Source organism: Arachis stenosperma, chromosome 1 (assembly GCF_014773155.1).
Source record: "Arachis stenosperma cultivar V10309 chromosome 1, arast.V10309.gnm1.PFL2, whole genome shotgun sequence".
NCBI lineage: Eukaryota > Viridiplantae > Streptophyta > Magnoliopsida > Fabales > Fabaceae > Arachis > Arachis stenosperma.
In genome coordinates this window covers 90,408,749-90,480,837 of record NC_080377.1, presented here as the reverse complement: position 1 = coordinate 90,480,837, position 72,089 = coordinate 90,408,749, and the positions used below count along the sequence as shown (strand labels likewise).

The 72,089-nt window shown below is 39.4% G+C and overlaps 1 protein-coding gene and 1 non-coding gene across 2 annotated transcripts; one reads left to right on the top strand and one right to left on the bottom strand.

Moving 5' to 3' along the window:
• The first annotated feature begins 6,993 nt into the window (after nucleotides 1-6,993).
• Nucleotides 6,994-7,097, top strand: LOC130950226 (small nucleolar RNA R71). Its single transcript, XR_009073543.1, has one exon. It is a non-coding gene; the product is annotated as a small nucleolar RNA R71 (small nucleolar RNA).
• Nucleotides 7,098-57,515: 50,418 nt separating this feature from the next.
• LOC130964844 (protein NBR1 homolog) lies at nucleotides 57,516-62,325 on the bottom strand. Its single transcript, XM_057889905.1, has 7 exons — nucleotides 62,118-62,325; nucleotides 59,654-61,299; nucleotides 59,428-59,548; nucleotides 59,005-59,325; nucleotides 58,758-58,907; nucleotides 58,014-58,619; nucleotides 57,516-57,888 (listed from the first exon to the last, which is right to left on the bottom strand). Exons 1-7 carry the CDS (start codon nucleotides 62,139-62,141, stop codon nucleotides 57,793-57,795), a joined length of 2,964 nt encoding a protein of 987 aa, XP_057745888.1. The 5' UTR covers nucleotides 62,142-62,325; the 3' UTR covers nucleotides 57,516-57,792.
• Between the last annotated feature and the right edge of the window lie 9,764 nt (nucleotides 62,326-72,089).

Below are 72,089 nucleotides of genomic sequence, written 5' to 3'. Positions count from 1 at the left end.
TGGGTTGGTTTCTCGGCTTGTTTGGCTAGTTGTCCCACTTGTCTCTCAATGTTCTTCATAGTGACCGCTTGTTCTTGTTGTCCCTTAGCTAAAGCTTGAGTGGTTTGAGCAAGTGCTTGCAAGGTTGCTTCCAGACTTGAGATTCTGGCCTCATGATGGTCAATTGGAGGTATGATGGGGGTTGATTGTTGTTGGAAGTTGTTGGGTGGATTAGTGTGGTAATTTTGTGAGTTGGATGTTGGTGCAGAGAAGTTATTTTGGTGGGTTTGTGGGTTATGATGGAGGTGTTGATATGTGTTTTGTGTTTTTCTATATTGGTTAGTGTTGTTGGTATGGTGATTTTGGTTGTTTGTGTTACGGGTGTGATTGTGGTTGTTGTTCTTTTGCCAATGGTTTTCTCCCCACTTTAAATTGGGATGATTCTTCCAAGATGAGTTGTATGTATCACCATGGAATTCTTCCTGAGAATTTGAAGTATTCTGCATGTATTGAACTTGTTCTTGTGGTTGTTCAACCGTGGTTCCTTCACCTTGGTTCCATTCAAGTGATGGCTGATTTGTTGTGTTCACTGATGCAAGTTGCATACCATCCATTCTCTTTGTTATCATCTCCATTTGTTGTTGGATTTGCTGGTGCATTAACTTGTTTTGTGCCAAGATAGCATCAACACCTTCAAGCTCCATTACACCTTTCTTTGGGGGTGGATTGTGTTGCCTCTCTGATGAGTAATAATATTGATTGTTTGCCACAATCTTAATGAGGTTTTGAGCCTCCTCAGCAGTTTTCATCATGTTGAGTGATCCTCCTGATGAGTAGTCTAGTCCCTTCCTTGCTTCTAAGTTTAAGCCTTCATAGAAGTTTTGGAGCTTAACCCAATCACTAAACATGTCTGGGGGACATCTTCTCATTAGTGCCTTATATCTTTCCCAGGCTTCGTACAATGACTCCCCTTCCATTTGCCTAAAAGTCTGAACCTCTGTCTTCAACTTGATGACCTTTTGAGGTGGGTAGAACTTTGCTAGAAATTTGCCCATCACTTCATTCCAATCATTGAGGCTTTCCTTGGGGAATGATTCTAGCCATTGAGTGGCTTTATCCCTCAAAGAGAATGGAAATAGCAACAACTTGTAGACATCTGGATGCACTCCATTTGTCTTCACTGTATTGCATATCCTCAGAAAAACAGAGAGATGTTGATTTGGGTCTTCAAGAGGTCCCCCTCCATAAGAGCAATTGTTCTGTACCAAAGTGATGAGCTGAGGTTTTAGCTCAAAGTTATTGGCCTGAACATTTGGTGTAGCAATGCTGCTCCCACAATGTCTTGGATCAGGGATAGTATATGAGGATAACACCCTTCTAGCGTGTCCACCATTGTTGTTGACCCCTCCAGGAGGATTGTGCATCTCATCCTCCATGACTTGATCTTCTCCCTCTGATTCCTCTGACCCTTCTTCACCAACTATGAACTTTCCTCTTTCTGCTCTCCTTAACCTTCGGCGGGTTCTCTCGTCCTCAATATCACGTCCTGACATACACAAACAGAACCAAAATCACAAGTGAAATACTCTAGAATGAGGGTGAAATTGGAGTTAGTGAAACAAAGTATCAAACAGTTAGTGGGCTTAACAAAAATAAAAAAAATGCTTAATCTAAACCACCTTTCACTTAATCATTGTCAATCTAATCAATCCCCGACAACGGCGCCAAAAACTTGATACGTAAAAATGAGATTTCACGTATAACCGGCAAGTATACCGGGTCGTATCAAGTAATAAGACTCACAAAGAGTGAGGTCGATCCCACGGAGATTGGTAGATTAAGCAACTTTAGTTAATGGTAAATTTAGTCAAGCAAACATAGTTTTGATTTCATGAGCATTTTGATTTTTGAACATAATTGCAAGAATGTAAATGACACAAAATGTAAAGAACTAGAAAAGAAAAATTAAATGAAAGTAAATAACGGAAACTTAAATTGCAAGAAACTTAAATGACATCAAAGATAAATTGCAAGGAATTAAAGGTTGCAGAAATTTAAAGAACATAAGAGTAAATAGCATGAATTAAAGGAACAAAATGTAGATGACAAGAAGAATAAAATGACCGAATGTAAAAGGGAATTGGGTTGTGGGAAATTAAACAACTAGAGGCAATAGAAATAAGAATTGATGGTAGAGAAGATCATTAGGGATCAGAGATGCAAGTTTTCATGAATTGATGTTAGTCAAATCCTTCTCAATCATGGGTATAGATCCATGGCAAGTGGGTGATTGAATCCCAATCTCTTGGTGATTCAATCTCTCTCAACATAACCAAATGCCACTCTCGTGATCTATTTGTTCATGAGAAGAGATGAAGCTCCTTTCTAATCCAGCCACACAATTCCTATAATCTCAACCAAGGAGAGTTACATCTCACATACTAACCAAGGTATATTGATTGAAGGAATCATGAAAGGATGAACTCTAAACTGAATTATGTGGCTCATTCCTCAAATTCACCACATAATTCATGTAGATTAACCCCTCTCTCGATGGTGGTTGAATCTATGAAGAGCAAGAGTTCCCTCTTTAGATCAACCACTAAATTGAGGAGGAAAAGATGAATTCACCAACTCATTTCAACAAGCAGAGCTCATCCCCCTAATGAATGTGGGGTTTAGTGAGTCATAGCTCCAATTTCAACAACAATTGCCATAAATCAAAATTAAACTAAATGTAAAAGAAGAAGAAGAAGAAGAATGAAATGCTTCAAGATTAAGAAAATGAAGAAGAAGAGTTCCAAGATGAACCAAAATTAGCTCTCTGGCTCTCCTCTTGGAAGTACCAAAAGTGTTCTCAAATACAAGTGCTAGAAAGTGTAAAAATGTCTAAGTGTCAAAAAGTAAAGTAAAAGTGTAAAAAGTTAAAGTGTAAAAAAAGTCCCCCTAAAGTACAAACTCAATCTCTATTTATACTAGTCCTAAAGATCTTCAAGTGGGTTAGCAAGATGGGCTTCCTCTTTGTTGAATTCTTGGCTCAATTGGAGGTGTTTTGGCCTTTGTGATGAATAGGGGAAGTAGAGCAAGTTGGCACCAATTCTGGCCCATTGATGGGCGTTGTTGGCAATAACTCAGGCCTTAGTGCACGTTGGCAACGTGCATGCCAATTTCCTGGAAGTGAGTTTGAGACTTGGGCGTTGCTAGCCCAAGTTGTTGCAAACAACTTGCTCTTCCTCTTCTTGGCCTTACTTTCATGCTAAATGTAGCCCAGAATTTGAGTGTCAACCTTCAGCTTCAATATGGACTATTATACATCATTGGAAAGCTCTTGATGTCTATTTTCTAATGCCACTGGAATCACCTCAATTGGACTTTCCTAGCTCAAGTTATGGTTCCTCAAAGAAGGTAAGGTCAAGCTGCCAAGTTGTTGCCAAGTTGTTGTGAATAACGCACCCTCAACCCCAAGTTAGCAACGTGCTCGAGCATGACTCTCCCAAGGCAAGGACTTGAGGCTGGCGTTGTTGCAAAACACGCCCCCTTTGTGCACATTGGCAACGTGCTCGATCCCACATCCAAGGATCATCTCTAGCTCCCTTGAGTTTCATTTCTTGTTCTTGTTTTTAGGGCCTAAAGATGACTCTGGTTTGGCTCCAATCTTGTGCTCCACCATGGACTATTATATATGGTTGGAAAGCTCTGAATGTTAGCTTTCCAACGCAACTGGAAGTACTCAATTTGGATCTCTGTAGCTCAAGATATCTTCCATTGAAGTGGACATGTTCAGGCTGCCTTGTTTTGGTAAGTTGGCGTTGGCAACGCCCATCTAGCGTTGGCAACGTGAGTGGTGCGGCATTTGGGCGTTTGGAACGCGGTTTGTGCGCCATTGGGCGTTTGGCACCTTGGTTGGTGCGCCAATGGGCGTTTGGCAGCCTGGTTGGTGCGCCAATGGGCGTTTGGCAGCCTGGTTGGTGCGCCATTGGGCGTTTGGCAGCCTGGTTGGTGCGCCAAGACTTGGTGCCAAAATTTGCTTGTGTGTGGCGTTGGCAACGCCAGATTCAAGTTGGCAACGCCAACTTTGCTTCTTCCAGGGCCAAGCTTGCCTTGCTTGTGTGTGGCGTTGGCAACGCCAGATTCAAGTTGGCAACGCCAACTTTGCTTCTTCCAGGGCCAAGCTTGCCTTGCTTGTGTGTGGCGTTGGCAACGCCAGATTCAAGTTGGCAACGCCAACTTTGCTTCTTCCAGGGCCAAGCTTGATAGTGTGGCGTTGTTAGCCTGCGTTGTCCTCAAAAACGCCAATGCTTCCTAGCTCAAACAACGTGCTCGAGCTTCCATATTAGTGCCAAAATTGCTTGTGTGTGTGGCGTTGGCAACGCCACTCTCAAGTTGGCAACGCCAACTTTGCTTCTTGTCTTCCTCCAGGGCCAAGTTCCTTGCTTGTGTCTTGTGTGTGTGGCGTTGGCAACTTGGTTCTAGAGTTGGCAACGCCAACCTTGCTTCCAGGGCCAAGTTTGCTTGGTTGTGTGGCGTTGGCAACGCCCATCTTGAGTTGGCAACGTGCTCGAGCCTCCTTTCCTAGCTCCAGGCATTGCTTCCCACGTTGCCAGTGAACACGCCCATAGAAGCTGGCGTTGGCAACTTGAATGTTGCCTAGTCTTGGCGTTGGCAACTTGGATGTTGCATGTGATGGGCGTTGGCAACTTGGATGTTGCTTAGTCTTGTGTGTGGCGTTGGCAACTTGATTCTAGAGTTGGCAACGCCAACTTTGCTTCCAGGGTTGCCAAGCTTGCTTGGTGTGGTTGTGTGTGGCGTTGGCAACGCCAATCCCAAGTTGGCAACGCCAACTCCTTGCCTTGGTTGCCTCCAAGACCAAGCTTGCCTTGTGTTGTGGAGTTGGCAACGTGGATTCCAAGTTGGCAACGCCAACTTTGCCCAGCTTGCATCATTCTTGCTTCCATGCCTCCTTGTTTCATCACCTATCATCAACAAGGGAAATAGCTTCAAAGTCTTACCAATTCAAGCAATAAATTTCATGAGATTCATTCATACTCATTCATATATGCATTCCTTAAATCATTTGCATGAATTTGGCTAGAATTAACATGTTCCTTAATATCATCATGCATGGAAACAAAACTCATAAAAGGACTTGTTTATTTAGAGAAAATGAGTGAAATTAAGCTAAAACTAACTAAGCTAACTAACTAATAATGCAAATATGCATTTGCATCAGCTGTTGTTCCTTCTGACCACATTGCTTGTCACTCAGATGGATTCTCATGTGTGGTGCTTGTGCTCCCGTGCTTGTCTCTTCCATCAGTTCCTTATTGCGCTCTTCCCTTGACTCTTTGCTATCATGATATGCTTCTTGTGAGGGTTTGAAGACATTGAAGGTGAGTTGTTCATCATGTATCCTCAACATTAGTTCTCCTCGCTTCACATCTATAAGCACCCTAGCTGTGGCTAAGAATGGTCTCCCAAGGATGATGGAATGGATGTGATTCTCTTCCATCTCCAAGATAACAAAGTCTGTGGGAAGGAAGTAGTTCCCAACCTTCACTAACATGTTTTCAACCATTCCTATTGCCTGATTTTTATTTTTGTCAGCCAATTTGATGATTACGTCCATGGGTGTTAGCTCATTGATTTGAAGCTTTTTCATGAGGGATAAAGGCATTAAGTTGATGCTTGCTCCCGGGTCACAGAGTCCCCTATCAATCATTGCTTCTCCTATAGCACAGGGGATGTGAAAACTCCCTGGGTCCTTCTTTTTTGTAGGTGGCTCTGTTTGAATGACAGCACTGCACTCCCTATTCATCACTATTGTTTGCCTACCCTTCAGTGAACTTTTTTTGATCAGCAGCTCCTTTATGTACTTGATGTTTGAGGGCATCTGCTGAAGAGCCTTAATGAATGGCAAACATGTCAAGAAACCTTGAATATACTCTCCTTGCTACACCACCCTTGAGCTTTTAGGGAAAAAGTGCATACGGGTTCAGAGTCTCCTCTTTCTTTAGCTCTTCCCTGTGTGTGGGATGGGATGCTTGATTTTTCTCTTCATGCTTTTCCTTTGGATTGTCTTGGAAGTGTTCTGTTTGTGTGTTTACTTCTTTCACACTCCTCTCATCACTTATAGTGATCATCTTGCATTCTTCCCATCTTACTTTCTTTGTTTCTCCTCTTGGGTTCTTCTCTGTGTCACTTGGGAAACTATCAGTAGGTTTGGGAAACTGTTGAGATAGATATCCCACTTGGGACTTCAGCCTCTTGATGGTGTCTCCCTGGTTTTTTATATTGGCTCGCACTTCATCCTTGAACACTCTGTTTTCTTGGACTTCCTTACATATACCTTCAAGTAAGGTCTCAATTCTGGAGAGTCTATCTTCGGTTGGTGATGGGGGGTTGAGGTTAGGAGGTTGAGAGTGGTCATGTTGGTTTTGATATGGATGTTGAGAAGGGTGATTAGGTGGGTTTTGATATGATCTTTGTGAGGGATGTTGGTGAGTTGCATTGTTGTTGGGATTGTGGTTGTGGCGTCTCTGGTCTTGGCCTTGGTCTTGTTGGTTTCCCCATCCAAAATTAGGGTGGTTTCTCCAACCAGAATTATAAGTTTTGGAGTATGGATCATGGGTCTACCTAGGTGAGTTCCCAACATAGTTGGCTTGTTCTCAGTCACTTTCTTCTCCTATATTCACACCTTCTAGAGCTGGTGATGAAGTGGTGATTGCTGCAACTTGGTTCTCTTTCGCCTTCTTGGTAAGATCGGCTAACTGCTTGGTGATCATCTTATTTTAAGCCAGCAGTGCATCCATGTGGTTCAGCTCCATCCCTCCTCGAGTGTTACTCCTTTCAGAAGCATAGAAGTAGTCATTCTCAGCTACAGTCTCAATGACATCTATGGCTTCATCAATGGTTTTCTTCTTGTTTAGAGAACCCCCTAATGAATGGTCTACGGCCTTCTTTGATTCGTAAGAAAGACCTTCGTAGAAAATGTGTAGTTGAACCCATTCGTTGAACATGTCTGGTGGGCACCTTCTTGTTAAGTCCTTAAATCTCTCCCATGCTTCATAGAGAGATTCACCATCTTGTTGCCTGAAGGTTTGTACCTCAGCTCTCAACCTGTTAATTCTTTGAGGAGGATAGAATCTTGCCAAAAATTTGTTCACCACATCTTCCCAATTTGTTAGACTCTCCTTCGGGAAGGATTCTAGCCATTTAGATGCTTTGTCCCTGAGTGAGAAAGGGAACAAAAGCAGTCTATAGACATCCGGATGAACACCATTAGACTTCACAGTGTCACATATTCTTAGGAAGGTGGTTAGATGTTGATTGGGTTCTTCTTGGGCGCTTCCTCTGAACGAACAGTTGTTCTGAACAAGGGTGATGAGCTGGGGCTTTAATTCAAAGTTATTGGTATGTATGGTTGGCTTTTGGATACTACTTCCACAATTTCCTGGGTTTGGATTGATGTATGACCCTAGAACTCTTCTCTCTTGCCGGGTTCACAGGGCCTTCTCTGGCATGGTTGTGAGCTTCTCCTTCATGGTTGTTCTCCAGGTTCTCCTCCATGTTTGTTTCAAAGTACTCTTCCTCCTCCTCAGCACCAACAACTCTTTTCCCTCTTGCTTCCCTCCTTAATCTAAGGAAGGTCCTCTCAGGTTTAGAATCAAAGGAAGTTGAAGCTCCGCTTCTTCTCCCTGTCATACAACTCACAGAACCCACAGCAAGAAATAAAATGGAGAGATTATTCTCGTTAGAGTAGCTGTTAGTGTGAGTGGTGTGGTGCACGAAATTGCAATAACACTTTTGCAATCCCGCACAACTAACCAGCAAGTGCACTGGGTCGTCCAAGTAATACCTTGTGTGAGCAAGGGTCGATCCCACGGAGATTGTCGGCTTGAAGCAAGCTATGGTTATCTTGTAAATCTTAGTCAGGAGATCAGAAATTATCAGGATTGATTGTAAAAAGTAAAAGAACATGAAATGGTTACTTGTTTTGCAGTAATGGAGAATAGGTTGGGGTTTTGGAGATGCTCCATCTTCTGAATCTCTGCTTTCCTACTGTCTTCTTCATCAAACACGCAAGTCTCCTTCCATGGCAAGCTCATGTAGGGTTTCACCGTTGTCAATGGCTACCTCCCATCCTCGCAGTGAAAGCTAATGCACGCACTCTGTTACAGTACTGCCAATCACCGGTTTGGTTCCCTCCCCTACCGGAATAGAATCCCTCTTTTGCGTCTGTCACTAACGCCCAGTAGGTTACAGGTTTGAAGCACGTCACAGTCATTCAATCATTGAATCCTACTCAGAATACCACAGACAAGGTTTAGACCTTCCGGATTCTCTTGAATGCTGCCATCAGGTCCTGCCTATACCACGAAGATTCCGATTAAAGAACCCAAGAGATAACTACTCAATCTAAGATAGAACAGAGGTGGTTGTCAGGCACATGTTCATAGTTGAGAATGATGATGATTGTCACGGATCATCACATTCATCCGGATTAAGAACAAGTGTTATCTTAGAATCGAAGCAAGCATGATTGAATAAGAAACAATAGTAATTGCATTAATTCATCAAGACACAGCAGAGCTCCTCACCCCCAACCATGGGGTTTAGAGGCTCATACTGTGGAAAGAAACGTGTACAAAATGTTATGGGGTCATAAGGTACGGATACAATGTCAAAAGATCCTATAAGTAGTAAACTAGTGTCCTAAGGTCTACAGAAATGAGTAAATGACAGAAAAATCCACTTCCGGGCCCACTTGGTGTGTGCTTGGGCTGAGCAATGAAGGAATTTCGTGTAGAGATCTTTTCTGGAGTTAAACGCCAGCTTTCATGCCAGTTTGGGCGTTTAACTCCAAATTTTATGCCAGTTCCGGCGTTTAACGCTGGAATTTCTGTAGGTGACTTTGAGCGCCGGTTTGGGCCATCAAATCTTGGGCAAAGTATGGATTATTATATATTGCTGGAAAGCCCAGGATGTCTACTTTCCAATGCCGTTGAGAGCGAGCCAATTGGGCTTCTGTAGCTCCAGAAAATCCACTTCGAGTGCAGGGAGGTCAGAATCCAACAGCATCTGCAGTCCTTTTCAGTCTCTGGATCAGATTTTTGCTCAGGACCCTCAATTTCAGTCAGAAAATACCTGAAATCACAGAAAAACACACAAACTCATAGTAAAGTCCAGAAAAGTGAATTTTAATTAAAAACTAATAAAAAATATACTAAAAACTAACTAAAAGATACCAAAAACATACTAAAAACAATGCCAAAAAGCGTACAAATTATCCGCTCATCACAACACCAAACTTAAATTGTTGCTTGTCCCCAAGCAACTGAAAATCAAAATAGGATAAAAAGAAGAGAATATACTATAGACTCCAAAATATCAAAGAAACATAGCTCCAATTAGATGAGCGGGACTAGTAGCTTTTTGCCTCCGAACAGTTTTGGCATCTCACTCTATCCTTTGAAGTTCAGAATGATTGGCATCTATAAGAACTCAGAACTCAGATAGTGTTATTGATTCTCCTAGTTAAGTGTAGTGATTCTTGAACATAGCTAGTGTATGAGTCTTGGCTGTGGCCCAAAGCACTCTGTCTTCCAGTATTACCACCGGATACATACATGCCACAGACACATAATTGGGTGAACCTTTTTAGATTGTGACTCAGCTTTGCTAAAGTCCCCAATTAGAGGTGTCCAGGGTTCTTAAGCACACTCTTGTTGCCTTGGATCACAACTTTATTTCCTTCTCTCTTTTTTTTTTCTTTTTTTTTCTTTTTTTTTCTCTTTTTTTTTTCCAAATTTTTTTTTTTTTTTGCTTTTCTTGCTTCAAGAATCAATTTGATGATTTTTCAGATCCTCAATAACAGTTCTCTTTCTCCTCATTCTTTCAAGAGCCAACAATTTTAACATTCTTAAAACAACAAATTCAAAAGACATATGCACTGTTCAAGCATTCATTCAGAAAACAAAAAGTATTGTCACCACATCAAACTAATTCAACTAGTTTCAGAGATAAATTTCGAAACCCTGTACTTCTTGTTCTTTTGTGATTAAAGCATTTTTCTTTTAAGAGAGGTGATGGATTCATAGGACATTCATAGCTTTAAGGCATAAACTTAAATTTTATTAATTATGAACTAAAAACAAGACTCAAATATAGATATAAGATAAAATTAAAAATAGAAAACAAAACAAGAAAAACGAAAAAATTAGGCTCCTAATGATAGAGGTTTTCACAGAGTTAGGACTCAACAACCTTGATTTTGAGAAGTGGATGCTCCCTCAGCTTGAGAGGAGAGCTTTTGGCGTTTCATCTCTTGAATTTCACGCCCCTGCTTCTCTTGTTCCTTCAGCAATTTGCAGAGCATGCAGTTCTGATTCTGCTGTTCTTCCTTCAGTTGCTCCATAGTCTCTTGCAACTTGTTAATAGATGCTTCTAGGTTGGACCATTAGTCAATTCTTGGGAATTCAGGGAGGAATTCCTGCGCCCTCCTCTTGATGGAGTTGTCTTGCACTTGTCCTTCCATTGACTTCTTAGTGATTGGGTGTTCAATGGGTATGAACTCATCCACTCCCATCTTCACCCCAGCCTCTTTACAGAGCAAGGAAATCAAGCTTGGATAAGCCAATTTGGCTTCAGTGGAATTCTTATTTGCAATTGTGTAGATCTCACAAGCAATCACATGATGCACCTCCACTTCTTTTCCAAGCATGATGCAATGAATCATCACTGCTCTCTTGATGGTGACCTCAGAACGGTTGCTAGTGGGCAATATGGAACGCCCAATAAAGTCTAGCCAACCTCTTGCAATTGGTTTGAGGTCTCCCCTCTTGAGTTGGTTTGGGACACCCTTAGAATTGGTTATCCACTTAGTTCCAGGGAGGCATATGTCCTCTAGAACTTGATCCAACCCCTTATCTACTCTCACCATCCTCCTTTTAAAGGAATCAGGATCATCTTACAGTTGAGGCAACTTGAAGATTTCTCTTATTTTGTCCAGATGAAAGTATATAACTTTCCCTCTGACCATGGTTCTGTAGGTATGGTAAGCGGTTCCAGTCATTCTCTGCTTATCTGTTAGCCACAGATTTGAGTAGAATTCCTGAACCATGTTCCTTCCAACCTTTGTTTCAGGATTGGTTAGAACTTCCCATCCTCTGTTTCGAATTTGCTCTTGGATCCCCGGATATTCATCTTCTTTCAGATCAAATTTAACTTCCGGGATCACTGACCTCAGACCCATTATTTTATGATAATGGTCTTCATGTTCTTTGGTTAAGAACTTCTCTTCATTCCAAAGATTCTTTGGATTATTCTCTTTCTTGCCTCTTAAATTGGTTTGTTTTCCCTTAGGAGCCATGATATTGATGAATCTTGGCTTAGTGATCACGGAAAAGTACACCAAACTTAGAGGTTTGCTTGTCCTCAAGCAAAATAAAAGAGAGAAGAGAGGGGGAGGAAGAGAAAATTCGAATGGTGTGGTGGAATGAGGGAGCCAAACGTGTATTTATAAGGTGGGGAGGGGAGTTTTCGAAAAACAAGAGAGGGATTTGAAAAGATATGGAAAGAAATTGAGAAAAGGGTGAGTTTTTGAAGAAGATTTGGGATTAATTTGAAATAGATTTGAAGAATGGTTTTGATTTGTGAAGATTTGAAAGTGAATGATGAAGGATTGAAGTGTATTTATGTAGAAGAGTATGGTTAAAAAGAGGAAAGTTTGAAAAAAATTGAGTTGAAAACAAAAATGTGGTCCCCCCCACCTTTCTGGCGTTAAACGCCCAGAATGGCACCCATTCTGGCGTTTAACGCCCATTTGCTACCCTTTTTGGGCGTTTAATGCCCAGCCAGGTGCCCTGGCTGGCGTTAAACGCCAGAAATCCTTTATCCCTGGGCATTTTTCCAAAACGCCCAGGATGCTGCACACCTGGCGTTAAACGCCCAGAATGGTGCCCATTCTGGCGTTTAACGCCCAGAATGGTACCATTACTGGCGTTAAACACCCAGAATGGTGCCCATTCTGGCGTTTAACGCCCAAAATGCCCCTTACTGGCGTTTTTTCGCCAGTAAGCTCATTTTCTCTGCTTTTTGAGCTGAATCCTTCTGTAACTCTGTGAATTCCTTCATTTTTGATACTTGCCTCTGTAAGAAAAATTCATACAACTTTCCTAATGACTGGGTTGCCTCTCAGCAAGCGCTTCTTTACTGTCTTTAGCTGGACTTTCACTGAGAATCACTCAAGTCTCAGTTTTGAGCATTCCTGCTCAAAATTTCCTTCAAGATAGTGCTTGATTCTCTGTCCATTAACAATGAACTTCTTGTCAGAATCAATATCCTGAAGCTCAACATATCCATATGGTGATACTCCTGTAATCACATACGGACCTCTCCACCGGGACTTGAGTTTTCCTGGAAACAGTTTGAGCCTGGAGTTGAAGAGCAGAACTTTTTGTCCTGGCTCAAAGACTCTGGTTGACAATCTCTTGTCATGCCACTTCTTTGCCTTTTCCTTATAAATTTTTGCATTTTCAAAGGCATTGAGTCTGAACTCCTCTAGCTCATTTAGCTGGAGCAGTCTTTTTTCACCAGCTAACTGTGCATCCATGTTTAGGAATCTGGTTGCCCAGTAGGCTTTGTGTTCCAGTTCCACAGGCAAATGACAGGCCTTCCCATACACCAATTGGTATGGAGAGGTTCCTATAGGAGTCTTGAATGCTGTTCTGTATGCCCACAGAGCATCATCCAAGCTCTTTGCCCAATCCTTTCTTCGGGCTATCACAGTCCATTCTAGGATTCTTTTTAGCTCTCTGTTAGAGACTTCAGCTTGCCCATTTGTCTGTGGATGATACGGAGTTGCCACTTTATGGCTGATTCCATATCTAACCATAGCAGAGTATAGCTGTTTATTGCAGAAATGAGTGCCCCCATCACTGATTAGTACTCTGGGAACACCAAATCTGCTGAAAATGTTCTTCTGGAGGAATTTCAGTACAGTCTTGGTATCATTAGTGGGTGTAGCAATTGCTTCTACCCACTTAGATACATAGTCTACTGCCACCAGAATGTAAGTGTTTGAGTATGATGGTGGGAATGGCCCCATGAAGTCAATTCCCCATACATCAAACAATTCTATCTCTAATATTCCTTGTTGAGGCATGGCGTATCCGTGAGGCAGGTTACCAGCTCTTTGGCAACTGTCACAGTTACGCACAAACTCTCGGGAATCTTTATAGAGAGTAGGCCAGTAGAAGCCGCACTGGAGAACTTTAGTGGCTGTTCGCTCACTTCCAAAATGCCCTCCATACTGTGATCCATGGCAGTGCCATAGGATCCTTCGTGCTTCCTCTCTGGGTACACACCTGCGGATCACTCCGTCAGCACATCTCTTAAAGAGATATGGTTCATCCCAAAGGTACTACTTGGCATCTGAAATTAGTTTCTTTCTTTGCACATTGCTGTACTCCTTGGGTATGAACCTCACAGCTTTATAGTTTGCCATATCTGCAAACCATGGAGCTTCCTGGATGGCAAAGAGTTGCTCATCTGGGAAAGTCTCAGAGATCTCAGTAGAAGGGAGGGACGCCCCAGCTACTGGTTCTATTCGGGACAGATGATCAGCTACTTGATTCTCTGTCCCTTTTCTGTCTCTTATTTCTATATCAAACTCTTGCAGAAGCAATACCCATCTGATAAGCCTGGGTTTTGAATCCTGCTTTGTGAGTAAGTATTTAAGAGCAGCATGGTCAGTGTACACAATCACCTTTGATCCCACTAAGTAGGATCTAAACTTGTCAATGGCATAAACCACTGCAAGTAACTCTTTCTCTGTGGTTGTGTAGTTCTTTTGTGCGTCATTTAGAACACGGCTAGCATAATAAATGACGTGCAAGAGCTTGTTATGCCTCTGTCCCAACACTGCACCAATGGCATGATCACTGGCATCACACATTAATTCAAATGGTAATGCCCAATCTGGTGCAGAGATGACTGGTGCTGTGACCAACTTAGCTTTCAGGGTCTCAAATGCCTGCAGACACTGTGTGTCAAACACAAATGGTGTGTCAGCAGCTAACAGGTTACTCAGAGGTTCAGCAATTTTCGAAAAATCCTTGATAAACGTTCTGTAGAATCCTACATGCCCCAGAAAGCTTCTGATTGCCTTAACATTGGCAGGTGGTGGTAATTTTTCAATTACCTCTACCTTTGCCTTATCCACCTCTATCCCCCTGCTTGAAATTTTGTGCCCAAGGACAATTCCTTCAGTCACCATAAAGTGACATTTTTCCCAGTTTAAAACCAGGTTAGTCTCTTGGCATCTTTTCAGGACAAGTGATAGGTGGTTAAGACAGGAGCTAAATGAGTCTCCATATACTGAAAAGTCATCCATGAAGACTTCCAGAAATTTCTCTACCATATCTGAGAAGATAGAGAGCATGCACCTTTGAAAGGTTGCAGGTGCATTGCACAGACCAAAAGGCATCCTTCTGTAGGCAAACACGCCAGAAGGGCAGGTGAATGCTGTTTTCTCTTGGTCCTGAGGATCTACTGCAATTTGGTTGTAGCCTGAGTAGCCATCCAAAAAGCAGTAGTAGTCATGACCAGCTAGTCTTTCTAGCATTTGGTCTATGAATGGTAAAGGAAAATGATCCTTTCTGGTGGCTGTATTGAGCCTTCTGTAGTCAATACACATGCGCCACCCTGTGACTGTTCTTGTAGGAACCAGTTCATTTTTTTCATTATGAACCACTGTCATGCCTCCCTTTTTGGGAACAACTTGGACAGGGCTCACCCAGGGGCTATCAGAAATAGGATAAATAATCCCAGCCTCTAGTAATTTAGTGACCTCTTTCTGCACCACCTCCTTCATGGCAGGATTTAGTCTCCTCTGTGGTTGAACCACTGGTTTGGCATTATCCTCCAATAGGATCTTGTGCATGCATCTAGCTGGGCTAATGCCCTTGAGATCACTGATGGACCACCCAAGAGCTGTCTTGTGTGTCCTTAGCACTTTAATCAGTGCTTCCTCTTCCTGTGGATTTAAAGCTGAGCTTATAATCACTGGAAAAGTGTCACCCTCTCCCAGAAATACATATTTCAGGGATGATGGTAGTGGTTTGAGTTCAGGCTTAGGAGGCTTATCCTCCTCCTGAGGAATTTTCGAAAATTCCTTTGCCTCCTCTGGCTCTTCCTGATCAGTTTGAGCATCTTTGAAGATGTCCTCAAGCTCTGATTCTAGGCTTTCAGCCATATTGATCTCTTCTACCAGAGAGTCAATAATGTCAGCGTCCATACAGTCCTCTGGTGTGTCTGGATGCTGCATAGCTTTTACAGCATTCAACTTGAACTCATCCTCATTGACTCTCAGGGTTACTTCCCCTTTTTGTACATCAATGAGAGTTCGTCCAGTTGCTAGGAAGGGTCTTCCTAGAATGAGAGTTGCACTCTTGTGCTCCTCCATTTCCAGCACCACAAAGTCAGTTGGAAAGGCAAATGGCCCAACCTTTACAATCATGTCCTCTATTATGCCTGATGGGTGTTTAATGGAGCCATCAGCAAGTTGGAGGCATATCATGGTTGGTTTGACTTCTCCAATCAACCCAAGCTTTCTGATAGTGGATGCAGGTATTAGATTGATGCTTGCTCCAAGATCACATAAAGCTATCTTGGTGCAAGTGCCTTCTAATGTGCATGGTATCAGAAAGCTTCCAGGATCTTGAAGCTTTTCTGGTAAGCTTTTTAGAATGACTACACTGCATTCTTCAGTGAGAAACACTTTTTCAGTTTCTCTCCAATCCTTCTTATGACTTAAGATTTCCTTCATGAACTTAGCATAAGAAGGTATTTGCTCAAGTGCCTCTGCAAAAGGAATCTTTATTTCAAGAGTCCTTAAATAATCTGCAAAGCGGGCAAATTGCTTATCCTGTTCCGCCTTGCGGAGTTTCTGAGGATAAGGCATCTTGGCTTGATATTCTTCAACCTTAGATGCTGCAGGTTCATTCCTTACAGAAGTGGTTGAAGAAGCCTTGTTAGAGGGATTACTGTCAGCACTCTCAGGTGTCTGATTTTCCCTTGGCGTTTGGACGCCAGGAATGGGTGGAAAATGGGCGTTTAACGCCAACTTTTCCCCCTTTTCTGGCGTTTGAACGCCAGAACTGGGCAAGGAATGGGCGTTTAACGCCAGCTTTCCTTCCCTTTCTGGCGTTTGAACGCCAATATTCCTCTCTGGGCTCTTACTGTCCTCAGAGGGATTTTGAACAGTGGGTTGGTTGTCCTCTGTCAATTGTTCCTTGTTTGGCTTTTTGCTCTTTTGAGCAGTGTTATTCAAGGTCTTCCCACTCCTCAATTGAACTGCTTGACACTCCTCTGTTATCTGTTTAGATATTTGCTATTTTGCTTGATTCAACTGTAGTTCTATGCTCTTATTAGCAACTTTAGTTTCATGGAGCATCTCTTTAAATTCTGCTAACTGTTCTGTCATCAGGAGTAATTGTTGATTAAGCTCATTCATCTGTTCTTGAGGGTTAGGATCAGTGACTACTGTCATGACTTCCTCTTCTGGAGAGAACTCATTGCTAGAGTACAGATATTGGTTTCTAGCAACAGTGTCTATAAGCTCTTGAGCTTCTTCAATTGTCTTCCTCATGTGTATAGATCCACCAGCTGAGTGGTCTAAAGACATCTGAGCTTTCTCTGTAAGCCCATAGTAGAAAATGTCTAACTGTACCCACTCTGAAAACATTTCAGAGGGACATTTTCTTAGCATACCTCTATACCTCTCCCAGGCATTATAAAGGGATTCATTATCCTCTTGTTTAAAGCCTTGGATGTCCAGCCTTAGCTGTGTCATCCTTTTTGGAGGGTAAAAATGATTCAGGAATTTGTCTGATAACTGTTTCCATGTCTTTATGCTTGCTGTAGGTTGGTTATTTAACCACCTTTTAGCTTGATCTTTTACAGCAAATGGAAACAGTAATAGTCTGTAGACATCCTGATCTACCTCTTTATCATGTACTGTGTCAGCAATTTGTAAGAACTGTGCCAGAAACTCAGTAGGCTCTTCCTGTGGAAGACCGGAATACTGGCAATTTTGCTACACTATGATAATGAGTTGAGGGTTTAGCTCAAAGCTGCTTGCTTTGATGGGAGGTATACAGATGCTACTCCCATATGCAGCTGTAATGGGGTTAGCATAAGACCCCAGAGTCCTCTTGGACTGATTAATTCCACTTAAGTCCATAATGGACAAAAGGGAAATAAGAATAATTGCAAAGAGATAAATTTTGTTTATTTTTATTTTTTTTTTTTTTGAAATAACCGAAAAAATAAAATGCAATAAAATAAAAAAAGAGGAAAATAAAAATAAAATTAGAAAATAAAAAAAAATAAAATAAGATCAAAGCAAATTGAGAACTGAATCAATTAGTGAAAAAAAAGATTTTGAAAACAGCAATTAAGAAGATATGATTGAAAAATTTTTATGAAAAAGATTTGATTCTTAAAAAGAGGAAAGAGAAAAACACAAAAAGACACCAAACTTAAAATTTTAGAAAATCAAACACTAATTTTTTTTCGAAAATTTTAAAGGAAAAACACAAAGAGGACACCAAACTTAGAACTTTTATGAATCAAAACGGGACTAGGGACAAGAAAAATTCGAAAGTTAAAACAAGAAAAACAAAAAGCATGCAGTTGACACCAAACTTAGAATATGAAACTAGACTCAACTAAAAGACTCTAAACCAACAAAAAAATAAAACAGTCCTAATCTAAGCAACAAGATAAGCCGTCAGTTGTCCAAACTCGAACAATCCCCGGCAACGGCGCCAAAAACTTGGTGCACGAAATTGCAATAACACTTTTGCAATCCCGCACAACTAACCAGCAAGTGCACTGGGTCGTCCAAGTAATACCTTGTGTGAGCAAGGGTCGATCCCACGGAGATTGTCGGCTTGAAGCAAGCTATGGTTATCTTGTAAATCTTAGTCAGGAGATCAGAAATTATCAGGATTGATTGTAAAAAGTAAAAGAACATGAAATGGTTACTTGTTTTGCAGTAATGGAGAATAGGTTGGGGTTTTGGAGATGCTCCATCTTCTGAATCTCTGCTTTCCTACTGTCTTCTTCATCAAACACGCAAGTCTCCTTCCATGGCAAGCTCATGTAGGGTTTCACCGTTGTCAATGGCTACCTCCCATCCTCGCAGTGAAAGCTAATGCACGCACTCTGTTACAGTACTGCCAATCACCGGTTTGGTTCCCTCCCCTACCGGAATAGAATCCCTCTTTTGCGTCTGTCACTAACGCCCAGTAGGTTACAGGTTTGAAGCACGTCACAGTCATTCAATCATTGAATCCTACTCAGAATACCACAGACAAGGTTTAGACCTTCCGGATTCTCTTGAATGCTGCCATCAGGTCCTGCCTATACCACGAAGATTCCAATTAAAGAACCCAAGAGATAACTACTCAATCTAAGATAGAACAGAGGTGGTTGTCAGGCACATGTTCATAGTTGAGAATGATGATGATTGTCACGGATCATCACATTCATCCGGATTAAGAACAAGTGTTATCTTAGAATCGAAGCAAGCATGATTGAATAAGAAACAGTAGTAATTGCATTAATTCATCAAGACACAGCAGAGCTCCTCACCCCCAACCATGGGGTTTAGAGGCTCATACTGTGGAAAGAAACGTGTACAAAATGTTATGGGGTCATAAGGTACGGATACAATGTCAAAAGATCCTATAAGTAGTAAACTAGTGTCCTAAGGTCTACAGAAATGAGTAAATGACAGAAAAATCCACTTCCGGGCCCACTTGGTGTGTGCTTGGGCTGAGCAATGAAGGAATTTCGTGTAGAGACCTTTTCTGGAGTTAAACGCCAGCTTTCATGCCAGTTTGGGCGTTTAACTCCAAATTTTATGCCAGTTCCGGCGTTTAACGCTGGAATTTCTGTAGGTGACTTTGAGCGCCGGTTTGGGCCATCAAATCTTGGGCAAAGTATGGACTATTATATATTGCTGGAAAGCCCAGGATGTCTACTTTCCAATGCCGTTGAGAGCGCGCCAATTGGGATTCTGTAGCTCCAGAAAATCCACTTCGAGTGCAGGGAGGTCAGAATCCAACAGCATCTGCAGTCCTTTTCAGTCTCTGGATCAGATTTTTGCTCAGGACCCTCAATTTCAGTCAGAAAATACCTGAAATCACAGAAAAACACACAAACTCATAGTAAAGTCCAGAAAAGTGAATTTTAATTAAAAACTAATAAAAAATATACTAAAAACTAACTAAAAGATACCAAAAACATACTAAAAACAATGCCAAAAAGCGTACAAATTATCCGCTCATCATGGTGCAAATTATCAAACAGTTAGTGGGTTAGTGAACAAAATTGTAAATAACAACAAAGAGAAAGAAAACAAAGTAACTGAAACTGAAAGTAAATGACTAGGTAAAATAAATAAGCAAAAGAAAAATGCTCAATCTAGTGATCTTCCAATTTAATCATTGTCGATACAAAATCAATCCCCGGCAACGGCGCCATAAACTTGATGCACGAAAACTTGTCTCTCAACAAATTTCCCTTCGGCAAGTATACCGAATTGTCGTCAAGTAAAAACTCACAATAGAGTGAGGTCGAATCCCACAGGGATTGTTGGTCAAGCAACTTTAGTTGGAAAAATGTGCTAGTTGAGCTAAACAGAAATTGAGTTGAGAATTGAGAAAATTAAATAGCAGGAAAGTAAATTACAAAAAGTAAATTACAGAATCTTAAATGGGGATTTGGGGAGATGAGCATAAAGATAAATGGCAGAAAGTAAAGAGAATGGATAAGATCAGAAATGGGGGACTTATTGGGCTTAGGAGATGTTCTATTCTCCTGATCAAGTTCATTATCATCTCTTCCTCAATCAATGCATTCATTGATCTTCTTGGCAATCTTAGGTGATTGGATCCCAATTCCTTGGCAACCCAATCTCTCTAAGCTTGAACAATTTCCCAATTTCTTGATTTATTTGATCATGGGAAGAGATGAAGTATGGGCACTGATTATACCACATGTATTTCCAAATCAAAGTGTTGGGAGGATTACATGTTAGTATATCCGTCCAAACCCCAATTTGGTCCAACCCGAGAAAACATTTCTAGCATCATCTCCTCATCCCTTTTCCAAGGCTCAGAGGAGATCCAATTATGGAGAGTTTCTTTTCCAAGACAACTAACCAATTGAATTAAGATCGAAAGCTTTCTATTAAATCAAGAGAAATGAAAAAGGAAGAAGAATGAAAACTATAATTGATCCATCAAATTACAACATAGCTCCCTAACCCAATGAAAGGGGGTTTAGTTGTTCATAGCTCTGGAAATGGAAGATGATAAAAAAGAATACATTCTACCGTAACTAAAAAGTGCAGAAAAGTAAATATACAAGGTGTAGTTCTCCAAATTGCCAAGCTCCTCTCTAGTTCAAAACTACTCCTATATATGCTACTCTTCTTGATCTTCTAGTCAGTTCTTCAAGTCTTGGATATGGGCCTTTGATCTTGAGTTGAAGCAGTTAAAATCTTCAGTGGGCTCAACTTTGCTTGCAGAAAAAGTGAGTTAGGCATGGGTGGACGTTAGTTAGGACGTTAGGGGTGTTAACGTTAAGTGAAAATGTGGGTTCGAGAACGTTAGTGACGATCACCTTTTTCACTAACGTTCCAAGCCAAAATGATCCACGTTAACTTCAACATTAGTGGCACTAACGTTACCTCTTGGTCCTTCGCAAACGTTATTGGCATTCACCTTTTTCAATAACGTTGCCTATTGGTCCTTCGCAAACGTTATTGGCATTCACCTTTTCCAATAACGTTGCTCTTTGCCTCTTTTCCCCCACGTTAGTGATCCACGTTAGTGTAACTAACGTGTCCCTTAACGTGAGCATGCCTAAGCTTTGAGAGCGTTAGTGCCACTTACCTTTGTCACTAACGCTCCAAACGCCTCTCCTTCCCACATTAGTGCCTCATGTTAATTGCATTAATGTGACCACTAACGTGGTGGTGATTGCCATCTCCAACATTAGTGACAAAGGTGAGTGTCACTAACGTTGGCCTATCATGCTTAGCTCCACATTACTCTTAACGTTAGTGGTGTTAACGTGACCATTAACGTGGGCACTATTGGCTTAGTCCAATGTTAGTGACAAAGGTGAGTGTCACTAACGTTGGCGATTGCTTTCTCTCCCAAGTTAGAGTTCACGTTAATTGGATTAACGTGACACTTAACAGGCTAAATGTGACTTTTGGAACGTTAGTGGTATTCACTTTTACCACTAACGTTGGAGCTCTCCTTCTCCTCTACGTTAGCTACCACGTTAATGTAATTAACGTGGCAACTAACATGGGCTATGATGGCTTCGAAGACATTATTGGCTATCACTTTTTCCATTAACGCTACAAGCTTATTCCCATTCCATGTTAGTGGTCACGTTAATTAGATTAACGTGGCTACTAACGTGGCTCTTCCTTGCTTCCTTTGTCCTGAAATCAAGCAAATAAAAGGCATCAAAGCTCTGTTTCAAGGCATGAGATCATGCATTATCCATTTTATCATTAAATTCCTGCATAATTCTCATGAAACCATGTAAAGTTCACAATGTTTGCTTGAATCAAGGTGTAAGTGTATTTTTATACAAAACTTGCTTATTGTCTAAGAAAATGCATAAAACTACCCTAAAACAGTGAAGAAAAGGTCAGTGAAACTGGCCAAGATGCCCTGGCATCAAGCGGCTAAATCAAGCTGTCCCTAACCATGTGCTTGTGTCATGAAGGTCCAAGTGAAAAGCTTGAGACTGAGTGGTTAAAGTCGTGATCCAAAGCAGAAAGAGTGTGCTTAAGAACTCTGGAAACCTCTAACTGGGGACTTTAGCAAAGCTGAGTCACAATCTGAAAAGGTTCACCCAGTTATGGGTCTGTGACATTTATGTATCCGATGGTAATACTGGGAAACAAAGTGCTTAGGGTCACGGCCAAGACTCATAAAGTAGCTGTGTTCAAGAATCAACATACTGAACTAGGAGAATCAATAACATTATCTAAATTCTGAGTTCCTATAGATGCCAATCATTCTGAACTTCACAGGATAATGTGAGATGCCGAAACTATTCAGAAGCAAAAAGCTACTAGCCCCGTTCATCTAATTGGAACTAACCTTCATTGATATTTTGGGATTTATAGTATATTCTCTTCTTTTTATCTTATTTTATTTTTAGTTTCTTTGGGACAAGCAACAATTTAAGTTTGGTGTTGTGATGAGTGGATAATTTATACGCTTTTTGACATTATTTTTACATAGTTTTTAGTATATAATTATTAAGTTTTATGCAAAAATCACATTTCTGGACTTTACTATGAGTTTGTGTGTTTTTCTGTGATTTCAGATATTTTCTGTCTGAAATTGAGGGACCTGAGCAAAAATCTGATTCAGAGGCTGAAAAAGGACTACAGATGCTGTTGGATTCTGACCTCGGTGCACTCAAAATGAATTTCCTGGAGCTACAGAAGCCCAATTGGTACGCTCTCAATTGCGTTGGAAAGTAGACATCTTGGGCTTTCCAGCAATATATAATGGTCTATACTTTTTTCGAGTTTTGATCATGCAAACCTTCATTTTAAATGCCAGAACTGGCATAAAAGCTGGAGTTAAATGCCCAAACTGGCACCAGAGCTGGAGTTTAACTCCAAGAAAAGCCTATGCACGTGAAAGCTTCAATGCTCAGCCCAAGCACACACCAAGTGGGCCCCGGAAGTAGATTTCTGCATCATTTACTTATTTCTGTAAACCCTAGGTTACTAGTTCATTATAAATAGGACCTTTTACTATTGTATTTTCATAGGAAGATCTTTAGATAATTTTTGAGACTATCTTTGTATCACTGTTGATCTCTTGATCACGTTTAGGGGGCTGGCCATTCAGCCATCCTTGGACCTTCATCACTTATGTATTTTCAACAGTGGAGTTTCTACATGAATTAATGTGTGGAGCTCTGCTGTTCCTCATGAATTAATGCAATTACTACTATTTTCTATTCAATTCAAGCTTATTCTTGTTTTATGATATTCATTCGCACTTCAACATGATGAATGTGATGATCAAGTGACACTCATCACCATTCTCACTTATGAATGTGTGCCTGACAACCACTTCTGCCTGAAAACAAGCTTGAATGTATATCTCTTGGCCTCCTGGTCCACGACGCATGATTTCCTCTCCTGACAACAGAGCCTTCCATTCCGTGAGATCAGAGTCTTCGTGGTATAAGCTAAAACCAGTTGGCAGCATTCTTGAGATCCGAAAAGTCTAAACCATGTCTGTGATATTTCGAGTAGGATCTGGGATGGGATGACTGTGATGAGCTTCAAACTCATGACTGTTGGGTGCAGTGACAGTGCGCAAAAGGATCATTGGATCTTATTCCAACACAAGTGAGAACCGACAGATGATTAGCCCTATGTAACCCGTAGCCGGACCATTTTCACTGAGAGGACAGACGGCAGCCATTGACAACAGTGATTCCCCAACATAAAGCTTGCCATGGAAAGGAGTATGAATGATTGGATGAAGGCAATAGGAAAGCAGAAGTTCAAGAGCAACAAAGCATCTCCATACGCTAATCTTAAATTCCAACCAATGAATTGCATAAGTATCCCTATCTTATTTTATGTTTTATCTGTCTTTTAAATATCAAAATCCTATAACCATTTGAATCTACCTGACTGAGACTTACAAGATGACCATAGCTTGCTTCAAGCCGACAATCTCCGTGGGATCGACCCTTACTCACGTAAGGTATTACTTAGATGACCCAGTGCACTTGCTGGTTAGCTGCGCGGAGTTGTGAGAAAAGTGTGAGATCACGATTTTGCATACCACTGGGCGTGCCACTTGAAGCTCTGGGCATGGCACGCCAAGCTTTTGAATCAACATCTCTACAATGGGCGTGCCACTGGGAACTTTGGGCGTGGCACGCTACGCTCTTGAAGCCAATTCTCATCAATGGGCGTGCCACTTGGAGCTATGGGCGTGGCACGCCAGGTTTGTGAAGCCAAGTCTCAAAGAGGGCATGCCACTTGGTGCTATGGGCGTGGCACGCTAGGCTTAAGTTCTAGAGGAGTTATTTTGAGCCCCACTATGGGCGTGGCACGCCAAAGCATTGGCGTGGCACGCCAAGGCATATGCCAGCCTAACCTCCTCTCATTCAAATGAAGATATCTTGAGCTAAACAACTCCAAATGAAATTATTCTAGTGCCATTAAAAAGTAGACATCCAGAGCTTTCCAACCTAACACTTTATAATGGACACTGGAATTGAGGAAGATATTGACCCCGAAATCAAAAGAAGAAAAACACGTCACTGCAGAGTTACCAGCCTGACCACTTCACCTTCAACGGAACATAGCTTGAGTTGTGGAGATCCAAATGAGGTGATCTTGGTGATGTTGGAAGGCTGATATCAAGAGCTTTCCAACAATATATAACACTCTAGGGTGGACGTTAAAACTAAAGGTAAAAATGGCCATTATTTTAGCGTTGCAAAACCTGGGCGTGCCACTTGATATCGAAGGCGTGGCACGCCAACCCCTTTCATACAATGAGCGTGCCACTTGGAGTCTTGGGCATGGAACGCCAGTTCAAATGGCCAGAGAGGAGATTTTGATGCATCATTGAAGGCGTGGCACACCAGTTTTGGGCGTGGCACGCCAGAAGTGGGCGTGGCACGCCGGGCTACCTGACAGACTGACCTAGTCATCTTCAAATGAGCATAACTTGAGCTACAGAGGTCCAATCGAGTTGATTTCAAAAGCGTTGGAAAGCTGACATCCAGAGCTGTCCAACCATATATAATACATTATAGTAGACATTCATTTTGAGGCCCAACCTACTCCATACTTTCAACGTTGCAAAGTGGGTCATACTCCAAAGGGCAAAATCAAGTGGGAGTGGCACTTGGAACCACACGCCAACTTCTTCCTGCAGCCCCCAACCTTCAACCAAGCCCACTCTAAACTCTCATTCAAGCCACAATTGTCAACCAATCAAGGCTACAAGAAGCATCTAGAATAGTTTATTTTCATTTCATTGTAATTTGCTTTTAATTTCATTTAAGTTTGTAATTTAGGAGGGCCTATATAAAGGCCTTAGTTTCATAGAATTAGGGAGCAATCTATTAGGCTGGACACATTTAGAGGAGTGAGTCTTCGGACCCTCCTTCCCACCATTCTCTTCTCCTTTTCCATTTTCTTACTTGTAAATATTTTAGTTATGAATTACTAACTCTTTCCATTGGGAAAGAGAGTTCTATTTTTTTCAATGGATTGATTGTTTTTATTCATCTTCTTCTCTATATCTCTCTTTGATTTACTAGAAGGGATTTTGTTCTTCCTTCTAGCATTCAATTATCTTGGAAAGGAGATTGAATGTATTTTGGTTTTATGGGAACCTTGGAAGAAGAATCATAAAACCATGCATGAAATCCTTTGTCATACTTGAGTAGGATCTGGGTTTTGGTGTTTGGATATGGTGACATATAATCCTCCCTCTACTTGGACCTGTGAGGATGTGTGGTATAGTCAGGGATTAAGCTTCATCTCTTCGCATGAGCAATTAGACCAAGGAATTGGCTATTGATCAAGATTTGAGAGATTGAGTCACCAAGGAATTGGGGCTCAATCAATCATGATTGTCAAGAGGTCAATGAGTTGCAGGATTGAAGATGAGATGAAATCAATTAATCCGGAGAATGCAATATCTCTTTATCCCAATGTTTATTTTTTCTTTCTTTCTTTTATTTACTTTGTGGTTATTTACATTTTCTGCACTTTACTTTCTTGTACTTTACTTTCCTTGCCATTTACTTTCTAGCACTTTATTGCTTTCCTTTACTTTCATGTCATTTACTTTTCTTTTGCTTATCACTCAAAATTGAATCGTCTAACTAGGATAATTAATCAATTATTGCTTGCTTAATCCAATTAATCTCTATGGATAAAATCCCACTCCATTGTGGGTTATTACTTGACGACAGTTTGGTGCGCTTGCCAAAGAACGGATTCATTATATGTGGGTTGTGAATTCCGGTCATTATCCCCTTTTATTCTTCTTTTATCATACTAATTGCTTTTATGTCCCTCTCTGTTTTCAGTTCTTCTTTGCTTGAGGACAAGCAAACCTTTAAGTTTGGTGTTGATGCTTCGCTTATGGCTTTTCTGTTTAGCACCAAAGGGAGATGAATGTTCTTCATGAAGGAATGAGATGACCACCAGCATAACTGAGGTGATTGAGTTTCTTTCAGTCTATTTCTCTTCCGTTTTTGTTGTTTTCTGTTTTCTGTTGCTTTGATTGCTTGCATGATCTTTAGTACTTTTAGTTAAAAAAAATTTTTGCCTCATGTATTGCTCACTATTTTTGAATAAAAAAAGAAAAGAAAAGAAGTGATGTATTGCTTGAGAAATTGAGTTTAATTTTAAGAGTAGTCTTATTTACTTAAATGTGGTGGTATTATTTGTGATTTTGAATACATAACATGAACAGTGCATATTTGAATTTGAATCAAAGGATGTTGATGTATAAGGAACAGGAATTTAGAGAATTATTATGACTCCTCTGAAATAAACAAAAATTTAATCCTTGAAGCAAAAAAAATAGCAAAAAACATATATATATATATATATATATATATATATATATATATATATATATATATATATATATAAAAGCAAGGTCTAAGGCTCTGAGCATTAATGACTAGGGAGGTTAGACATGATTAAAAGCTCAAAGAGTTATTTTTCTAGTCATATGCTTGTAGAATTTTTTTGTCAAATAATCCTTGAAACAGAATACTTAGAGTCAAGACCAAGTGCGTTTAACAGATTATGCCAAAGGCTTTGAGAACCACTATCTGGGAGTAACTGAAAGAAAAATTAGAACTTAAAGGAAGTTCCCCAGTTAAGTGCTTGTGGTGTTTCTGTGTCAAGTAACCCTTGAGACAAAACATTTAAAGTCACGGCTAGGCTCAAGGTGCAAAGCACCAAAGAAAAATAAATTAAAGAAAATTATGCTGTGTTCAAGGATTAAACTGGAGTATAAAGATCAGAGAATTCATAATATGATCCGGATTCTAATTCCGAATGACACTGACATTCTTCTGATTCAAAGGAAAGTGAGACGCCAAAACTATTCAGGATTGTAGTTGTAAACCCCACTATAAGAAGAGACAGGAGCTTAATCGAAATTTTACTTCTCATGCAAATTCACATCTTAATCATGTACTTATTTTGGTTGCTTGAGGACAATCAACAATTCAAGTTTGGTGTTGTGATGCATGAGCATCTTTCTTATATTTTCCTAGTGAATTTGCATTTAAATTGTTGAGTTTAATCAATAATTAATTATCTTTTAGCCACTATGGATGCTACTTTGAGTCTCGTGCAATTTTGTTTATTTTAGGTAGCATTTGGCTGGATTTGATGGAGAAGAAGCTTGCATAAATGGAAGGAGCACAAGAATTAAAAGAGATTATCAGCGAAGAGCGACGCGTGCGCGTACCTGACGCGTGCGTGTACCTGACGCGTACACGTGACACGCGAAGAAGACCATCGATGCGTACACGTGACTGACACGTGCGCGTGACATGCGCCACGTTCAGAAAATGCAGAAAACGCTGGGGGCGATTTCTGGGCCCCATTTTGGCACTCAAGTCAGGTGCAGCTCTCTGCCAAGTTAGGCGTCAATCCAGTAAAGCCAAGTGGTAGCAATAACCTTTTGCTATTATACTTGGGAAAATCAACAAGGATTGAAACTCCAATTAATCTTCTCAGAGCCAAGACCTTTTATTGCAAATATATAACATCTCATTCATTATTTCTTGCTTTAGTTGATAGCCATTTATTTTTCTGTTCCCAATTCTAAAATTTCTCAGAAAATTCCTGACCAATAAATTGTACCCTGTGTCAACTCTTTCGGAAACGACCTGGGAATTCTACTCCCAGTTATTTAATTTTAATTGTGACACACTTTTAAATTGATAGTGGGAATTTTGTCAGTTAAGACTGTACGGACAACGCTGTTTTTATTAGAAATTCTTAACCGGCATTTTTCCATCCATCAATTTTTGGCGCCGTTCCCGAGGAGTTGCAAAAGTGTGCTAAATTATTGGTTAGGGTAAATATTTTTATATTTACATAATTGCATTTTTTATTTTATTTTTCTTTTGTGCGTTTTTTGTTTATTAGTAGTAATTATTATTTATTTTTCTTAGTATATTTTATTACCATGAGCTATATGTTTCTTTCATTGAATGACGCGTTCGTTACCGGATCCGAGCTTAGCCATATTTGATCCAAAAATTGAAAAGAATATTTCACGTATTAGGCGAGCTCGGTGTCGGTTAGCCTCTGAGGGTGGTGAAGGGATTTCTACCAATTCACTAGTCTTATCTGAGGTTGAATCTGAAGCGTCATTTGAGGAAGAAACTAGATCTTCTCCTGTTAATTCTATTGACACCTCTTATGATGATTTAAGTGCAGATATTATGGCAGAGCCTAGACGGATTACTCTCAAGGAAACGGGAGCTTCGTATTTTACACTGCAACCATATCAAGCGCATTATCCGAATTTGACTGTGGATTTTGAACTGAAGACCGCATTGATCAATCTACTACCTAAGTTTCATGGCTTACCTGCTCAAGAGCCTATTAAGCACCTCAGAGATTTTCAGACAACTTGCTTAACTACTAGGCGACATAGTGATGATGAAACTGCCGTCTGGCTATATAGCTTCCCATTTTCTCTGGAAAGAAAGGCTAAGGAGTGGTTCTACACTAACCAGAAGTTGTTGTTACTAATTGGGATTCGCTCAGAAGGGAATTCCTGGACAAGTTCTTTCCAATAGAGGTTACAAATAGATTGAGGAAGGAGAGTTCCTGTGTCATTCAAGGTGAATCGGAGACCCTCTACGAGTATTGGGAACGCTTTAGGAATCTCCTAAACTCATGTCCCCACCACAAGATTGACCAGTTGGTGTTGATTAGCTATTTTTGCCAAGGCATGAAGCCTCAAGAGAAGACCCTATTAGATGCTGCAAGTAATAGCTCTCTGACGAAGTACAAGACTGCGACAGAAGCGTGGCAACTGATCACCGATCTAGCTGAGTCTACCTGAAATGCAAGGCAAAAGACTAATCATCCCAAGGCTATTGCAGAAGTTTCTTCTAGTAGTGAGACCACTGCTCTCACCAAGACTCTGGGAGAGATGACCAATACACTAAAGCAGCTCCAGCTGAATCAATAACAACCTCTGACTCCCTAACAGCAGCAATGTCAATAGTTAGTCCCTCAGAGAGTCTGTATAATTTGTGCTTGCTACTCTCACTACACTGATGAGTGTCCACAACACCTTGGTGGCCACCAATGCCTATTACAACCGTCTGAATCAAGGGAACTATTAACAAGGCAGTAATTATAATCAAGGTGGTAATTACAATCAAGGTTGTCAAGACAACCCCAACCAAGGTTGGAGAGACAATCCCAACCAAAGATGGAGAGATAACTACAACCAAGGAGGCAGAGACAATGGTGAAAATCAAAGGTGGAATAATAACAGCTATCAACAGAACCGGTATCAACAAAATCCTCCATACCGCGCACCTCACCAAAGACAAGCCCAATCACCTCAACTCAACCAACCACAAGGCCCTCAAATTACTTAACCCCCTTCTTCCTCTAACTAAGATGAAACACTTTGTTCCATCCTTCAAGGACAAAAAGAGCTTCAGAATTCACTTACCTCTAGCCTCACCGGTCTTACCTCCACTCTACAAGCTCTTATATCCCGAATGAAACCACCCTCTACCTCCAACAATCAATCTTCAAGCTCTTGTATAGTAGAGTTTAGATCGGTAAATGCTTTATCCATGGAGGTTTGGGGTGGATAGGAGGGTTCATTTTTTGGGAGAAAGGGTTCATGGTAGGAAGGTGGTTCTTCTTGATAATGAATAGGAGATGATGTATATTGAGGTGGTGGTTCTGTGTATGGTTCATTTGGCTCATAAGGTGGTTGGTATGGTGGGTACGGGTTAGGATCGTATGAGGGTGTTTGGTAGTAAGGGGCTCGTGAGTATGGTGGTCCAAAGCTATGTTGAGGGGGCTCATAGGCATATGCTGGTGGTTGTTAATAATCAGAAGAATGCTCACCATAGCCATTGCCTTGATATGCATCACAGAACGGTTGTTGATAGTCCATTGGAGGTGGTTGTTGCCATGAGGGTTAATTAAATCCTTGTGGCTCCTTCCATCTTTGATTGTTCAAACCTTGATACCTATTCTCATTATAATCTCCTCTTCCTACAACATAGTTGTAACCAGACTCATAGCCAAAGGGGTGAGAGTTCATAGTAGTAGAAGAAAATAAAGGGGAAAATGGAGAAACAAATAAACAAGTAAAAGAAAAATATTTTTTTGTTTTTTTTCTTGAAAAATATTTACAATAACCAATAACAAGGCACACATTTCTAATTCCCCGGCAACGGCGCCATTTTGACGTTAGGATTTTTGCTGGTAAAGAATTTTCTAAAAATAGTCGCGTTGTAGATATAGATTCTAAACCAACAGAAATCCCTTCGTGCAAACGTTTTGGTTGTCACAAGTAACAAACCCATTTAAAATTGATAACCAAGTATTTAAACCTCGGGTTGTCTTCTCAAGGAATTGCAGGGAGGTATGTTCTTATTATTGGTTACGGAAAAAAAACAGTGTTTGGGGTTGAAAAAGGTTTCAAGCAAGAGAAATAGATTACAGAATTGATAAATTAATAACTAATAAAACTTTTGGCAAGGTATTAGAACTGGAAGTCCTATCCTTATCAATTGTGATGAGAATTGGATTTTAATCTCACTTAGTTAACCTTTACTAAAGCAAAGGAAAGTCAAGTGAAGTAATTAATTTGATCCTCAAGTCCTAGTCAATCCCTGTGGAAAGACTAGCTTTAGAGCGATATGCCAATTTCAACCACTGCTTTATTTGATAATTCAAGAGTTACCAATTATTTAACTCAAGCCAAAAGGGAAAACTCTAAATTAAATTGAAGACATCATAAATAGAATAAAGCAATCATAAATCTGAAAATACCTCAAATTATATTAAATAGAAATATCAATGTAACATGGAAAAGTTCATAGACAAATAAAAGAGAAAGTAAATAAAAAGAAACATTGAACCTGGGATCGAGAGTCACTCATAAAACTAAGAGAAGTCCTAAATCCCTATCCTAAGAGAGAGAGAGGAGAGAACCTCTCTCCAAACTAAACCTAAATCATGAATTGTAACTAAAAATGCCAGCTCTGCCCGAATGGATGCATTCCCCCACTTCATAACCTCTGGTCTATGCCTTCTGGACTTGGATTTGGGCCAAAAAGGGCTTCAGAATTTGCTATGAGCATTTTCTGCAATTTCTGGTGCGTGGCCTCTATCACGCGTATGCGTGGGTCACGCGGTCGCGTCGATTGGTGTTTTCCTTATCGCGCGGTCGCGTCAGTCATGCGGCCGCGTCATAGGTGTTCTTCTTTAGGTGCGCAGTCGCGCCAGTCATGCGGCTGCGTCACTGCTTCTTCGCGCTTGGCATGCGGCCGCGTCGTCCATGCGGTCGCGTGGATGCCAGTTTCTCCAAAACTCCGTTTTACGCTTTCATTCTATTTTTGTATGTTTCCTTTTCCATCCTTTAAGTCATTCCTGCCTTAGAAGATCTGAAACTACTCAACACACTAATCATGGCATCGAATGAAAATAAAGGTAATTAAAATAATTAATTCTAAAGCATAGAAAACATGTTTTTCACATACATCACATAATAAGGAAGGGAAAGTAAAACCATGGAATTAATACGAATAAGTGGGTGAAGGATTGAATAAATCACTCAAACTAAGCACAAAATATATCATAAAATATGGGTTTATCAACCTCCCCACACTTAAACAATAGCATGTCCTCATGCTATATCCAAGGTAAAAAGTAAGGTTAAAGTGGTGGAATGCAATGCAATGCAACCTATGAATGTGAATGCAACTAGATGCAGAGATGATTCTACCTACTTGGTGAAAGAGTAAATAAATCTTTCAAGAACAAATATGAACTGGATTTCACTAATTCAAATCACAGAATACAATATGAATAACTTGCAAGAAGAAGATAGCTTATGAAAGCAGGGAACATAGAATTGAGCGCTAAACCCTTACTGGTAGTGTATATCACTCTAACTCTCAAGTGTCTAGGGTCAATTCTCTCAATTCTCTACTAATCTTGCTTTCTATGGCTTGCTCTTCATCTAACAATCAACAAAAAATTTAATGCACCAATACACAAATCAAGAGATCTTTTAAGGGTTGCATGAAATTCATCTACTATTTTCGGGAAATGATCCCTTGACTCTTGTTCCTCCTTGATGATTACCTTTCCATAACAACTCCCTTCAATTACTCCTTCACCTTCAAAGGTCTCTTCTACCTTCACCTTTAGTGCCTCCTCTAGCTCTTTATGAACTGTGGATTCACGAAGACGATCCTCTCTCTTTTGTTCCATATCAATAGCATAATTGGGATAATCTTGTTCTTGGATTGATGGATGTGGGTGCTCTTCCATGGATGGTGGTGATGGGATGGGTGGATCATTATGTGGTTGAAAAGGAAGTGCACTAGAGCTTGAGGGTTGATTGTTGAAGGTATTTGGTGGTCCGATTCGGGCGGTGAGAGCTTGTATAGTAGAGTTTAGATCGGTAAATGCTTTCTCCATGGAGGTTTGGGGTGGATAGGAGGGTTCATTTGTTGGGAGAAAGGGTTCATGATAGGAAGGTGGTTTATCTTGATAATGAATAGGAGATGGTGTATATTGAGGTGGTGGTTCTGTGTATGGTTCATTTGGCTCATAAGGTGGTTGGTATGGTGGGTACGGGTTAGGATCGTATAAGGGTGTTTGGTAGTAAGGGGCTCGTGAGTATGGTGGTCCAACGCTATGTTGAGGTGGCTCATAGGCGTATGGTGGTGGTTGTTGATAATCAGAAGAATGCTCACCATAGCCATTGCCTTGATATGCATCACAGAACGGTTGTTGATAGTCCATTGGAGGTGGTTGTTGCCATGAGGATTGATTAAATCTTTGTGGCTCCTCCCATCTTTGATTGTTCCAACCTTGATGCCTGTTCTCATTATAATCTCCTCTTCCTGCAACATAGTTGTAACCAGACTCATAGCCAAAGGGGTGAGAGTTCATAGTAGTAGAAGAAAATAAAGGCGAAAAAGGAGAAACAAATAAACAAGTAAAAGAAAAATATTTTTTTGCTTTTTTTTCGAAAAAAATTTACAATAACCAATAACAAGGCACACGTTTGCAATTCCCCGGCAACGGCGCCATTTTGACGTTAGGATTTTTGCTGGTAAAGAATTTTCTAAAAATAGTCGCGTTGTAGATATAGATTCTAAACCAACAGAAATCCCTTCGTGCAAACGTTTTGGTTGTCACAAGTAACAAACCCCTTTAAAATTGATAATCGAGTATTTAAACCTCGGGTCGTCTTCTCAAGGAATTGCAGGGAGGTATGTTCTTATTATTAGTTACGGAAAAAAAAACAGTGTTTGGGGTTGAAAAAGGTTTCAAGCAAGAGAAATAGATTATAGAATTGATAAATTAATAACTAATAAAACTTTTTGCAAGGTATTAGAACTGGAAGTCCTATCCTTATCAATTGTGATGAGAATTGGATTTTAATCCCACTTAGTTAACCTTTACTAAAGCAAAGGAAAGTCAAGTGAAGTAATTAATTTGATCCTCAAGTCCTAGTCAATCCCTGTGGGAAGACTAGCTTTAGAGCGATCTGCCAATTTCAACCACTGCTTTATTTGATAATTCAAGAGTTACCAATTATTTAACTCAAGCCAAAAGAGAAAATTCTAAATTAAATTGAAGACATCTTAAATAGAATAAAGCAATCATAAATCTGAAAATACCTCAAATTATATTAAATAGAAATATCAAATGTAACATGGAAAAGTTCATAGACAAATAAAAGAGAAAGTAAATAAAAAGAAACATTGAACCTGGGATCGAGAGTCACTCCTAAAACTAAGAGAGGCCTTAAATCCCTATCCTAAGAGAGAGAGAGAGGAGAGAACCTCTCTCCAAACTAAACCTAAATCATGAATTGTAACTAAAAATACCAGCTCTGCCCGATTGGATGCATTCCCCCACTTCATAACCTCTGGTCTATGCCTTCTGGACTTGGATTTGGGCCAAAAAGGGCTTCAGAATTCGCTATGAGCGTTTTCTGCAATTTCTGGTGTGTGGCCTCTGTCACGCGTCTGCGTGGGTCATGCGGTCGCGTCGATTGGAGTTTTCCTTATCGCGCGGTCGCGTCAGTCATGCGGCCGCGTCATAGGTGTTCTTCTTTAGGTGCGCGGTCGCGCCAGTCATGCGGCCGCGTCACTGCATTTTTGCACTTGGCTTGCGGCCGCGTCGTCCATGCGGTCGCGTGGATGCCAGTTTCTCCAAAACTCCGTTTTACGCTTTCCTTCCATTTTTGTATGTTTCCTTTTCCATCCTTTAAGTCATTCCTGCCTTAGAAGATCTGAAACTACTCAACACACTAATCATGGCATCAAATGGAAATAAAGGTAATTAAAATAATTAATTCTAAAGCATAGAAAACATGTTTTTCACATACATCACATAATAAGGAAGGGAAAGTAAAACCATGCAATTAATATGAATAAGTGGGTGAAAGATTGAATAAATCACTCAAACTAAGCATAAAATATATCATAAAATATGGGTTTATCAAGAAGCCATTCCCATTCCTTTTCCATACCTTGCTAGGAGGACTAAGAAGCAACTGGAACTAGATCCCAAGATGGTGGACATCTTTAAGAAGGTTGAGGTAACTATTCGCTAAGTGCCTAAATATGATAAGTTTCTAAAAGATTTATGCATCAATAAAGAAAAGATATTGGGTAGCTCAATTTCTGCTCTTATGGGTGCTATATCGGAGAAATATGGTGATCCCGGTCCTTGTATGGTTACTTGTACTATAGGGGGTGTTCAATTTGTTGACTACATGTGTGATTTAGGTGCATGTGTTAGTATTATGCCATAATCTGTATATGATGCTTTGAGGCTCCCTCCCTTGAAAAGGTCGCCATTACGTTTTGTTTTGGTAGATAAGAGCATAAATTCAGTGGTTGGTATTGCGGAAGACGTCTTGCTGAGTATTAAGCGGTTGATGTTTCCTATTGACTTCTACAATCTAGAGATGCCCCCTAGTGATTGATGAGGGAAAAACGATTCCACACAAACTCACCAGCAAGTATACCGGGTCGCATCAAGTAGTAATAACTCACAGGAGTGAGGTCGATCCCACAGGGATTGATGGATTGAGTAATTTTAGTATGGTGATGAATTTAGTTAAGCGAATATTTGAAGATTTGGGTGAAATTCGACTAACAGAAGAGAAATTGCAAGGAAAATAAAATGCAGAAATTAAATTGGCAGAATCTTAAATTGCTGAAGGCGTAAATTGCAGAAACTTAAAGTACAAGAAATTAAAAGAGCTGAAACTTAAATTGCAGGAAAGGTAAATAACTGAAACTTAAAGTGCAAGTAATTTAAATTACTGAGTCTAAATTTCCAGGAAACTTAAATTGCATGAAAAATAAAAGGATTTGGGTAATGGGAATTGAAAGAGAACTGGAAAATATAAAGTGCATTAAACTAAAGAACTCTCAGATGACATAATTCAAATCAGGACTTCAGCATCAAAATAGAAAAGTGAAATTGCAGAAGAATTAAAACAGAATGAAAACTTAGATCAACTTTAAAATCCTAAAAGAGAAATTGACAATTGCAGAAGAATAACGAAAACAGAAAGAAAATTTAGTTCTCAATTGCTCTCTTAAACAAAACATAAAAGAAGAAATTGCAGAAGAAAGAAAAATAGAAAGTAAACTATGATCCGATCTTCAACTCAAAACTATCCAAGGAAAAATAAAAGAAAACTCCATGATGAAGGAATTCAGAAGAATTCTTTGATCCGGAGTCCAAGACCCAAACAGAAAAGTAAAAGTTACAGAAGAGAGAAAATAAAAATAGAAAGGAAAACTCAGATCTGATCTTAATTCTAAAATTCTCAAAAGAAATTCAAAGAGAGCCCCGCTATGAAATCAAATTCTCTCCTATTTATACACTTTCTATTTCAGTCCTCAAGCACTTGGAGTGGGCTTTTTGGCCTATGGAGAAATGGATCAAAATGGCACTTGGTTGCTGCTTCCAGGGGAACGTTGCGTTCTCAAAGTGAGTGCAGCGTTCATTCATCCACACGTGTGCTTCCCTTGCGCATGCGCATCCCTTTGCGACTTTGATCATCGACGCGTACGCGTCACTTACGCATGCGCGTCACTATCAGTCTTCAGCTCCTACCAAGCTCGCGCGCCCCTTTCTCGCGTACGCGTCTTCAATAGCGTTCTCTTATTGAGCGCAACGTTTGCTTAACGAACGCTGCCCACGTGTGCGCGTCCTCTGCGCGTGCGCGTGGGTAGCCAATTGTCAAATCCAGGCCTTAGCGCCAGCCATACGTGCGTGTGCTTTGTCCCAAGTGCTTCATCGACGCGTGCGCGTCATGCACGCGTGCGCGTCGATTGTAGAACTTCGCCTCCAAATTTCAATCTCCCCGAAAACGCTGAGTAAATGACGTAGCGTTCTCTTTGAAAACGAGCGCCAACTACTACCACGCGTACGCGTCATGCACGCTTACGCGTGGGTCCTCAAAAATTGCCCCTGACGGGTAGGCGTCCTGTACGCGTGCGCGTCGCAAGTGAGCGTGGCGTTCTTTCTTTGAACGCAACATTACTCTAGAGTGCTTCTCCTTTTCTTCACTTTCTCACCTAAAATCAATCAAACAAAAAATCAAAGTCTCACCAAAATCATAAGAAATTGTATCGTTTATAATAATCACTTAATTCTTGCATAAATCTCATGATTTTGTATAAAATTAATCATGTTTGATTAAATCAAGATAAACATGGAATTCCACTCTAATCACTTACTTATTGTGCAAGAAAGTGCATAAAACCTAATGAAAGAGATGAACAATGCTTGTGCAACTAGTATAAGATGACTTGTCATCAGTGACTCCGGAAGACCTTCATCCATCTTGCTTGGAAGGCCATTTGAGATTGATGGAAGAGCAGTGAGCTTCAACCTTGATGAAGCTATGAAACACGCACCAGAAGACCACTCCATCTTCCAGTGTGACACTATTGATGAGACTATGGGTGAAGTTCACCAAGAGCCAGTAGAAGAGAAGACCATGGAGCAAGATGCAAGTGTGGGGAAGCCCTCGGACTATACTGAAGATGCCTTGCTACCGCCAATGGTTTCAGATGATCAAGTGCCAAGCCATGAGCTGAAAATAGAGTTGAAGCCCCTTCCACCTCACCTCAAGTATGCATATCTTGAGGACAATCAAAAGCTCCCAGTGATTATTATAAAGGAGCTTACTTCCCAACAAGAGGAGTGTCTGTTTAGTGTGCTGAGAAGACATAAGAAAGCTATTGGGTGGAGTTTGGCGGACATAGTAGGAATAAGCCCTCAAGTCTGTGAGCACCGCATATTTTTAGAGGAGGGAGCAAGGCCTATCCGTCAACCGCAAAGGCGGTTGAACCCTACCATTTTAGAAGTTGTCAAGAAGAAAGTGACCCGACTACTTGAAGCTAATATCATATATCCAGTCTCGGATAGCAAATGGGTTAGCCCAATACAGGTGGTTCCAAAGAAGTCTAGTATCACAACAGTAAAGAATGAGCATGAGGAGCTCATGTCTACCAGAGTGCAGAATTCCTGGAAAGTGTGCATTGACTACAAGCGCTTAAACCAAGCCACTTGCAAGGGTCACTACCCATTACCTTTCATCGATTAAATGCTTGATCTCCTATCAGGTAAATCACACTACTGTTTTCTAGATGGTTATACTGGTTATTTTCAAATCCATATTGCCCCAGAAGATCAGGAGAAAACAACTTTTACATGCCCCTTTGGAACATATGCGTATAAGAGAATGCCTTTTGGCTTATGTAATGCACCGGCTACATTTCAAAAATGAATGATGAGTATCTTCTCAGATCTTCTTGAGCATTGTATGGAAGTTTTCATGGATTACTATAGTGTCTATGGTGATTTGTTTGACCTTTGTTTGGATAGCTTAGCTACCGTATTAGAAAGATGTGTTAGTTCAAACCTTGTACTTTATTTTGAAAAACGTCATTTTATGGTAAAAACAAGGTATTGTTCTAGGCCATGTTGTTTCTAATACTGGTATATCTGTTGATCCTGCAAAGGTAGATGTTATTTTTGGATTACCTTACCCCTCCTCTGTGAGGGAAGTCCGTTCGTTTCTTGGTCATGCAGGTTTCTACCGGTGTTTTATCAAGGACTTCAGTAAGGTAGCACTGCCTTTGTCTAGTCTGCTGAAGAAGGACATAGAGTTTGAGTTGAGTGAAGATTGCATGGAGGCATTTAACAAGCTGAAGGTTGCCTTGGCCCAAGCTCCTATTATGAGAAGGCCTGACTGGAGTAGGTCATTTGAGATCATGTGCAACGCATCAAACTATGCGGTAGGAGCGGCGCTGGCTCAACGCGAAGATAAGGACCCATAAATATTATTGCTTATGCTTCTAAAACTCTAGATGGTGTCCAGTCTAATTATACTACCACTGAATAAGAATGGTTAGCTATTGTTTTTGCTCTGGATAAATTCCGAGATTATTTACTTGGAACTAAGGTGGTAGTATATTTAGACCATGCGGCCTTGAAATATTTGTTAGCTAAGAAAGAGTCTAAACCAAGGTTAATATGTTGGATATTGTTGTTGCAAGAATTTGATTTAGAGATCAAAGATAGGAGTGGTTCCCATAATTTAGCGGCGGATCACTTGAGTCGCATAGAACATATTAAAAGTGACTCCACTCCTATTAATGATGCATTTCCATTAGATAGCTTGCAAGCAATATCTGAGGTAATTCCTTGGTATGCACCTATAGCTAATTATTTGGTTAGTCGTACCTTTCCTCCTAATTTTACTAAGCATCAAAAGGACAAGCTTAAAAGCGAGTCCAAGTATTACATATGGGATGACCCATATTTGTGGAGATGTGGTGCTAACCAAATAATTAGAAGGTGTGTGCCCCCAATCCGAAATCCAGTCAATCTTAGAGGGCTACCACTCTTCTGAGAGTGGTAGACACTTTGGTCCTCAAAGAACTGCTAGAAAAGTTTTGGACTGCGGATTTTGGTGGCCCACACTTTTTAAGGATGCTAATATTTTTTGTGACTCTTGCCACCAATGCCATAGGTTTGGAAATAAATCCAAGAGGGATGAGATGCCCCAACAACTTATGTTGTTCTATGAAATGTTTGATGTTTATGGTATTGACTTCATGGGTCCATTTCCAAAATCGAATGGTTTCTTGTACATTTTGTTAGCTGTTGATTATGTTTCTAAATGGGTGGAAGCAATCCCAATCCTGATGATGCTAACGTTATTGTTTCTTTTGTTCGAAATAATATTATTTGTCACTTTGGATCACCATGAGCAATCGTGAGTGATCAACGCTCTCACTTTTGTAACAGAAGAATGACAGGTTTACTGAAGAAACATGGAATCATTGACAAGGTGGCGACGGCTTACCATCCCTAAACCAATGGGCAAGCTGAGATGTCTGATAAACCATTATTTTATGATTTATATTGTGTTTTATTGAGTGGTTTTATGAAGATTTTCACCCACTTATTCATATGATTAGCATGTATTTGCAATTCCTTCCCAAATTATTCTATGATTAAAAACTTGCTTCCTAAAGATCTTTTAATTGTATATTTTTATTCTCCTTTATACCAATCGATGCCGTGATCTGTGTGTTGAGTGTTTCATGATTCATAGGGCAAGAATGCCTTAGAAAATGAAGAGGAAGCGTGCAAAAATGGAAGGAACTCAAGGAATTCAGGAGATGACCAGCGAGAAGTCACGCGGTCGCATGGCTCACGCGACCACGCGAAATGGAAGAAATCAGAGTGACGCGCTCGCGTGCCTAACGTGACCGCGAGGATTGGAGGCTGCACGAACGATGCGAATGCGTGGATAACGCGCATGCGTGGTACGAAAAATGCTGAGTGACGCGATCGAATGGACGACGCGGCCGCGTGACATGCGCGATCTGCAGAATTACAAAAGTTGCTGGCAGAGATTCTGGGCCGCTTTTCAACCCAGTTTTAGGCCCAGAAACACAGATTAAAGTCAGGGAACATGCAGAGACTCAAATCATCACTTCATATCAGATCATAACACACTTTCATAATTTAGATGTAGTTTTTAAAGAGAGAGGCTCTCGCCTCTCTCTTAGGATTTAGGATTAGGATTTTTAGAACTTAGGAATATTTTTATCTTCTTCATCTTAGGTTCAATGTTTTCATTTATTTATTTTCTCTTCTATTTGTTTAATGACCATTCATGTTATGATTTTCTTTATTTGATATAAATTGAGGTATTTCAGACTCATGATTGTTTTTCCTTATTTTTAATTTAGATTATTTACTATTAGCTTTGGTTAGGTAATTGGTAACACTTGAGTTGTCAAACTCAGCAGTGATTGAAATGGGCAGATTCTAATTGATCTAGATCGCTCTAAAGCTAGTCCTCCCACAAGGATTGACTAGGACTTGAGGATCAAGCTAATTAGTCTACTTGACCTTCCTTTGTTCAATAAAGGATAACTAAATGGGATTAAAACCCAATTCTCATCACACCTAATAAGGATAACTAGGATAGGAATTTCGATTCTAATATCTTGCCAAGAGTTTATTTTATCATTACTATTTTATTTTTCTTATCATTTAACATACTTGTTCCTTACTTTCAAGACCCCCAATTTACAAGACTCATAACCAATAATAAGAACATACATCCCTGCAATTCCTTGAGAAGATGACCCGAGGTTTAAATACTTCGGTTATCAATTTATTTAGGGGTTTGTTACTTGTGACAACCAAAACGTTTGTAAGAAAGGACTTTTGTTGGTTTAGAAGCTATACTTGCAACGGGAATTTATTCTGAATTCTAGACCATGCAAAAGTTCTCTCTTCAGTGTCCAATAGGGAGATAAAGCACATACTAGAGAAGATTGTGAAGCCTCATCGGAAGGATTGGAGTGCTAGACTTGCAGATGCGCTTTGGGCTTATAGGACTGTGTACAAGACACCTATCGGCATGAGTCTGTCCCGCCTAGTCTACGGAAAAGCTTGTCACCTTTCGGTAGAGGTGGAACACAAAGCTTACTGGGCTGTGAAGGAAAGCAACTCAGGATTAGGAGGAGCCGGAATAGAAAGGAAGCTGCAACTACAAGAATTGGAGTGCCTTCGACTAGAGACGTATGAGAACTCAAGCCTCTATAAGGAAAAGGTGAAGGCAGTGCATGACAAGAACATCAAGCGGAGAGAGTTTAGAGCTGGGGATCAGGTCCTTCTCTACAACTTTAGGCTGAGATTAATGCCAGGCAAGCTGCGGTCAAGGTGGGATGGACCTTACGTGGTGGAGAAGGTGAAACCATACGGAGTCGTCCACCTGAGTCACCCCTCAAGCCCCACCTTCTTCAAAGTCAATGGACACCACCTGAAGCTGCATCATGGTGCAAAGATGAAGAACAACAAGGAGCTGAAGATCTTCCTCTTGAAGGATCTAGCATAGGAAGAGTACTAAGCTTATGGACCATCCAACTTAAGGACGTTAAAGAAAAATGCTAGGTGGGAGGTAACCCACAATGGTATGATCTTCCTTTTTTATTAGTTTTATTTTAATTATATTAGTGTTAAATTCTAATTCTGCATGGTTACCTTTACTTTTATATAAGTGCCTCCGACGCGTAAGCGTCTGCGATTCGCACGCATCATATGGAGGTTCGCTCTATATTGAAAACGGGTAGAGAGTTACGCTGGAAACACGCGGGACGGGTGCCTGGCGCACAAGCCACCCCACGCGTACACATGACCAACGCGTACACGTGGGATGCAAATCGACGTAAATTGGTGAAATGGGCAGAGAGTTGTGCGGCCATGGTGCTACAAACATGCGTCTAGCACGAACAGTGGTCACGCGTACGCGTGACCGACACTTACGCGTCGCTTGCATTTTTTCCCACCCAGGTGTACGCACAGGCGACACGTGCGCGTCATATGCGCCACGTCACTTAATCAGCGCGCCGCCCAAATTTTCATTCTTCCACTCTTCTCTTTTCCTAATCCAAATTCTTCTTCTCTTCTCTTCATTCTTCTTCTTCCCTCCTTCTTACTTTCTTCTTCTTCCCTTCTTCCACCACCGCCGGTGGACGACCACCGGAGACTACTAATTCCGGCAGCTACGATTTCCTTTCCTTTTCTTCTTCTCTTCCTACCCCTCTTCTCTCATTCCTACTTCCATTTATTCCCCTCTCTCCAACTTTTCTTTAAGGTTTCTTTTCTTCCTCTCTTCTACTTGTTCATTCTACTTTTATTTATTGCATTTAACAATTTTATTTATTTTTAATTTTATATTAGCTTTGTTATTTTTCATTCCTTTTTCATTCTTTTATCTTGCATTTTTATGTTGGTGTTGGAGCTTTATTTGGGTGATTATTTTGCTATATTTTAGCCTGTGGATATTACGAGGAGTGCTTTGACAATTGACATTTTATTTTGGGTCTCATATATGCTTGGATTAATTACCTTCCTATTTTTTAATTGCACACCAAGTGTTTGTGAAAAAGCTCTCATGGCATTTTTGAATTCTTTCCTATTTTATTCTTACACTTTAATGCCTCTTTTTCACAACCCTTGCAATCCATGTGTATTGAGTATATTAGTCACTAATTGTCAACATAAAAGTGCTCATTATTTTGTTACATGTGATAATTATTGTTGATATTGATGCTTGAGCTATGCTTCTCATGCTTGTTCCTTGCATGCTTTTAACCCTCTCGCATCTAGTTGTTATGATATGCCTTCATGATTTTAATTGATGTCTTACTTGCATGTTATAGCTACCTTGTATTTAAGATATTATCTTTTTCTTTGGCATTCATTATCACTTGAACTCTCTTCATTCCGGTTAGCTATCTATATTTGACACTCCTTCTCTTTCTTCCTTCCTCAGGATGGCCACCAAAAAAGAGAAGGCTTCTGACAAGACACCAGCAAAGAGAGGAACTAAAAGAGCACCGGCTAAGGCACAACCATCCACAATAGTCAAGCCACCTACTAAGCGGGTGAAGAGGACTATCCGAGTTGTTGAAGCGGACTCCACACGGTTCACCAACCGTTACTGTGAGCGGATGTTCCCCATCTTAGCAGAGTAGAACTACCATAATGAGCACCTCCTCATCCTTTCGACGCACTTCATTGATTATGTGGTGCCCCGCATTAAAAGGAAACAGTGGGGATTCTTAAGGAGGCAGCTGTGGGAAGCCAATCTTTCTTGGCTAGTTGAATTCTACTCCAACTTTCACTTGCCTACCCTGCAGTCTGTCTATGTTCGCCAAAAGCAGGTTCCTGTCTCCGAAGGTGCCATTCAGAGAGTACTGGATCTTCCACCTAGCCCAGAGGGGTTGGATGCCTATTAGGCAGCCCAGCTTGGGCGCCAAACATACCAGTTCGATTGGGACAGCGTCCTTGGAGTCATAGCCCAACCTGACAGCAGCTGCATCTACAGACAACACCGGGCTAGACCCAAGAGCATCTCTCCCCAATCACTCACCTTGGAGGCTCGCTTGTGGGCACATATTATGTCCCACTACATCTTTTTTAGCACTCATTAGTCCACCCTCACTGCTGGCATGGCCGTTCTCATCTGGTGCATCCTCACAGAGCAACCTCTTAACCTTTCACGCCTCAACAGACAGGCTATGGGACGAGTGCAGATCGCGGGCAACCTACCTTTTCCTGCATTGGTTACATACTTGGTATCTGCAGCTGGAGTCTCCTATCGGGCTGGGGATATGAAGGCCATGATTCCTAGGGATGATTAGTATGTCCCAAATAGGAAGTATATCAGACCTCCAGTACCTTCCGCGAGCCGGACTGAAGGCCAGTCTTTCGATGCCCCTTCTTCTTCCGCTCCACCATCATCCACTCCATAGACACCATCCACCAATCAGCTACTCCTTCAGATCCTTGAGTGGTTCGACCGGCAAGACCGGCAGATTGAGCAAATAGAGCACCGTAACAAGCGTCGATACAACTACTTGAAGGAGCTTTTTCTTAGCACTCACCCACCTCCAGAAGAAAAAGATACCCCAGACTCCACTTCACATGACATCATGAAGAGCCATGACGAGCCGGCCAGCAGGAATGATGATCCTAACCCCACTATGCTCATTACTGATGGCATGGAGAACCGTGCCAAGCCTTAAGTGTGGGGAGGTCGGTAACTGACTTCCGAAGGTAACATCTCTCTCTCTCTCTCAACACCAATATTTTATTTTTCTTTATTAGATAGAATAACTTGCATGAGTAGTAGTTGCTTGCATTTAGGTACTACTTGGTTGAGTGATAAATTCTTTTTTTAAGGCACTATTTTATAGCATTTCACTAATTTAAATTAAAATTTTTGTTAAACTTGTTTGAAGATATTTAATTTGGAACATGGTTTTAGAGCTCGCACACACAAAACCAGTGAGATTTTGAGCCTACTTGATTGGTTGCATTTTATCAACTAATGTTTTATTTTGGTGTGTGTTGTCACTACAAGAAAAACACCCATTCAGGTACACTTGAAAAGTGTAGCCAAAAGTGAAAAAAAATGATGCCTTAGGCTACGGCTACGCTTTTTGGGCTACGGCTACGCTTTTTAGGGTGATTCCTATTCGGCCGTTGCCTATTCTCAAAGGCTACGCTTTTCTGCACCAAGGGCTACGCTTTTGGCGTTTGGGAATAGGCTACGCTTTTCAAGTGATGCTGTCTAGGACCAAAGGCTACGCTTTTCAACTTTCATTTTTCCAGAATAGACTACGCTTTTCAACGCTACTGCATCACTTGTAAAGCGTACCCACATTGTATATCATAGCTACTTTTTATAAGCGTAGCCTTAGGTCCCTTTTTTTTTGTATACTATAGCTACTGTATATAAGTGTAGCCTTAGATCCCTCATTGTTTTTTTTTATTTTTTGTATATATATATAATTTTTTTCTAAAACCTAATATTTAATAATATAATTATATATAATCCTATCATTTTAATTAAATTAGTAAAATATTATAAAATAAAAATAATACATAATAATACAATCCAATATTCTTTAAATAATAAAAATTATCCTAAAACAAAATTTCGGTTGCCATAATAAATTAGCAGCCATAAGATCTTCTATTTGGGAATAATACAAATTATTTCTTTAAAAATTAAATTTATTTCTCTAAAAATAAATTTCTTCAAAATCAATTGCACATGTACAGGACGAAGTGGTTGTCTTTCTTTTTGTAGATCAGATGTTGGTATTGCCTGCTCCGATTGAGGCCTAGCTGACTGACTTCTGCGCATTTCCTTGTTTGAGAGTGTGCTTCTAATAATCCTTGCACTACCTTCATGCTTCTGATTCTGCTTCAGAGGTGTTGAGCCAACAATTATTTTGGCTGAAGATGTTACATTATTCTACTCTAATAAACTATCTAAATCAGACCCCTGCACAATAAGAAACCCATCAAAATATGAAGTGATAGCATGATCATACATGATAAGTCCATAAATCACAATAAAAGGAACCAAAGAACAATCCACGCCAGAACTTATAGTGCATTCCTGATTCATCATATTCCATGTCATGAGCAATAAGACAACATATTAGAGGAAAATAATCCTCAAAGTCACTTTAGTATGAACCATTATGCCAACAAAATGATATGCATTATAATAGCATCTATAAGTAGTGCTTTCTCTACAGTACATTGACCTTTTTATCATTAACTGACAAGTAATAAACAAGTGCCATCCTTAAATCTTAATAAATTAGTTAATCTCTTTCCTTGTCATTTCATGAGCCACTAAGGTTACATTGAAACCAACATTTATCAACAACTCCAACTAGTAAAAGGATGATTTAAGGATACTATCATCCACGAGAACATTCAAATAGAATGAATCAATCTAATTAATTAAAATTTAGGCGATAATTGCAGAAAACCAGATCAAGATGCATCTGATTGATACAAACTAGACATGACCAGTGGCAACTTATTGACATTGACGTCACAACATAAAGAAGCAGAATTTCAAAGTTACTTTCCATCAGAGTAAGAGCAAATAAAACAACTTTCAAAGCAATTCAGGTAAGGTTTGTCCACACTGCATAAAATTGTCAGCACTTAGATCTTTTATGATTAAAAATGATCATTTATTCTAAATAGGAAAAGGGTAAATTGCGATGGCTTCTAGTGAATTTCTAGTGCAATTTAAAGTTATATAATACTTAATATTTCTATAGATTGTAAGCTGTGGTATTAATTTCTTTTATAAACACAACACTAACAAAGTCAATGCAAACATTAAAAAAATAGTGTTGTATATAACTTTAACCTCAGGAAAGTGTCAGTGCAATTTATACAAAGGAAAAGGAATTGAAGTTACTAACCGTTTTCTCGTACCACTCTTTGGTAAAGAAAAGTTTGATTCCATGAACAATCAACGAGGCATAGACAATGACAAAGAGATGATGTGAGTACCAAAATGCATTGAAGCCAGTTAGACTGTTGAGTGGTTTAGGAAGCTTAATCCTGTTTCTGCTGAACCAAGGTGTGGCTTGTACTTTTGAGGGCTTGCACGAAGGAGGCGAAGGAAGTCGCAAGAAAGATGAAAAATTGCATGTATTTCAACACCAATTGCTACTGCTACGGCTATCACCTGCAAGAACAACAACATATATACCCTCACTTTGTTTGTACTACTAACTTTATTTAAATGGTGACACATTTATTCAGCAAGGGAATCTTTGAGAAACAAATATGTTCCTTGGGAAGCAAATTTGCCACTTCTAATTCATGAAACACTCCAAATATTCTTCAAGGAAACTCCTACTCTCATGGGAACAAAATGCAAAGCTAGGAAAGGAAAAAAGATTGCCAATACAAACTACTTCACTATCTTCATTCTAATTTTTCTGTTGATGAATTTAAAAAGAAAATTCATATAAACCTCTTTAATTTCTTCCTTGGTGATTCTTCCCAATCTTATGGCTGCTATCTGCTGGACAGTCCCTGAAAATAATTCCGAACTGGCATTACAATTTTGACATTCAAGTAGGTTAATACTATTGAGAAGATAACAAAAAAAAAGGTTCTCCTATATATACTTCACCTTTGCTTTGAAATGATTGAGTCTGGAAACTACTAATTCATAGAAGAGCTCAATGAACTCATTTGCAGCCAAAATCATCACATGCTCAACCTATGAATTCACAACAATGATATTAGAACCCTAACTTAAATAATGCCACCTGAGACATGACCACACTTAATCATTAGAAATAGTTCAAGTTAAGAGCACCAGCAGTACCTTCCTTCAATTAAAAACAACAACACTTGCTTTGATACCATATTAGAATGCAAATTAATCGAGAAACATCAAAAAGCTACTTTCACTAATGAGTAACGCAACTCACAAGTGTAAAGGATCAAGCATCCACCTCTAACACAATAAAAAAAAAAAAACAAACATATATATCAAGAAAAAGAAAAAGAATCAGTCGGTGACATCAGTTCCAGTTGAAACAGAAAATGAAGTAATAAAATTTGACTCTTAATCACTCACCTTTAAGAGCAGAACTGCAGATGCTATAGAATAGCGACCCTGTTAAAATCTTTGTTCATCGTCCCTTAAAGTTTTTCTATATCTACATAATGGTATATTGATTTGAAGTCATAAACTATAAACATTAAAAAAAGTGGAATGGTTGAGTGCTAATAAATCAAACAAAACTATGGATTTCTTTATAGGAAATAGCAGAAATGGGTTCTCAAGGTAAATATTTTGTTCGATTTGAAGCAGAGGCAAGTGTCAACTAATTAATCAAAACAGATGTAAGTAAAAGAGAATAAAAGAAAGATTATAACTGAGGGCTGAAAATATTATGAAGCAGGCAATGAAATTAAACAGCCTTCCCCACAGAAATTGGACCTGAGTGGCTAACCTAACACTGGGGGCCTTCTTCAAAAGGAATATTGAGCCCAGCTGCATCAACTTGAGCCGTGTGTTTTGTTCTTGACAATGAGGATTAAGAACCCTAATTGCCTAAATCAGAGAAAGAGAGGATACAGAACAGAGAATGCTTACCTGGTGACAGAGGATACGACCATGGTGATGAGCGGCGACGGTGAAGAAGAGATGAGCGGCGACGCAACGGCTTGGAGACGGTGCAGCAACTCAGCGACGAGCTCCAGTCGATGGCAGCGCGGCGACAGAGCACAACGGCGGTGAGACATCCCATTCGAGATCCTCGGCGGCGGTACATCAGCCTGGCGGTGGCAGAACGGCGACGGCAACAAGCCCTAGCAGCGGCGGTGGAGCTTCAGCGGCGACGGAGCACCCCTTTCTTCTCTCCCCCATTGCGTTTTCTCTTCCTCGAGCTCTCTCTCTCTCACTGGCATTCGACGACGACGACGGCAGATCCCTAGCCAGTTAGCCGCCGTCGTTCTCTCCTTCCTTCCCTCTCCTCTCTTCTTCTTCCCGTTCTCCCCCTTAGCTTTCTGATTTCTTCGTGTGTGTTGAGTGAGGAGGAGGGTGTGTATTGCGTGAGTGAGGGAGTGAGGGTGATACAGGGCAAACAAAATTTCGCTTAAGTGTTTATTTGGTATTTTAATATTAGGAGACACTTTTGAAGCGCACCCAAAACTTAACAAATGGGTTACTTTTTAAAAGCGCTCCCTTTGATCTAAAAAATGTACTCATAGCTTTTTAGATTTGGCTACGCTTTATAAGTGATATTTAAACTATCTAAGAAGACGCTTTTGAAGTGATGCCTCAATAGTGTTTCCTTTTCTCTTATAAAAGGGCATCATGCGAAAAAGCGTAGCCTATTCTAAGAATAGGCTACGCTTTTTAAATGTAGCTTAAAAAAAGTGTGGCTGAATGGGTATTTTTCTTGTAGTGTGTTTCCTCTCTAGAATTGTGATCTATATCTTGCTTGATTCTATATGTCCATGGTTTAATGTATGCATACACGTATATGATTGAGGCCCTGTTTCACTATAGCTTACATATCCATATGGCATTACCATATTATTACCCTTTGCAATCCCATATTGAGCCTATATCACCCCATTTGTTCTTTATTTTAGCACATCATTAACTCTAAGCGTAAAACAATAAATGTTCCTAATTTGAATCCTTGATTAGCTTAGACTAGTAAGGTGCACATGAATTAAGTGTGGGGAAATTGAAATGGGGAATGCATGTTTAGGGAATTGGGTATTTTATTTTCTTATATGAAAATGTGAAAACAGTTTGAGCACTGCTTCATGCATCTAGCACATTAATCATATGCATTAACTCACTGGAAAAAAAAATGAATAATGAGAAAAGAGAAAAAGAAAAAGAAAAGAGAAAATAAATAAAAAGGGACAAAATGCCCCAAGGTCAATAAGTGAACTAATGCATATGACTTGTACTTAAAAGACATCAGGATGCATGAATTTGTGAAAAAATAGTTAATGGATGGCTAGGTTTTGCATTATAATGACTTGGAATGTCTTAGGTTAGGTGAGAAGTTTAGCTTAATCAAGGATTCAGATTTTAGTCCACTTAGCCAAATACATTCCTACCTTGACCCTAACTCCATTACAACCCTTGAAAAGACCTCTTGATACGTGTACTTGGGCATTAAATTGTGTTGATTGGTAGAAGAAAAGCAAGCTTTAGACAGCAAGATTAGTAGAGAACCGAGAGACTCGACCCTCAAACACTAGAGTGATTAGAGTGTATACACTTCCAGTGAGGGTTCGATGCTCAATTCTGTGTTCTCGGCTTTCATGAGCTTTCTTCTTGCAAGTTTACTTGTATCTTATTGTGTGATTTGAATTAGTTGAATATATTTATGTTGTCTTGGAGAAATTGTTTACTTTTAACCAAGTAGATAGAAGCATTTTAGCATGTAGTTACACTCATATAGACAGGTTGCATTGCATAGGTCTCACCTCTGTCTTCCGTCACTCTTTTGGTTTCCTTGAGCTTAGCATGAGGACATGCTAATGTTTAAGTGTGTGGAGATTGATAAACCACTATTTTATGGTCTATCTTGTGCTAAATTGAGTAGATTTTATCGATCCTTCATACACTAATTCATGTAAACTGCATGGTTTTACAAATCCTTCCTAATTTTGTTCCATGATTGAAAACTTGCTTCCTAAGTCTTTAAATTGTTAATTTTTAATTCTCCTTTATTACCATTCAATGTCGTGATGTGTTTGTGAAGTATTTTCAGGTTTATAGGGCATGAATGGCTTAAAGGATAAAGAGGAAGCATGTCAAAGTGGAAGGAACACAAGAAACTCAAGAGATTAGAAGCGAGGAGCGATGCGCACGCATGGCTGACGCGTGCATGCGCATTGGCGCATTTCACAGCGACGCGTACGCGTGCCAAGCACAAACGACCAGTGACGCGTACGCGTGGCCGACGTGTATGCGTGACAGAGCGTCACGTGCTGCACATATCAGAACTCGCTGGGGGCGAATTCTGGGCTAATTTAGACCCATTTTCAAGCCCAAAAACGTAGACTAGAGGTATGGATGTAGCTGAGACTTTCTCTTTCACCTTTACTTTAGTTTTGTTTTAGTTTTTGAATTCTAGAGAGAAAAAAATCTACTTCTCTTAGGATTCTTACTATTTCTTAGTTTTGCTTTTGGATGGATTTCGAGAGAGCTGCTACTACCTTCGATTGAAGTTTTCATCGTCATAGTTTGCCTTTCTATCACTCTACTCTTTTGTTTTCCATTTAGTTATTTGTACTCATGCTTGTATTTTGTCAATTTTGATTTTATTAATGCAATAAACTATTTTTATATTTAATTTCATTACTTGTTGAATTTCTTTTAATTAAGTATCAGTACCAATTTTAATTTTATTCATTTATTCTAATTACCATGTCTCCTATCTACTCCATTTACATGTTTGTGAAAATTGCATTCATGTTAATGGAGTAGAGCTCCCAACTTGGTTTCGGAGTGGATTAATTGGAAACACTTGAGTTGGAATATTCAAGTATTAATTTGTAATTGGGCTGGCTAACCCATTTTCACTAACTCTAATCCTTCCCAAGGAAGTGATTAGGACTTGTAAATCAGAGTTAGTATTACCTACTTGACTTTCCTTTATTGGTTAGAGGATAACTAAGTGGCAGCAATAACCTTTTGCTATTACACTTGGGAAAATCAACAAGGATAGGAACTCCAATTAATCTTCTCCTAGCCAAGGCCTTTTATTTCAAATATATAACATCTTTTGTCATTATTTCTTGCTTTAATTAATAGCCATTTATTTTCCCCTTCCCAATTCTAAAATTTCTCAAAAAATTCCTGACCAATAAATGGCACCCTGTGTCAACTCTTTGGGAAATCACCTTGGAATTCTATCACAGTTATTTAATTTTAATTGTGACACACTTTTAAATTGATAGTGGAAATTTCGTCGATTAAGACTGTACTGACAACGCTGTTTTTATTAGAAATTCTTAACCGGTATTTTTTCATCCATCAGTACACATATGATTACTAAAGAGATTATACTTCCTTTTCCAATGTTGGTTTTGTGAAGAAGATTGTGGAGTGGACTATGCCTTGTTTGAATAGGGAATGTGTTGAAGAAAACTGGAAGTGCTTGGTTTATGCAATGGAAGAAATTTCATTATTTGCAAATGTTTTTTGTATTATTTAGAAAGGAAAAAAATTAATTTTTAGATTAAAAAAATTCAATTTAAAAAAAAGGTAAAAATTTGGGTTTTTGTATGTAAAAAAATTGATTTTTGTGTAAAAATGATTTTTGGGTGTAAAAACCAATTTTTTGGTATAAAAACCAATTTTTTGGTGTAAAAGTAAAAACCCATTTTTTGATATAAAAACTGGTTTTTTATTCAAAACCGATTTTTTTATATAAAAGCTGGTTTTTTTAAACCGATTTTTATTTTAATAATTGGTTAAAAACCAGTTTTTAAATTTCCTAATCGGTTAATAACCGATTTTGTCATGTAAAACTAATTTGGTTAATTAACCTAAACTAAATATTTGGTTAACGAAAAATAGGTTTGATTTTTGGACTATCCATAACGATGTACAACACTAATGAGCATTATGGACTAAGCAAGTAATGATTGATTAATTGTTCTAGTTAGACAAGTTGAAATGAGAGTTTTGAGGATCAAATAGCATAATTGGCAATAAATTAAGAAAAGCAAATAGTGAATGGTTGAGAAAACGGTATGAGGATTGAATTATGGCTTTGGAGATGTTTAAATGTCCGGATTAATATTCAATGTCAACTACCTAGATCATATAATGATTTAGTTTATGGCAAACCCTAATTGATTGAATTCCTATTCCTAAGTAATTCAAACTCCTCCAATCCAACCAACCGTCAATTCCTTGATCAATCAATTGTATTAGAGGGTTAAGTCCAATTTCTGATTTATCAACCACACAAACCCTAAAAACCCAAAAATGATATAGTTATATGTCACGTACCACATTAAGTCCAGATAATTAAGGAATTGTGAGAATGGGTTTCAAGCTATAATTCTAATTATATAACATTTCTAAGATTCAAGGGAATTCAAGTTAGATTAGAGTTATTTTCTAATACACACTAATCCATAGGATCAAGAACGAAACCAATTCTTAAATATAAATCATTGCATTAATAAATAGTAGAAGAACAAATAGTTATAAATCCATCAAAGTAAATAGATCTCCTAACATTAACAATGGAGGTTTAGCGACTCATTGTGTGGAGAAAACCCTAGGAGAAAAACTGTAAATTACGGAATGAAAAATTAAGAGAAAACATTGTCCCCACGAGGGCGAATATCTATCCTATTTATAGTCCTAATTGAAATTAATTTAAAACTTAAATTAAAACCTAATGAATATTTTTCTAATTCTTTATTTGATTTGAAATCAAATCATAAAGCCTTCCATTGATTTTTATTGCACGTGTGGTCCCCCTTCAAAATCTCGCTATCGGCGCTAAACGCCAGGTACTAGGTGTTTGGCACCACTTATGCAGTGAGCTTTGCACACCAACCAAAGGTCCTTGCGCTAAATGCCAGTGAGTGGGCATTTAGCGCCCAACATCCATAAAGTCTTGCCTAATTTACGAGGCCCTCGGCACTAAACGTCGAGTCGTAGTGTTTAGCACCACTTGTCCAGAGAAGAATTGGCCTTGTTAAGCTTGCTCAGTCATGCATACGCGTAGCATATGCGTACGTATGACTTCTCTTATTGTGCCAATGATGTGTACGCATGAGCCTCCTTTGCTTCTTCTTGCATTTTTCACTAATTCTTCATCCGAATGCTACCTGAAATCAACAAATAACCATAGAAGCTCAAAGTAGCATCCAATGGGGACTAATCCACTAAAATCCTCTAACAAATCAATATAATGCCATATAAATCATACAGAAAAGATACTAATGATGCTCACGCATCAGTATCCTCGGTGGTAGTCGCAGTATAGACTCTTGTTGCCGCTTGTCCGTTCCTTCAGTTGTCCAGCCTTCGAGAGGATGCCTCATTCCGCTATCTGGTGATAGATTTTGGTGATTGGGGCTGGTAGGGGTTTGTAGTTTGTGAATTTTCCCACCCTAAGTGGCCAGTTCGGGGCAGTGGATTTGAAGTGTTCTTTTGGGGAATCTATTGATGGTGGATTTCTACAAAGTATTGTGCTGCTGTTTATTAGCGGGTATGACTTGGCTGACCTCTTCGCCATTTATGTATTCTCTTGCAATGTTTTAGATTTCGTGCATGGTCTAGACTGGTTTGGTGGTTAGGTGCTTCCTGAAGTCTTTGTTCATGAGGTCATTGGTCAGACAAAGACTGGCTTCCAAGTCCGTAAGTCCATCGACTGTTAGGCACTTATCATTGAACATGTCGAGGTATTTCCTCGTGGATTCATCCTCTCTTTTAGTCTTTTTGAGTAGGTTGATCGGATGTTTTTCTTTGGTGATCCTGGTAGTGAACTCTGCCATAAACATCCTGGACACATCGTCAAAACTGGCTATGGAGCCATTGAGGAGTGTGTTGACCCATTTGATCGGGGGTCGGCTAGGGTTATCGGAAAGGCCCTACATTGAACCGCATCGGTGGCTCCCTCTAGGTTCATCCTGGCTTCAAAGGTCGTAAGGTACACTTGTGGGTCCTTCGTCCCATCGTATTTCATATCGGTAGGCTTGTTGAAGCTCTTTGGGAGTTTGGCTTTCAAAATTTTCTCAGTGAAATAGGGTGGCTCCCATTATCATATGCTCACTTCATGTTCGCTTGGCATCCCGACAGTGGCCTTGATCATCCTCATCGCGTCGACATTTCAGATCCTTGGATACCCTACGGTATGAAATAAAATAAGTTTTTAAGAAAAATCCTACATCAATTAACCAAAATCTGGAAATTATATGCAACAATTCCTCTTTTATCCTTATTTCACAGTAGTGGCATTAGCTCCGACTGTTTCCCGTGGCAGCATCAACCACAAACACAGCATGCAATAACGGTACTCAACTCTATGACATTAAATACCTTAAAATCTTTAACAAACTCTAATAGAATACTAACGGCAAGGGTTTCGAACAAGAAAGTTTACTATAACTAAGGAAGAATGGCGAAATAGAGCAGCAGTAGCTCCGACGGTGGTTTTAGCAACAATAGTACCATATGATGACTAGAATCAAGACGACGCAACCTGTAGCAGCAACAGTGGTGAACGGCTCCTCTTCCATCGCGCTTCTCCATGCGGACCCAATGGTGGCAACATTAGCGATTCTCGACGGCAATGGAGCAGTTCAGAATGGCAAACAGCGGCGGAGGAGCTCGACAACGATAAGGTATCCCTCTTCCTCTCCCTGGCCATGCATTTTCTATCTCTCTCTTCGCGAGCTCCCTCTCTCTTCGAAGCCTGCAACAACGACGGCGCATGGCAGTGACGAGGACGGTCGGGTTCCCCTCCAGTGACGGCGATAATGCTACTTCTTCTATCTCTGGCTCGTTCTCACTCCTCTCCTCCGCGAACTCTCTCTCTCTTCTTTGCGCTTGATGGATCGACAGCGGTGTCCCTCCTTGTCGGTGCCATCTCTTCCTCTCCTCTCTTCTCCTCTTCGCTGTTGTGTGTGTTGCATGGGTGGAGTGTTGAGTGAGTGTGTCCGTGTGTGTGTGTTTTGGGTGAAAGGGGAGTTGGCGGCCGGGTGAAAGGGTTAAGGTTAGAGTTGTGTATTTAGGAATTAGGGTTTTTAGAATTAGTTTAAACAAAGTGTAGTGTAGAGTATTAATTAAGAACCAAATATAGTTCAATATAATTACTTTTGATAACACTACTTACCAACTTACAAATTATTTTCAAATAAGTACTCTAATTTAAAATTAAAAATAATTAAATTAATTTTCTCTTATTCATCAAATTAAATTAACAAATCTTCATTATTTTTCAATTACTAAAACTTTAAATTTTATATTAGAAAATGTCCAATTATTATGGAATTTATATAAATCCTAATTAATTTTAAACTCAAAGTCAAGTCTCGTCACTTTAATTTAATTATTTTTGGTAAATAATTTTCTAAGAATAAGATCATAAATAAATATATTAATTCACAAATAACATATTATTTAATTTCTAAAAATTCGATGTCTTACATCCTATCCCACTTACAAAAAGTTTCGTTCTCGAAAATTGCTATACTAACTTTACTTTTAAACATATTAGAGAAGAAGCAAAAAAATTTTTAGCATATATAATTTCAAATACTGAAAAAATCATATGGCATAAATATAGAGAAAAAGTCTAATATGAAGCAAAAGCTACAAAATAGGCTTAATCCAAAAGATTACATGATTTTATCATTAAACTTGAGATGGAAGTATAATATGGCAAAAGGTTATAAAATAGATTGGTGTGAAAACTAATATTTGCACGCTGGTCTCGTGCCAACCCTTAGAGCTTCAACTTCCCAAACTTCAATATAACTTATCTTCACAACCTCTTGTACGTCGCACACTTACAAGTTTCACCTCCCTCATCGACAAGTTGTGTCCCAAAGAAATAACACATCGCTTACTATTTATGGAATCACACGTTACACTAAAACAAACTCGAGTTTATTCGAAGGAATACTAAACTCAAGAGGACAAACAACACGAACGGTATTCGCGAGAAATCGGAAGGATACCTTTTATTGCGATCAAGCAAGGTCATAGAAAAATAACGAAATGCACCAAAATAAGAATTAAATGCATCTCAAGAATAGAATCTAAATCAAGAAACTTTTATAAAAACAATAAAGCATATCAAATCATAACAAATTCTAACCGATTCAAGGAAGTAAAAGTTTTATTCTTTTTCAATAAATACACTAAATATATCAAAAACTTTAATTTTTTTATATTTTAAAAAAAATAATATATAAATCATAGCACATGTAACATATAAGAGCATCTTAGTAACCCTATAATAGTGTGGTTCAACGGTTTCTTCTAATAGTAAGAATCTAAGATTATTAGAAGAAATCACCTCCCGTACGCCGTACGGATACGTAATTTAGTTTTTGGGAGCAAAATAATTAGAAGAATGGCTAACAATAGGCCCAGACCCATCTGTACAAAATGGGGTTATTCTGCAATTATTGATTTTCTTAGATACCATTAATTAAATTGTAGCCATTGAAAAGGCTTTTCTGAAAATGTTCAAAAAGAACGGGAAACCTATGCACACACTTTGGTCAGTAGTAACAGGTTCATCATTAACCTCATTTAGCCAAGTGCAGATTAAAACTCACCGGTCCTTCGACTTATATTTGGGACATATGCTCCATAAGCCAACCCATGATCCTCTTTATTATTTGTCAAAATTAGAGGATCCATACCCCCAAGATGTTGCAAATCTATAACCGTAAAAAGCTTCTTCGGTCAGTCCCCCAGAATATTCTTTAACTACCTCCTCCTCCTCCTTAAACTAATAATAATAATAATAATAATAATAATAATAATAATAATAACAACTACGAGATTTTTAAGCATGATGGTTTAAAATCTTGTAATTATATAAATAAGTAGATGATGGAGTTGTTTCTTTTTAATTATTCTGCGAGAGCTACTGATAAGTAGAGCCTCTAATTATATGAAAAAGCTCATATACATAAGATACACATGACAGTTATATGAAGGTTAGAACTCAGAAGATATATAGAAACAAGACCAGACCAAAAAAAAAAGATATATACATATAAGCTTAATATAATATATACATATTAAAGCAAAGTCAACATCATACATAATCTTGTCCGGGGGGGAAAAAAATTCATAATACATAACCCCAAAATAACCAAAAGCTGTTGTAAATAGCACGACAGCGCAACTTCAAGTAAGATCTAAGGAGATAATTAAAAGTACCTGGCGAATATATATAGTAGCATGATTGACACTTATTTTGTTTATTAGTATTAGCATATATATATAAGAAATACTTCAGATAAGCCTATTCTCCTCCATTGATTAAATCCATAACAACGCGCTTGATGCTTCCATTATTCTTCTTGAGCAGCCTCTTGTTCATCTCGTTGTCACGGAATCCCTACATTTATAACACCGTATCGCTAATCAAAACTATATCTAGTCCATAATCATAGAAGCAATCAAGGAAATCAGATAATAAACACCAAGATAAATTAGAAAGTCAAGAAGCAAAGCAACGCTTACCATCTCTTGCAGCTCCTCAAGGATAGGGTCCCACTCAGAAACACCGCAGAGATCATCCACAGACTGCTCCAGATTGTACTCGTTCATCCTCAAGATCTCTTTATTCAAGTCAACCTGCTTGAAACCCATCTCCTCCAGTTCTTTAAGGAGTGTCTCTTCAACAGAACCATTTCCTCCCAATCCCATGGATGTTGACTGTGTATCGACAGCCGAGAATTGCTGATCAGACGTTGCAGTTGGGGCTGTTTCAGATAAATCAATAATGGGATAGGAAGCATCTGAAGATGTTGCAGCAGTTGCAGGGGCTGAGGCACAATAAGCAGCAGCTGAAGAAATTGCAGGAGAGGATGCAACGGGGCCAACAAATGTAGCATCAACAGGGAGGAGTCTATTTTCCAGTTCCTGCCTTGGTTGTTTATCAGCCATTGGATTCACAGCTTTGGTGGGAGCAATACGATTCAGGTTTTGAAGAAATGCATCATCCTCAAGAGGTTGAACATTAATATCTATAGTTTGGGGCCCTCCAGAGCCACCAACATCAAGAGGAACATTCAGGTTCAGACCTTGAGAGCTATCATAAAAAGAATCCTTGAGGGAAGCATCAACCTGCATGTACAATAATGAAAGGAAGAAGATATATTATCAAACCAATAGAAACTAGCACTTCACAGTAAGCTCTCCCAGCAAAATGTATAAAGAAAATCACCATGAAGTTAAAAAATCACAAAAGCATAGTCATTTCACCTGAATGAGTACCCAAACACGCTGGCCAAATTTGTGTCCAGATGGAGATGCCATCCTCCAGTATGAAACATAACGACCAGGAAGCTGCGGTGCTCTAAAGTCAACTGCAATGTCAAGCTCCTTGTCAGCAGGAACACCTTCCTCAGGAACCTGGGATGTTTAATCAAAGAGCACTCAAAACACTGCCATGCAAATAAATATCTCAAAAAAGAATAAAAGAGATTAAACCATGGGAGTTTCAGCAAACCTCTAAGTAAACTGAATGAGACTCAGATAAGTGATCTCCTCCAATCCAAACTAGTTGAGACCCCTTGGGCCACACTACAGTGCCATTGTTGCGCATCCGCCAGATTTTTGTAAATGTAGTAGATGGAGCCATCATTGTACCATCTATCACATTGACGTCCAAAACAAATCGACTATCCAGCTTTGGCTTTACATGTTTGGTGACCTCCCTGAACAAAGCCTCTGGTCTAAAAGCATGTGGCGATGTTGGGGAACCCATCAGAGGTGGTTGCATCACTAAAGGTCTTGGCATTGGTGGCCCCATAAAACAAGATGGCTGCACCTGAAGGAAAGAAAAAAAGATAAGAAATAGACATGAATGTATCATAACAAAAAACAAAGAAAACGTAAAAGATAGATGTATAAATGGCAGAATTATTAATACATGTTCATATGCACCCGAGGAGAATGGTGGGGAATGATACACAGGACGGTCTATTTTGATATAATCCATCTCATTGCCCATTTTAATGAAGCAGATGCTGCAGAGATCATAATTTTCTTTCCTGCAGAAAACAACAAAACCATGGTAACAAACCTCAAAAGGCTATTTTATCATATACATATGTAAGGAGCTTTTAAAAATCATCAGACTTAAAATCCATACTAACACTTTGGATTTAAAGCGAGGTCCAGTAATGGGATAGACACCACAACCATCACAGCGAACTCCTTTGTGGAACATGCCACTAGCCTCGGCGGAATTTGGGCTCTTTTTCATTGAGCGAAAAAATTGCCTTCTGAGTTGGGATGATGATTCAGGATGCACTCCCATAAACGGATAATAATAGGAAGGAGTATAATTTGGAGGTATCTGGGTTGGGAAGTTACTAAGAGCAGCATTAATTGGAGATACCCCCATACTTTCATCCTTGCTACTTGAACTAACATCAGTACACTTTTTACCCTTCTTGCCATCACCATCAGGGACTGCTGGTGCAATTGGTGTAGCATTCATATCAGTGGTGTGAGATGCACCGGGATCACTGGGAAGTATATTGAGATCAACTGGGGCAACTCCTGGCACAAAACCTTTATCTGGATTTCCAGCTCCCACCTGTTGCCCAGCAGTAGAAGTGGAATCCACCTGGACAGACTCTGATCTCCTTGCTTCAGAAGGAACAGATCCTCTTGGAATGCCATTCTGTGAATTTACACCAGCTGAAACATGAGCCTGGAAATAAGGACTTGGAATTCCCATTTTGGAAATGGAATCTGCAATATTAGCAGCCACTGGTCCGTAAGACAGCAAGTCGGTTGTAAACTTAGAAACAGCATCGCACAGGTTCTCTGGCAGAGACTTCAGAGAATCTGGAGTAACAACCATAGCTACAGATTTAGCTACATTTTCAGATTCCACCGTTTGGCTAGCATTGGAAGCTGCAACCCCAGATGTAGAACCTGCATCTCTTGCCTTGGGAGAGGAAGATTTTCCAGGGAGACCATTTTTTGAACTTGAAGCAGCTGCAGCAATAGCCTGCCATTTTTTGAACGAAAAATTTGCTGTTTTGGAAGCTGAATCAACAGCCTGAGCAATCACCGGGCTTGAAGTAAGCAACTCAGTAATTAACTTGGAAACAGATTCCCGCAGGGGCTCTGGGACAGAATTCAAAGCATCATGAGCTATAACAAGAGGTACAGCTCTAGATGCATTTTCAGCCTCTACCTGTTGATTGGCATCAGATGAAGTTGGGTTCCCAGTCACTGAGGCTTTGACAACAGGTGTAGCTCCACTTGCATTTTCAGTATCCACCTGTTGACTGCCATTGGCAGAAGTTGCATTCCCAGTTGTAACTCTTGATTTTGCTAACTTCTGAAGAACCTCAGACATCGGCTCTGTCCCAAATTTTCCATTTTCAGACTCAGCAGGTTGACTATTGGCTTTGGAAGATCTCACTCGTATAATCCGCCGTGGACCTCTTGCTGTGGAGGAAGAATTTTCATGATCGCTACTTTTTAAGGTAGTGTCACTTCCGCTGGAAGTGAAGCTGGAACATGACTTAGCACCACTGTCATTGCTGATATGCACATCAATTCTCAAGAATTTCAGGCGCTGCTTCATTGCATCATGCAAATCATCATCATCCACAAGTGTCACCAAGTCGCCATCTTCATCAACATACTTAAGCTCAAAGTTTGCATCAGAAGTTAAATTGAAAAGAGAAAGTATCTTGGCCCTCAAACCAGCCATGTCAAAATCCAGGTGATTATCAGTGACGCCAGCAGTGAATCGCCGGAGGGTATCTCCATACTTGACCTGCATAGCAAGAAGCGATGTCAAAGAAAAGTGATAACGGAATTATTCAGAAACAAAATGGAGACCAGCTATGATATATTAAAGGCAACATGCAAAATTTTTTATAAACAGTCTTACACAATAATTGTTGATGAAATCAGACTTGATAAAATAGCAAGTGCTATGTTTAATGTTACAACCTAACTCAAAAAACGCAGTGAATATTCACACAAGTTAAAAGGAAAAACACATAAGGAGTAAATATTTCAAATGACAAAAGGATCTCCTAGGTCCTAGCCCATAACCCACCTCCTCAAACAAACCAAAGTAGAAATAACATAAAAGGGCATGCACTCATCGAGCAATGCATACAAAATTTACTTGAGTTTTCGTTTACGCCCTGTTTAGAACACAAATTGTTCCTGGACAACACCAAATTACTCATACCAAAACCAGAATAATTGATTGGGGTTTCAATTCCATTCTTCTTTTCGAAAACTCCGCAAATACGAAGAGTTATATATAAAATTACAACCCCCAGCTCCGATCATCAAAACAAAATCATCAAAAGCAGAATCAGAATGGTACGCATGTCAACTATCAGATAACAGAGCCCGTAACAGCATCGAAAACAAATCAAAAGCAATTTAATCGGTTGACAACGTCATGTAAACCACACGATCAACTATGCTTCTTACATGAATCGATGAATAACTAAAAACAGTGCCATCAGAAACCATAGATAATGGTAAACGGAAGTGAATATCATGATTCCAGACCAAATAAGCAAACGGAGTAAAAGGAAACAGAGAAATCAAAGGGGAAATAAGAATGCGAACCTTGATCACTTGAGTAGACTCCATGGCTCCAGAGAAAAGAAGCGTAGCAGTTCCGAAAGACGAAATGGTAAAACCCTAACCCTAATCGGACGAGAAAACTCGGAGCAAGATAGAAGAGCAGATTGGAATTTAAGAGTGTTATCGAACCCGTACAATGCTTTGCTCGCTTTTACGAGTGGAACATATATACTGAGATGTGGCTTTGTGAGCAAGAAATTTTCATTATCGATTTTCTTTTTTAATTTTTTTTTCTTTTGAAAAATCAAACAAACAACTTCTTCGCAAAGTTAACTATGGGACCCGCATATTTTTTTAAGCATTTTTAATAGTTTTTATTATTATTTAATCAATATAAATATTAAATTATTTTTAATAAATACATTTTAGTAATTTATATGTCTAAATTTTAAAAAATATAGATACAAATTGTATTGATTTGATATGTAAAATACTAATAAATATAAATATAAATTATATTTTTTGTATACACAATTTTTGTAAATATGAGTATAAATTATTATTAATTATTAACCAAAAATAATATGTTTTAGTAATGTAACATTACTTATTTTTTAAGATAATAATGTTCATGATGATATCATCTTGCAATTATACAAATTTTATTCCTTTAGTTTTGTATTTGTATACCAATAAAGCTACACCCGAAATTTTGCTGGCTAAGGCTCAATCAAGTTACATATCTATGTGCTTCTTTTTTCAACAACGTCATCATCTTCTTACTCTTCTTCTCATCCTCCTCCTTACTCGCGTTTCTTCTTCTTCTCCTAATTTTTTTCTAATTCTTCTTCTTTTTCTTCATCATCATTGTTTTTTTTCTTCTCTTGTTTGATTTATTCTCCTCTTTTTCTCTCCTTCTCTTTCATTATTATCATCATCGTCAACATCTTTTTCATCTTCTCTTTTTATATATATTTAAAAAATTAGAGCACATAAATTTGATACATAACACAAAATTTTTGGTGTACAGTGCAGAAATATTAATGTGTGGCACATAAATTTTTGAAAGATTATATGTTAAAATTATTAACACCCAACCAACAAAATACATGAGCATGTTGTGATAAGATTGCCTGAGGTGGATGTCCATTATCCATAAAACTTGGGTTATTAAGAATGATTGTATTTAATAAAGTTTGAAAAGAGTGTCCTTCATACGTGTATAAATAGTAGTAGAATATGAAGCATATGACGCACAATAGTAACAATAAAATCACTTCTCTCCTTCTTCATATATTATTTCTGTAAACCCCGAATAATTAGTAAATAATTAACTAATAAATTAATTAGTAATCAAGCAAATTAGGAAACAAAATTTTATAGTTTAATGAGATAGAGAAAACTAAAACAAGAATTTTGACACTAATTTTAAAGAATTTGGCCCAAGATTGGGCCGAATGGGCCGAACCGGTCTAATCAGGCCCGAAATGGGCCCAAGGCCCAACCTACAACCCATTAATCAAATGTGCTTCAGCTTCTTTCATCCCAAACCAATGAAACACGTTCCTGGAAAGCGAGAGCAAGGAAGAAGGGTTTCAAACCCTTAAATCCATTCAAACCTCCATAACTTCTCGCTCCGAGCTCCAATTGCCGCACCGTTTACGACAACGTGACCACCGCGTCAAGCTCTACGATTCTACCGGAACAATTTCATAGGTAAGCCACAATCTCACCTCAGTTTTTCTACCCCCTTTGAATTTTGAAATTGTGAGCATCTATGTTGAGTTTTTGTTGAATTTGGTATTCAAGGTTCGATTTAGCTTGCGGAGCTTGTCGGGCTTGGAATATTTTGTCCGTGGGTACGGTAAGGATCAATAACCCTAGTCAATTCCTTGATTTAGTATGTTAGGTATTGAAATTGGGTATGTATGTGTTATATACATGAATTAGGTTTGTGTGTATGTAATTGGAGTTTGAATTGTGGACATTGGGATCTTGGTGGAGTTTGGGAGACCTTGCTTCGGAGACTTTGAACTTTAAGGGTTGTGTTTGGAGCCTTGGTGGTGTCTCGGTAAATACGTGAAAATCGGCCAAAGTGTGGTTTAGGTTTCGTTTATTTAATATATAAGATTTTTGAAAACTTAGGGTAGATGACTTAAGATACGTTGAATTGTATGTTTGGTGCATATTTGGTGGCTTTAGTAAACTTATGCGTGTTATAATGGTATGTGGATAAATGGGTGTGTTGTTGGACGTTATGAATGTGGAGAAAGGTTGATGAGTGAACATGTTGAATGAACAATATAATGATGATATTCTAATGATTAAACTTGAGACTAGATTGATTTGTTTAGTTTTTGGAGTTGAAAATTAAGGTATATATATCTTAATGAGTAAGAGGGTGATTGACAAGAGTTAGGATTGAATTCAGTTTGTTTGAGGTTGGTTTGCAAACTTGAAAGGTTGAGGCTTCGGAGATGCTTCATTCTTCTGGATCAACCTTTCCTACTGTCTTTTCTAACTGTGAGTGGTTCTTTCCATGGCAGGCTGTAAGTGATCAACGCCGGTTTAATGGCCGCCAATCTTCCTCTCTCAGGCCGAACGCCAGGTTTAGTTTGTGCCCAATCTGAATGAGGGTGAAGCTCCTACAATTCATCCCCTTGATGATCCTACTCAAGATGCCACAGACAATGTAAAATCTTCCAGATCAGAGAATATTGCACCTTTGGTTCTAGCCTCTACCACAAAAACCCTAATCTCCCCATACCTCGGCTGAACTGGTGGTTCGAGAAGTTCCCAACGAAGTTGTGAATTAGCCGTCTAAGAGATGTTCAATCAAGCTTGTGGTTCAGTGAACTTCGGTCAAGAACTTCGGTCAAGAACTCACACTTAGTTGATCCATGCTAGAGCTCAATTCTCCTACAGAAGTGTGCAATTGTTCCCAATAGTCTTGGGGAAAAAAATGCATCCTTTGAAGCATCTTAGAAATTTCTTGTTGTGGCAACTCCACATGCTCTTGCTGCGGTCCATGTGCTAAATTTTTAGTTTTGCTCCATCCCCTTCTTGGTGATGGGCTTGTCCTCCTCAATAGGAATGTCTCCTTCTATGACAATTCCACCTGAATTGCATAGATGACAAATAAGGTGGAGGAAGGCTAACCTTGCTAAGAGGGAAAGCTTTTCAGCTTTCTTGTACAACTCTTGAGGTATTACCTCATGTACCTCCACCTCATTTCCAATCATGATATAATGAATCATGATGGCTCTGTCAATGGTCACTTCTGACCAATTACAAGTAGGGATGATAGAGCGTTGGATAAATTCCAACCATCCTCTGGTTACGAGCTTGAGGTCAAGCCTTCTCAGTTGAATAGGCTTGCCTTGAGCATCCCTCTTCCACTGAGCTCCTTCCACACAAATGTCTGAAAGGACTTTGTCTAGTCTTTGGTCAAAATTGACTCTCCTAGTGTAAGGATGTGGGTCTCCTTGCGTCATTGGCAAATGGAGCGCCAACCTTACACTCTCCGAGCTAAAATCCAATAAACTCCCTCGGACCATGGTGCTCCAATTTTTTGGATTTGGGTTCACACTAATGTAATGGTTTTTGGTAACCCATGCGTTAGCATAAAACTCTTGCACCATCAATATTCCAACTTCCAAGATAGGATTGGTTAGGACTTCCTAATCTCTCCTCCGGATTTCTCTTCGGATCTCCAGGTACTCATTATTTTTTAGCCTAAAGGGGACTTCAGGAATCACCCTCTTCTTTGCCACTACTTCATAGAAGTGGTTTTAATAAGCTTTGGTGATGAATCTTTCCATCTTCCAAGGTTCGGAGGTGGAAGCAATTGCTTTTCTTTTCCTCTTTCTAGAGGATTCTCCGGCTTTGGGTGCCATGAGTGGGAATGGAAAGCAAAAAGCAAGGCTTTTACAACACCAAACTTAAAAGCTTTGTTTGTCCTCGAGCAAAAAATAAAGAAAAAGAGTAGAAGAAGAGGAGAATAGAGGAGATGGCCAAGGGGCTTTAGTGTATGAATAGTGTGTGTATGAAGGGTAGGAAGAAGGGGTATTTACAGAAGTAGAATAGGATAGGGTTCGAATCTGGGAGGGGTAAATGGGAGGGAAAGTTTGAATTAGAAGTGGGTGGGTGTTAGTGGGAGTTGTGATGGTTTTGGGAAGTGATATGGATGTGATTAAGTTAGGGTTTATAGGGAAGAGTGTGTGGAGAAGGGTGAAAGTAAGAGAGAGAAGAAAGTGGGGTAAGTGAAGATTCTATGGGACCCACTGATCCTGAGGGGTTAGGAAATTCAAGTTCCTTGCCCCCTTGTGGGCATTGAACACCCAACTCTTGCTCCTGGTTGGCGTTCAACGCCAGCTATATGCCTCTAAGTGGGCGTTGAACGCCCATTAGGGTGTTCCTGCCTAGCGTTCAACGCCAGTTTTCTGCCCTATCACTGGCGTTCAACGCCAGCAATATGCTCCCTGGCTGGCATTTAATGCTAGCATTGTGCTCCCTGGCTGGCGTTCAACTCCAGCAATGTGCTCTTCATGGGCATTGAACGCCCATTCTGGCCTCACTGGCTGGCATTCAACGCCAGCCATGTCTTTGCTCCAGGGTATTCTATTTTTGCTCTGACTGTTTCTGTTTCTGTTTTAATTACTGCAGATGATCATAAACTCAAGAAAACATGAAATTTAACTAATATAACTTAAATAAACTTAAAGAAAAACAAGAAAATATTAATTATTGATGGGTTGCCTCCCAACAAGCGCTTCTTTTACGTCACTAGCTTGACGATTAGCTCCTTACAGAGATGAATAGGGGCTCAGAATTTCTCCCCTTACAGTGACTTTTTTGCCTGTGCTCTCATGGATAAGTTCCACATGTTCTAGAGACAGAATCTTGTTCGTAGTGTGTGGAATGACCAGATTGTCAGTGAAGATAACTCTCATGCTAGATGAGAGGCTTTCAGTGGGGATTTTCTTATTCCTCCAGCCCTTGGGCACTTTCTTACTACCATTCCTCTTAGAGCTTGATGATGGTTGCCCAACACCAAAGTTAGAGTTAGTGTCTGGGGGCTCTGTTAGGCTCTGTACTGAGAGAGTGGTTGAAGCACTTCATGTTTGTGAATGATGCTTCTTTTAGCTGATGTAGCATGAGGTTTATGAACCTTGAACACAAGATAGTCCTCATCTAATTGCAGGACTAGTTCTCCTTTGTCTACATCAATCACAGCCTTGGCTGTAGCAAGGAAAGGTCTTGCAAAGATGATGGATTCATCCTCTTCCTCCCTGGTATCTAGGATTATGAAGTCTGCAAGGATGTAAAGGTTTTCAACCTTTACCAAGACATACTCTACCAGTCCATAAGCCTTTTTCATGAACTTGTCTGCCATTTCTAGTGAGATTTTTGTAGCTTGTACCTCATAGATTTTCAACCTCTTCATTACAGAGAGAGGCATGAGTTTTATGCTTGACCCTAGGTCACACAGAGTCTTATCAAAGGTCATGGTACCTATGGTGCAATGAATTAAGAAGCGTCCGGTATACGACTTTTTCTGAGGTAACTTCTATTGAACCAAGGCATTGAGTTCCTTGGTGAGCGCTGAAGGTTCTTCCTCCAATGGCTTTGTGCCAAAAACTTGGCATTCAGCTTCATGAGAAGTCCTAGGTACCGAGCAACTTGCTCCTCCCTAGTTTCCTCTTCCTCATCAGAGGAGGAGTACTCTTCAGATTCTATGATCTTCAACCAAGCATTCAAGGAAACTTCAATGGGCTCCTTATGAACCTTGGGTTCCATAAGTTCTTTAATAGGGGAGTTCTCAGTGGGCTGAGGGTTGCCAACTACCCCTATTGTAGCATTCGATGCCAGAACTTGTGTGTCTTTGGGCATTGAATGCCCAGCTTGAATACCTTCATTGGCGTTCAACGCCAGTTGTTGTGCCTTTGTGGGTGTTGAACACTTAGTGAGGACCTCCTTACTGGCATTTAACGCCAGTGATGATGCCTTTGTGGGCGTTGAACACCCAGCCACTATTCCCTAGCTGGCGTTCAATGCCAGAGTTAGAGGATCATTGTGTGTTGAATGCCCAGCTACTGCCCCATTGAATGCCAGCTTCTCTACATACTAGGCGTTCAACAACAGTAATTCTCCTTCAGATTTGGCCTCAACTTCTACAGTAATAGCCTTGCACTCTTCTCTTGGGTTCACTTCAGTGTTACTAGGAAGAGTGTTAGGAGGAATATCAGGGATTCTCTTGCTCAGCTGTCCAACTTATACCTCCAGATTTTTAATGGAGGACTTAGTTTTAGTTATGAAACTGTGAGTGGTCTTAGAGAGTTCAGAGACTATGGTGGCTAAGTCTCAAAGTCTCTGCTTAGAATTCTCCATCTGTTGTTGTGAAGATGGTAATGGTGGTCTATTGTTGAACCTATTCTGAGTTCTTCCACATTGAGTATTGTTGAAGCCTTGCTGAGGTTTCTATTGATCCTTCCATGAAAGGTTAGGATGATTCCTCCATGAAGGATTATAGGTGTTTTCATAGGGTTCTCCCATGTAATTTACCTCCTCCATTGAAGGTTGATCTAGATCCTAAGCATCTCCCTTATAGGAGGCTTCTTGAGTGTTGCCAGCTGCAGCTTGTGATCTAGTCAAATGCCAAGAGATCATATTGACCTACTAGGTCAAGATCTTGTTCTGAGCTAATATGGCATTCAAAGTATCAACCTCTAGAACTCCTTTCTTCTGAGTTGCCCCACTATTCACAGGGTTTCTCTCAGAAGTGGATATGAATTGGTTATTTGCAACCATTTTATTAAGTTCTTGTGCCTCTTTGGGCGTTTTCTTCAAGTGGAGTGATCTACCTGTAGAATGGTCGAGGGACATCTTAGAAAGCTCAGATAGGCCATTATAGAAGATACCTAAGATAGACCAATATGAGAGCTTGTGAAGAGGACATCTTCTGATCAGTTGCTTGTATCTTTCCTAAGCTTTATAGAGAGATTCACCCTCTTTTTATCTGAAGGTTTGAATTTCCACCTTGAACTTGCTCAACTTTTGAGGTGGAAAGAACTTGGCCAAGAAAGTATTGACCAACTTTTCCCAAGAGTCTAGGGTTTCCTTTGGTTGAGAGTCTAACCATATCCTAGCTCTGTCTCTAACAGCAAAAGGGGAAAAGCATAAGTCTGTAGACCTCAGGATCCACTCCATTGGTCTTAACAGTATTATAGATTTGCAAGAATTCAGATAAGAATTGATGTGGATCTTCCAGTGGAAGTCCATGGAACTTGCACTTCTGTTGCATTAGAGAGACTAACTGAGGCTTAAACTCAAAGTTATTAGCTCTAATGGAAGGTATAGAGATACTTCTGCCATAAAGGTCAGAAGTTGGTGCAATAAAGTCACCAAGAACCTTCCTTGCATCTCCTTCATTGTTTTGTTCAGCTACCATGTATATATTCTCTGTTTCTTGTTCGAAAAGCTCTGTAAGGTTTCCTCCGGAATGTTGTGCTTTAACTTGTTGTAAACACTTTCTTAAGGTCCTCTTAGGTTCAGGATCAAGATCAAAGAGAGGTTCTCTATGCTTGTTCCTGCTCAAAAACAAGAAAAAGAAAACAAGAAAGTAAAAGAATGGGAGCTCTATGTCAAAGGATAGAGGACTCCTTGTGAGATGTGAAGAAGAAAGAAGAATGAAGATGGAGAGAAGGGAAGAAGTATTCGAATAAAAGGGTTATGGAATTCGAAAATTAAGAACAAAAAAGAGAAACTATAATTAAAATATTCTTGTTTTTATTTTATTTATTACTTTGAATTCGAAAATAAAAGCTAATTAACTAAAAAGATTTTAAAATTGAAGTATGAAATTCGAAAAAGGAGGGAGAGAAAAAAGTAAGAGATTTTCGAAAATAGAGGAGAGAAGAATTAGTTAGGAAGTTTTGAAAAAGAAGAAAGAGAAAACAAGTAACTAATTAAGAAAGATTTGAAAATAAGATAAGATAAGAGATTCGAAAAGATTTAATTTTGAAATTTGAAATTTGAAATTTTGAAATTGAGTTTTAAAATTTGAATTTGAAATAAGATAAGATGAGATTTTTGAAAATTGTATTTTAAAATTTGAATTTAAAACAAGATAAGAAAAAGATTTGAAATATATTTGATTTTTTTGAAAAGATTTGATTTTGAAATTCAAATTTAAGATAATATAAGATAATGATTTGAAATTTAATGCAAGATAACAAAAGATAAGATAAAAGTTTTGAATTTTAAATTTTAAAAGAAAGATAAGATACAATAGAATCAAATTAAAAGAAAAGATTTGAAAAGATTTGAGAAGATAAGATTTAAAATCTGAAATTTGAAACTAAGATAAGATAATGATTTGAAATTAAAATTTGAAATTTTTTTTGTAATTTTCGAAAATATTTTGAATAAAGATAAAAAAAGATATATTTTTGAATTAATGAAGAAAGAGAAAAATAACCAAAAGACACCAAATTTAAAATTTTTAGATCTAAGACTCTAAATTTTCAAAAACTTAAAAAAAAACACCAAAAGACACCAAACTTAAAACTTTTAAGATCAAAACAAGAAAAGAAACAAGAAGAACTTGAATACCAAGAAAAAACACAAAGAACAATTCGAAAAATTTTGAAGAAACAAAGAACACACAAAGGACACCAAACTTAAAGATTGACACAAGGCTTAAGCAAAAGACACTATTTTTTGAAAGATTTTTGAAAAGAAACCAAGAAAATACGAAACTTTAACAAGAACAAGAACAAAGACTCGAACAAAAAGATAAAGATCAAAAAGAAAAGAAAAGGTTTTGAAAAATTTTTGACTTTTTTCGAAAAAGAAAATAAAAGACTCAAACAAAATTAAAAAGTACATAATCTAAGCAACAAGATAATCCGTTAGTTGTCAAACTCGAAGAATCCCCGGCAACGGTGCTAAAAACTTTGTGCGCGAACTAAGAACTCGTACAATTTAACCAGCAAGTGCATTGAGTCTTCCAAGTAATACCTGAGATGAGTCAGGGTTGATCCTATGGAGATTGTTGGCTTGAATCAAGCTATGGACACCTTGTAGATCTTAGTCAGACGATTAGAAAAGATAGTTTGTTGAGAGAAACGTATAAAACAAGAATAGGAATGAAATTACTTAATTTGAGTGAAACCAGTGATAAGAGAACGGTTGAGGCTTCGGAGATGCTTCATTCTTCTGGGTCAACTTTTCCTACTATCTTCTCCAACTGTGAGTGGTTCTTTCCATGGCAAGCTATAAGTGATCAACGCTGGTTTAATGGCCGCCAATCTTCCTCTCTCAGTTCAAATACCAAATTTAGTGTGTGCCCAATGTGAATGAGGGTGAAGCTCCTGCAGTTCATCCCCTTCATGATCCTACTCAAGATGCCACAGACAAGGTCAAATGTTTCGGATCATAGAATGCTGCGCCTTTGGTTCTAGCCTCTACCACAAAGACCCTAATCTCCCCATACCTCGGCTGAACTGGTGGTTCGAGAAGTCCCCAACGAAGTCGTGGATTAGCCGTCTAATAGATGTATAATCAAGCTTGTGGTTCAGTGATCTCCGGTCAAGGACTCACACTGAACCCATGTAGAATGAGGATGATTGTCACGGATCATCTCATTCATAAGGTTGAAGAACAAAGATACATCTTAGCATAGAGTCACACACGAATTGAATAGAACAGTAGTACTTTTATTAATCCATGAAAATCAACAGAGCTCCTAACCTTAACCTAGGAGGTTTAGTGACTCATACTGTACTAATCTAATGACTAAGGATTACAGAAATAAGATAAACTAAGTTGATAGTGCGAAAATCCACTTCTGGAACTCATTTGGTGAGTGTTTGGGATGAGCTTAAGTGTTTTCCATGGGCTAATGCCCCTTAGTGGCGTTAAACGCTGGCTAGGGACCCCCTTTTGGGAGTTGAACTCTAATTGCTCCCCTATAGGAGCTGAACACCAGGAATGGGGCTGGTGGCTGGCGTT

What these genes read in the sequence shown, in the direction of transcription:
- LOC130964844 (XM_057889905.1), bottom strand. Translation starts at nt 62,141, where the DNA reads ATGGAGTCTACTCAAGTGATCAAG. An exon ending in AGTCTACTCAAGTGATCAAG is followed by an intron (nt 61,300 to 62,117) that starts GTTCGCATTCTT and finishes CTTGCTATGCAG; the next exon opens with GTCAAGTATGGAGATACCCT. An exon ending in GTGTTTGGGTACTCATTCAG is followed by an intron (nt 58,620 to 58,757) that starts GTGAAATGACTA and finishes TTGTACATGCAG; the next exon opens with GTTGATGCTTCCCTCAAGGA.